General features: G+C 34.9%; 2 long non-coding RNA genes and 2 other non-coding genes across 5 annotated transcripts; 3 read left to right on the forward strand and 1 right to left on the reverse strand.

The window, feature by feature from the left end:
• The first annotated feature begins 13,683 nt into the window (after window positions 1-13,683).
• LOC107896189 (uncharacterized) lies at window positions 13,684-15,752 on the forward strand. 2 transcript variants are annotated; one of them, XR_005903555.1, is made up of 6 exons: window positions 13,684-13,937; window positions 14,462-14,520; window positions 14,962-15,013; window positions 15,149-15,240; window positions 15,385-15,455; window positions 15,641-15,752. It is a non-coding gene; the product is annotated as an uncharacterized lncRNA (long non-coding RNA). The 2 variants fall into 2 exon arrangements; XR_001683639.2 differs by lacking the exon at window positions 13,684-13,937 and having other exon boundaries at window positions 14,333-15,013.
• Window positions 15,753-15,814: 62 nt separating this feature from the next.
• LOC121208489 (uncharacterized) lies at window positions 15,815-17,277 on the forward strand. Its single transcript, XR_005903556.1, has 2 exons — window positions 15,815-16,278; window positions 17,054-17,277. It is a non-coding gene; the product is annotated as an uncharacterized lncRNA (long non-coding RNA).
• A 4,817-nt stretch (window positions 17,278-22,094) lies between these two features.
• Window positions 22,095-22,200, reverse strand: LOC121209251 (small nucleolar RNA R71). Its single transcript, XR_005904368.1, has one exon. It is a non-coding gene; the product is annotated as a small nucleolar RNA R71 (small nucleolar RNA).
• A 46,741-nt stretch (window positions 22,201-68,941) lies between these two features.
• LOC121208674 (small nucleolar RNA R71) lies at window positions 68,942-69,048 on the forward strand. The gene has a single exon (XR_005903805.1). It is a non-coding gene; the product is annotated as a small nucleolar RNA R71 (small nucleolar RNA).
• The last annotated feature ends 3,041 nt before the right edge of the window (window positions 69,049-72,089 follow it).

Here is a 72,089-nt window from a genome sequence, read left to right on the forward strand (position 1 = left end):
AGTAGTAGAGGTATGAATAAAGGTCATAATATTATGATATGAGTGAAAATGTCCTTGTCTTGATTTGGACATCGAATGTTGTTAAATGTTAATGATATATAATTTTTATGAGATAAAGGATTATAATGAAATGAACTTATCTATGTTAAATTGTTGGACTGAATTATATGATTGTAATGACATGGACATGAAGATGCACGAAATGAAAGTTGTGATTGTGATGCAAATATCTATGTTTGTTTCGCCTTATATAATGTCATGAGCATGAATTAATTTAATTAAATGAATGGATAAGTAAAACTGTCTAGAAAACATAGAATGTATGCAGAAGTATATTGTCTAAATAGGACAATAGGAAAATTGGTGTAAGCCAACATGAATGAATGACATGATTTTGATGATGTTACTATGATGATGGAAGTTGTGTCATATGTGTATGTATAAGAAAGTCGAGTCAGAGGTCCTACAACCCTTCCCCCTTACCGAAGTGGTACTTATAATGGAATTTCATGAGATTTGTATTGAATAAGTTTCCGGTTGAGAACCCAAAGAGTTCAGTGATAGAATAATTATAAGTATGATCAGAGATTGAAAATGAGCAGATAAGTAAAGTCAGAGCCAGTAAAGTATCAGATTGACGTAAAGATTATTGGAGTCATGCACTGTCCCAGTTAGAAAAGGAATTCTCTTTGGTAAATCGAATTACTCAGGTGCAAGTTCGAGAAAAGTGTAAATCGAAATTTATTCAGAACTGGCCTTCTTTAGTGAATGGTTTAATATGAAATTTGTGACGGTAGAACTAGTTCGGGAAATGATAATTGAAATGTGAACTATCTGAGTGTGACAGTTATGACTGGACAGATTTAGCAGTCTCTTTTGAGATGTTCTATGTGTTTACCCGCTCTCAGAAATATTTCTATGGCTATTGATCTTCTGAAGAAATTCTTGTTATATGGGAATGTCTTCTAATTCTGGTGTTGGATGAAAGCATTGGTAGTCTAACTGGTTTATAATTTATATTGCTCTATTTTATCGGGTATTCTATTTCATTTCGTCTTATAAGAATTGATGAGAGAATACGTATGATATTATGATTCTGTTTCTTCTACTTGATGCTTCATCTGATATATATGTATGAGAAGATATACTGATCTTGTTATATTTGATTTCAGTAGGATTAAATGATGTTTTCTTCTGGATTTTCTTTCTTTGAAGAATTATCGGGGTATTCCGTATTTTCTCTATGAGTTTGGTTTTCGATTCTCCAGCATAGTATCGTATCTTGGGTTTCTTTATCCTGGATCTCTTTATTCTGGATTTCTTTATTCCGGGTTTCTCTATCTTGGATTTCTTTATTCGGTTTTCTTGTTAGCTTTATTCTATAATTTGTCAATTACGACTCATGTTCGAAGTGGGTTCTTCAGCTCGTGATAATCATGTCAAATATGACTATACTTCTAATTTGATCTTGGTAATGTGGTGATTTTAGTATTGGGATTTTTTCTAATTTCTGTGTAAGGATTTGACATCAGTAAAGGCATAGGTGATAAAAGCGCGAGTTTCAGTCGGTATGGTAAATTATTTATTTGAAAGATTTCATGTGACAATTATGTCAGGATTATTTTTTCCCAAGTCTGATAATAGAATTTCATTTTGTACGGATAAAAGAGTAAATAGTTTGAACGAGAAGTGTATATTTATTAGAAAGAGTTGGATATTAGTTTAAGTCACTATGAATGATAAGGTTTCCATATTGTGAAAGCTGAAAAGTTTATTACATGTTGAAAGAGTTCGGATAGATGAAAATATTGGTAAACGAAGAGTCTGAACTAGACTAGTCTACATTGAGCAAAGACTTCCTGACTTTCAGTAATGTACCGTTGTATGAATTGTGATGTGTTTCAAGACAGTGAGGTAATGTGATAGTTTAGAGCTTTCGATGTTACATAAAATCGGAGTTGTTAAAGGGGTTAAAGCCGAGCATTGGAATCTATCAAAATTATCCTTGTCAGTGTTGATATTGGGATGGAAATGAGAAGGATTATTCTTGAGGCCATATCAGAATTAATTCTATGGCGGAAAGAGGAAAATGTGATGTATCCTATTGTTAAATGTTTGGCGAGATCTATAAATCATATCTGTATTGAATGAATTCCTACTCATCAGATTCATGGAATTTTAGGTCTCTTTGATTGTTGGATTTCTTGGAATTCCGGTCTCCATTAATCAAGTTAAGATCCAAGTTTTATGTCATGATATCATGGGAAACTGTGAAGGGTTGAAAATTTAAGAATAGTTGAGAGTTGAGATTGTAAGCTGTTAGATCATATGAGAAATTGAAGAGATGTATTGGAGGTATAGTCTAAGTGCAAGTTCTTCGACACTGAATATGAGATTAAAAGTGAAGACCACTTTTCTGGTAAGATTTTCGGGGACGAAAATCCCTGAAGGGGGGAGAGTTGTAATATCCTGATTTTGGGCCTAGTCGAAATAGCAGTTTCATGACCACAAAATCCGAGATAGAAATAATTATTTTATGATCATTTTGAGGTCTATGATATGATTGCATGATTGTGTGAAAATTTTGTTAAGAAATTTTATGCATAAAGTGCTTAAATTGAAATTAGGGACTAAATCGAATAATTTGTAAAACTTGCATTCTAGAAGTTTCTAGTATGAAATTGTTTTGAAATATTAATTAGGAGGTCTTAAATAGCAATTTTACCAATTTCTAAGTCTATGGACAAAAATTGGACATGGATTGAATTTTTGTAAAGTTTAGTAGTAAGGGCATTTTGGTTATTTAGGGTTAAAATGAATTAAAATACAAAATTAAAAGCCAATTTTGCTCATCTTCAACCCCATGGCCGAATATAGCGAGGAGAAACCATGGCTAGGGTTTTTCAAGCTTCCGATCTCGATTAGCAAGGAAAACTAAAATTCGGACTAAAATGGGGAAAATACCAAGTTGTGGACGAAATGGTAAAAGTTGCCATTTTCGCATACGAGGTAAGTTCATATGTAAATGTTGGTAACATAGTTATTATTTTAAATGTTTTAATGTTATTTAAATGATATGATAATTATTATGAAATATTATACTTGTGATAATTGTTTGATAATACGTCAAATTATGTGATATACTTGGAAAATGTGAAATACTACCGAGTATCGGTATCGGCATTCCGTAGAAGATGGTTGAGACACATGATTGGGAAAAAGGTCCCGTTGAACCTTAGGAATGGATTAGGATACAAGTGACATGTCACTGGATATTTGGGCATCCGAACTCGTTGAGTTGAGTCCGAGTTCACTTATGGATGCGAATGTCCGAACTCGTTGAGTTGAGTCTGAGTTCGTGAGATGTAACTAGGCATCCGAGCTCGTTGAGTTGAGTCTGAGTTCACTTATGGATGCGAACGCCCGAGCTCGTTGAGTTGAGTCCGAGTTCACTTATGGGCGGGTTTCATGGTAGATTGGCTACATATGTGGCACTTATGTGCAAACTTTCCATGTATCCGAATTATATTGCGATGTGTTCAACGGGTAAAGTTCTACTAAAATGGAGGAATACTCAAGTTGAAAGGGACGTATTGGTAAGTGTTGTGAAATGGGTACTTTGAACAGGTATGTACTTAACCCTCGGGTTGAAAAATCGATATAACAACAATATGGTAAGATGATAAATGAAAATGTGATATGAATGTCTTGGTGATGATTATGCAAATGATGTTTTATGTTTGCTTATATGGTTATGTTACTTGCTATTTGCATGTGAACTTATTAAGCATTTATGCTTACTCCCTCATTTTCATTCCTTGTAGTTTTGACAAGCCAGCTCGAAAATCGGGAACGGTCGGAGGCTCGCTCACACTATCCGTATACCATCTTGGCATAATGGCTTGTATATTTTGAGTATGGCATGTATAGCATTATAATCATTTTGTATATATGGTCTTATGATATGGTTATTGAGTGGTATGGAAATGCTTGGTAATGATTAGCCATTGGAATGGCTAATCATGATCATATTTGGTGTTATGTATGTCAAATTGCTAGCTAATCCATGGAAACCCTGAAATAGGTAAAATTTACCATAAAATAGATTCAGACCGCAGTAGTGATGAGAATTTGAAAAATCACTAAAAATAGTATAAATGGAATTAAATAATGAATAAGTTATGGAATCGAAGCTTGATGAGTCTATTTTCATATGAAAGAAGAGAAACAGGTATATGAGCTATATTTTATGAGATGTTTAAATGTTTGTGAAACATTGCCAGAGCAATTTCTAGATCCCTTGTTCTGATTTTGGAAATTCACCATAAATTTTACAAAGATAATTAGAAGTCATGCTTTATATGTACAGATTCCTTATTGAGTCTAGTTTTATTAGAGACAAAATACATAGTCATTGAAGCTCTTTATAGGAAGATATCTGATTCGTAACACACAAAGGTCAGAGTAGTCGAACCCTGAAATAGGGGAGACTTTAACTAATAAATTGCACTAATTGGCCCGACCAAAAAATTATAGAAAACAATTAGTAAATAGATATATGAGTCTAGTCTAGGAAACATTTACGGAATTTGATTTTGCATTTCAGAACTCGAGATATGAATTTTTAAGCGACTGTGACGCAGACTGCTAGCTTGAGTGGAAATTTTAAAATGAATTGTATGAGCTGTTTAAGTACTGAATTAAGTCCGTTAACACCTCGTGTTCGACTCCGGCAATGGTCTCGGGTACGGGGCATTACATTTAGTGGTAGCAGAGTAGGTTTAGTCGGTTCTCAGACTAACCTAGCATGTGTAAAAGTTTAGCTATACATGCCACTGATCTGTGATAGTGTGATGTCTTCCGACGCGTATAAGTACCGTCTTATTTAGACAGAGTACTCTCCAACCGAGCTGCGCTGACTATGTTCAATGTTATGTGAAGGTATTTGAGTAAAATTATGATTATGATAAGTCTCGGTTCAGAAAAGTATGAATAAAGGTTTATGATACATATGTGATAAATATTCATATTTGCTTAATGCTCATATGATGTAGTGTATGTGACTTACTTGATAAGATGAACGGAATAAATAGAAAGTAGTAGAGGTATGAATAAAGGTCATAATATTATGATACGAGTGAAAATGTCCTTGTCTTGATTTGGACATCGAATGTTGTTAAATGTTAATGATATATAATTTTTATTAGATAAATGATTATAATGAAATGAACTTATCTATGTTAAATTGTTGGACTGAATTATATGATTGTAATGATATGCACATGATGATGCACGAAATGAAAGTTGTGATTGTGATGCAAATATCTATGTTTGTTTGGCCTTATATAATGTCATTAGCATGAATTAATTTAATTAAATGAATGGATAAGTAAAGTTGTCTAGAAAACATAGAATGTATGCATAAGTATATTATCTAAATAGGACAATAGGAAAATTGGTGTAAGCCAACATGAATGAATGACATGATTTTGATGATGTTACTATGATGATGGAAGTTGTGTCATATGTGTATGTATAAGAAAGTCGAGTCAGAGGTCCTACAACCCCTCCCCCTTACCGAAGTGGTACTTATAATGGAATTTCATGAGATTTGTATTGAATAAGTTTCCGGTTGAGAACCCAAAGAGTTCAGTGATAGAATAATTATAAGTATGATCAGAGATTGAAAATGAGCAGATAAGTAAAGTCAGAGCCAGTAAAGTATCGGATTGACGTAAAGATTATTGGAGTCATGCACTGTCCCAGTTAGAAAAGGAATTCTCTTTGGTAAATTGAATTACTCAGGTGCAAGTTCGAGAAAAGTGTAAATCAAAATTTATTTAGAACTGGCCTTCTTTAGTGAGTGGTTTAATATGAAATTTGTGACCGCAGAACAAGTTCGGGAAATGATAATTGAAATGTGAACTATCTGAGTGTGACAGTTATGACTGGACAGATTTAGCAGTCTCTTTTCAAATGTTCTATGTGTTTACCCGCTCTCAGAAATATTTCTATGGCTATTGATCTTCTGAAGAAATTCTTGTTATATGGGAATGTCTTCTAATTCTGGTGTTGGATGAAAGCATTGGTAGTCTGACTGGTTTATAATTTATATTGCTCTATTTTATCGGGTATTCTATTTCATTTCGTCTTATAAGAATTGATGAGAGAATACGTATGATATTATGATTCTGTTTCTTCTACTTGATGCTTCATCTGATATATATGTATGAGAAGATATACTGATCTTGTTATATTTGATTTCAGTAGGATTAAATGATGTTTTCTTCTGGACTTTCTTTCTTTGAAGAATTATCGGGGTATTCTGTATTTTCTCTATGAGTTTGGCTTTCGATTCTCCAGCATAGTATCGTATATTGGGTTTCTTTATCCTGGATCTCTTTATTCTGGATTTCTTTATTTCGGGTTTCTCTATCTTGGATTTCTTTATTCGGTTTTCTTGTTATCTTTATTCTATAATTTGTCATTCGAAGTGGGTTCTTCAGCTCGTGATAATCATGTCAAATATGACTATGCTTCTAATTTGATCTTGGTAATGTGGTGATTTTAGTATTGGGATTTTTTCTAATTTCTGTGTAAGGATTTGACATCAGTAAAGGCATAGGTGATAAAAGTGCGAGTTTCAGTCGGTATGGTAAATTATTTATTTGAAAGATTTCATGTGACAATTATGTCAAGATTATTTTTTCCCAAGTCTGATAATAGAATTTCATTTTGTACGGATAAAAGAGTAAATAGTTTGAACGAGAAGTGTATATTTATTAGAAAGAGTTGGATATTAGTTTAAGTCACTATGAATGATAAGGTTTCCATATTGTGAAAGCTGAAAAGTTTATTACATGTTGACAGAGTTCGAATAGATGAGAATATTGGTAACCGAAGAGTCTGAACTAGACTAGTCTACATTGAGCAAAGACTTCCTGACTTTCAGTAATGTACCGTTGTATGAATTGTGATGTGTTTCAAGACAGTGAGGTAATGTGATAGTTTAGAGCTTTCGATGTTACATAAAATCGGAGTTGTTAAAGGGGTTAAAGCCGAGCATTGGAATCTATCAAAATTATCCTTGTCAGTGTTGATATTGGGATGGAAATGAGAAGGATTATTCTTGAGGCCATATCAGAATTAATTCCATGGCGGAAAGAGGAAAATGTGATGTATCCTATTGTTAAATGTTTGGCGAGATCTATAAATCATATCTGTATTGAATGAATTCCTACTCATCAAATTCATGGAATTTTAGGTCTCTTTGATTGTTGGATTTCTTGGAATTCCGGTCTCCATTAATCAAGTTAAGATCCAAGTTTTATGTCATGATATCATGGGAAACTGTGAAGGGTTGAAAATTTAAGAATAGTTGAGAGTTGAGACTGTAAGCATTTAGATCATATGAGAAATTGAAGAGATGTATTAGAGGTATAGTCTAAGTGCAAGTTCTTCGACACCGAATATGAGATTACAAGTGAAGACCACTTTTCTGGTAAGATTTTCGGGGACGAAAATCCCTGAAGGGGGGGAGAGTTGTAATATCCTGATTTTGGGCCTAGTCGGAATAGCAGTTTCATTACCACAAAATCCGAGATAGAAATAATTATTTTATGATCATTTTGAGGTCTATGATATGATTGCATGATTGTGTGAAAATTTCGTTAAGAAATTTTATGCATAAAGTGCTTAAATTGAAATTAGGGACTAAATCGAATAATTTGTAAAACTTGCATTCTAGAAGTTTCTAGTATGAAATTGTTTTGAAATATTAATTAGGAGGTCTTAAATAGCAATTTTACCAATTTCTAAGTCTATGGACAAAAATTGGACATGGATGGAATTTTTGGAAAGTTTAGTAGTAAGGGCATTTTGGTCATTTAGGGTTAAAATGAATTAAAATACAAAATTAAAAGCCAATTTTGCGCGTCTTCAACCCGATGGCCGAATATAGCAAGAAGAAACCATGGCTAGGGTTTTTCAAGCTTCCGATCTCGATTAGCAAGGAAAACTGAAATTCGAGCTAAAATGGGGAAAATACCAAGTTGTGGACGAAATGGTAAAAGTTGCCATTTTCGCATACGAGGTAAGTTCGTATGTAAATATTGGTAACATAGTTATTATTTTAAATGTTTTAATGTTATTTAAATGATATGATAATTATTATGAAATATTATACTTGTGATAATTGTTTGATAATACGTCAAATTATGTGATATACTTGGAAAATGTGAAATACTACCGAGTATCGGTATCGGCATTCTGTAGAAGATGGTTGAGACACATGATTGGGAAAAAGGTCCGTTGAACCTTAGGAATGGAATAGGATACAAGTGACATGTCACTGGGATATTTGGGCATCCGAACTTGTTGAGTTGAGTCCGAGTTCACTTATGGATGCGAATGTCCGAACTCGTTGAGTTGAGTCCGAGTTCGTGAGATGTAACTAGGCATCCGAGCTCGTTGAGTTGAGTCTAAGTTCACTTATGGATGCGAACGCCCGAGCTCGTTGAGTTGAGTCCGAGTTCACTTATGGGCGGGTTTCATGGTAGATTGGCTACATATGTGGCACTTATGTGCAAACTTTCCATGTATCCGAATTATATTGCGATGTGTTCAACAGGTAAAGTTCTACTAAAATGGAGGAATACTCAAGATGAAAGGGACGTATTGGTAAGTGTTGTGAAATGGGTACTTTGAACAGGTATGTACTTAACCCTCGGGTTGAAAAATCGATATAACAACAATATGGTAAGATGATAAATGAAAATGTGATATGAATGTCTTGGTGATGATTATGCAAATGATGTTTTATGTTTGCTTATATGGTTATGTTACTTGCTATTTGCATGTGAACTTATTAAGCATTTATTCTTACTCCCTCATTTTCATTCCTTGTAGTTTTGACAAGCCAGCTCGGAAATCGGGAACGGTCGGAGGCTCGCTCACGCTATCCGTATACCATCTTGGCATAATGGCTTGTATATTTTGAGTATGGCATGTATAGCACTATAATCATTTTGTATATATGGTCTTATGATATGGTTATTGAGTGGTATGGAAATGCTTGGTAATGATTAGCCATTGGAATGGCTAATCATGATCATATTTGGTGTTATGTATGTCAAATTGCTAGCTAATCCATGGAAACCATGAAATAGGTAAAATTTACCATAAAATAGATTCAGACAGCAGTAGTGACGTGAATTTGAAAAATCACTAAAAATAGTATAAATGGAATTAAATAATGAATAAGTTATGGAATCGAAGCTTGATGAGTATATTTTCATATGAAAGAAGAGAAACAGGTATATGAGCTATATTTAATGAGATGTTTAAATTTTTGTGAAACAGGGCCAGAGCAATTTCTGGATCCCCTATTCTGACTTTGGAAATTCACCATAAATTTTACAAAGATAATTAGAAGTCATGCTTTATATGTAAATATTCCTTATTGAGTCTAGTTTTATTAGAGACAAAAGACATAGTCATTGAAGCTCTTTACAGGAAGATATCTGATTCGTAACACACAGAGGTCAGAGTAGTCGAACCCTGAAATAGGGGAGACTTTAACTAATAAACTGCACTAATTGGCCCAACCAAAAAATTCTAGAAAACAATTAGTAAATAGATATCTGAGTCTAGTTTTAGGAAACATTTACGGAATTTGATTTTGCATTTCAGAACTCGAGATATGAATTTTTAAGTGACTGTGACGCAGACTGCTAGCTTGAGTGGAAATTTTAAAATGAATTGTATGAGCTATTTAAGTAATGAATTAAGTCCGTTAACACCTCGTGTTCGACTCCGGCAATGGTCTCGGGTACGGGGCATTACATCCACTATCCTGCATGGAGGCGAAAATCGCTCGAAGGCGTAGTTTCTCACTCCCACTTAAGGGTGTGACCACAACAGTCATGCAAATGCAATGCGTATCAGAATATATAACATATGGAATAATACAAACACATGTAATGGAAAGAGGATTGAATTTTAAAATTTTTCAAATTTTCGACATTAAGACAAAAGGTAATCAATTATACGGCTTGACTCTCTTATTAGTCCCCAGCGGAGTCGCCAAGCTGTCGAAACCATTTTTAAATAGAGTTTTGGAAAATGGGAATCAACTTTAAGAAAAACGAAAACGGGAGTCGCCACCAATCTTTTTAGGTGTGATTGGATCACCTTATAAAATGTTTTGTTTTAAAACATTAATTTTGGTTTACGAAAGTCGAGAAAACAGATTCGGGAGTCGGTTACGTACAAGAAAGGGTTAGCACCCTCGTAACGCCCAAAAATTGGTACCTAATTGATTATCAAGTGTCTCTAATGTCGGAAATTTGAAAGTTTTAAGATGCAATCCCCTTTAAAATATTTTGACTAAAGTTCACTTGTATCAAATGAATCAAAATATCATATCCAATAAGTTAGGATGCAATATTTTTAAGACATTCGAAACTCAGTTAGCCTTTTTTGAAAATCCCTATCTTGAAACAATAAAATGCCATATCCAGTAAGTTAGGACACAACGCTTTGAAATTCCAAGACAGTTGCTCGTATTTTGAAAACCTTAAAAACTTAGAAGGGTGCTTGAATATTCAAACTCAACGAGAAAAGTCGCAACGCAGTAACTTAGGGCACTACCTTTCTTGAGGCTTCAAAATACCAAGCATTGCCTTTTTATTTTTGAAAACTTTTGAGTAATTTGGTAAAAATGAATTTCTTTATTTAAAACGTTTGCTCATGCAGAAGAATGGCGTTAATATATATCACAAGACAAATATACCAAAGGTAATAAATTACAACATATTACAATTCATAATAATATAGGCAAAAAGAAATAACCTAAAATAATGAAATATACACATTCTAAGATGATTATGCTAAAAGATAAACCTATACAATATTAGTAAATAGAAATACAAAAACAATTCATAATAAGTCAAAGAATATAAAAGTAGAAATGGAAATAAAAATTTATAATAATAAGGAGTGACAAAATAACACCTAAGAAAACAAATATGAATAATTTAAACACCAAATCAATATTTATGAAGAGGAAGAAAAAAAATGATAATATTAAAAATATATATAATAATTAACATATTTAAGTAAGTAAAAAAATGAATTAAAAGAAAAGGATATATAACAATTTAATATATATAGGAAAAAATATATATTTTTTTAAAAAATTATTATTAAAACAATTAGAAATATTGTACATGTTAAATATTTTAGATAAATAATATATAACATTAAGATTTTTAAGAGAATAGAAATATTATAGATGATATTTTAAAAAAGGATTATATGCACAAAAAAATATATAAAATCTTTAAATCCTTTTAATATATGATATAATATACATAGATTATAAGGTATATAAGAAAAATAATGTACTAAATATTGCTATTACACTTAGTTTTAAAAAAAATAATAATTAAAAAATGTACATAATTAATTAATAATAAAATAATGTATATTTTATAATAAAATAGATGTAATATATGGAATAATACATGGTAAAATATAATATGTAATAAAATTTATAAATGTAATATATAATAATATAAATTTTATTGTAGATAAAGTATAACATAAATATGATATGAATAATTTTGTGTACAAAGATATAGTAAAATAAATAATATACATGCATAATAAAAATTTATATAAAAAAAAAAGAATGTGTAATATATATGAAGGAAATATGAACATTATTATATAAATAAAGACAATATTATCTATTAATAATTTTTTTTAAAAAATTTACCATTTACAAATTCAATAAATGATGATACACAAAAATAATATAAGGAAATATATAATGAAATATATAAAATATAATTTATAGATAAAATATACAAATAAATAATATAATGAAATATATATAAATAAATAAAATAACTAATAAAAATAAATGATATAAAAAGTATTTAAAATAAATTTAAAAAATAAAAAATGATTAAAATTTAATTAAATTAAAGAATCTGGGGTTAATTGCAAAATAGAAATATTTGGACTTAATTAAAACACAAGATAAAATAGAAGGACTGATTGGGTAATTAAACCCTAATCCCAAAACGATGTCGTTCTCTGGAACTGATTTTTACAAGGGCACTAGGATTAAATTGAAATGAATATAAAAGATTGGAGCTAAATTAAAATAAAAATAAAATGAAATTAAAAAAATTTGAAAACACGAAAGGGTCAATTGGGAAATTTGCCCATTTTCAAAAAAAAAGCAGATCCCACCCGGGTTTTTGAGTCAACATGTGGATCCTGTGCCTAGAAACGACGTCGTCTAAGGCTTATTGGATTAAGCTAAAACGGCGTCGCTCTATTAAGGCTATATAAGCCAAATTCCAGTTTCAACATCATTTTGAAACACCGTTTAAAAAAAATTAACAAAAATCTTCTGGAAGAGGACTGAGAGTTGGTCATCGGAGCGCCGTTGAGTCTCCATCCATCGATTCCCACGTGCCTACGCCCCACCATACACGGTGGTCGGAGGGTCAAAAACCCTCACCTTTTCAAGCAAAAAATAGGTAATCCTTCCCCTTTTTACTATTTGCAATGTATATTTAAAATATTCACCTTTTGTACTCGATCGACTATTGTACTCTTTTCTGTGTAGGCAAAAATAAACTTTTTTATTGAATTTGTTTCCGTATAAAAAAAAACCCCCTTTTTACATTGTATTTTACATTCATTTATACTGTTTACAAATAAATTAGAAAAAATTAGTCCCCGATTCTGATTGGTTTGATTGCTTGCTTCTTTCCTTTTCTTGCAGGTTAACAGCGCAATCCTCGGCGGTGGGGCATGATCTATGCGCTGATTGCGGTGTGACATGGGGACTGGAACCACGGCGCTGATGGAGGGTAGTTGAAACAACAGAGGTTGAAGAGGCATGACCCTTAGGCTTATTGCGGCGCGAACCCTAGCTAGGGTTTCTCAGCTGCTGAAAGTAGGTTGGGCAAATTGGGCCTTGTACATTTTGGACCTAGGTGTAATGGGTACCGAGTTTTGGGTAGTTTAGCTGGGTTACGGGTTAATGGGTAATTTAGCTGGGTTTTAGGCATTTGGGTTTTGTCAGGCTTTAAAGCCTATTTATTGTAAATAGACTTTTTTAATGGACTTTTATTTATTTTATATTAATTAATTTAATTCTTGCAAGTCCGGGTAAATTTGGGTGATTACAGAGGCGATTTCGTTTTTCTGTTTATTAATCCCCTTCCTCTTTGTTGCTTCCCCTTGGTAAGTATCACCCCACGCAACCTATCCTTTATTTTACTTAATCTCCACTCACTACTATGATTTAGAATTATAGAGGTGATTTCATTTTTCTGTTTATTAATCCTCTTTTTCTCCCTTCTCATTTTATCATTCTTTCAAAATATATTTTAGTCTGACATCATTTCATTATATAAAACCCAAATTGCTAACTTTACATGTCTTCCAGTCGGATAGGAGTCTATGTTTGATACAATATACTCATTTGTCTTTTTAAAATTATTTTTCTCTCATATATTTTTGGAGGGTTGTATATCGTGTGCATGCGTGCGGTGTGTATATATAATATATGCTGGAATACGTACATAAATTTTTAAATATTTTTTGGGTGGTTCAGCTGTTTGAATTTTGAACTTGATGCAACTGTGTTAGGTTCTACATCTGAGAAGAAACTGGATGGCAATCATATAGCCTTCTCAAATATCAGGGCTCAAGCTATAATTGCTAGGTCTTCAAGTTGTAAGACAAGGAAATTTAGCAGTGGACCGGATTTAGTTTCATGAAGGAATGTGATGGGGTTGCTTTTCGGAGTTTCGATCATCTCGTTGAACTCACCAGATGCCGATGGTGCCGGTTTGCCACCCGAAGAAAAGCCGAAACTATGCGATGATGCTTACGAAAAGGAGCTTGAAAATGTATAGTGAGATTACATAGCTCCCTTATCTTTGATTTTTCCTCCATCCATAGGCTGCTAGTGTTAGTTTACTTATTTAACAGCATTTCGTGTATCCTATCATGTTTGGGTTCTTTACCATATCATATCATGTTCAAGTTATTTTATATAAAATTTGAGACATTCATGTATTCGTGTCATGTAATCTGCCAAGTAGGCATTGCATCTGTAAGACATTAGTAATGTACTAATCAAGAAACCTAACCTTGCTAAATATCCAATGAAGTTTACCTTATCTAGGCATTGCAGTTGATGCTTTGAAACTTCTTGTTGGCATGCTTGATCATTTTATACATTAAAGTATAACACTATGTTACCCTAATTTGATGTGAGTTTTGAATACCAGTATGTGTTCAGCATAAATATATACTTAGTATGATTGATTGCTGATGTAACAATGTTTGATTGCCAATCACATGATTTTCACTTTTGTTTTCTCTTCAATAATGATTGATTGCTAATGTAACAATGTTTTTTTTTTACCAGGATGCTGTCTAACAATTGCATAACCGAGCCATGTTTTTAAGATTGATTGCAAATGACTGGTATTGTGAAATAACACTTACATAAGATAAATTAGTAACTCTGGCTTTGGTATACAGGATGAACTGCTTTGGTTGGAATTGTTTGATAATTAATGTTGTGGTATTTTTTTATGAGAGAGTAATTTGGATGTGAATGTAATATTAAATGTAATAACCCTCTGTATTGCATTAACAAAAACCACTGCCTTCATCTAGCAAATGATTTCATTTCAGGGTTATATTGGTGATTTTGGGTTTTATTTATGTTTTATGGCATATTCAAAGTCTGCAGTTAAGTTTACAGTGAGCCAGTTGACTGCATTTCTTTTTTCATGTTTTACAACTTTTTCTGACCAACAATTTATTTGTTACATATATGTTTTATTTTATTTTAATCGTTAGTTGTATGTCACTAATGCTTAATTATTATAATTTTTTACATAAATGTTTTTTTTACTCGAGGCTAAGAAGTTAGCATCACAATATCAAAAGGAAACGGACAAATGCAATTCAGGTATGGAGACTACTGAAGGACTTTTATTTGCTGAATAACTATTAAAGCTATAATAGATATACAAATCAAAACTTATGGATTTTATTCCTCATTGCTGTTTTCTGCTTTCCTTTTGTTGCGTTATGGTCTCAATAGTGTCAAAGACACAGTTGATAAGTTAAGAAGTGATGCCAGGCAAGAGTCTAAGACAAAATTAAATATGGAGGATTTTATGGTTCCTTGTAGAGGTAAATTATCTGTTGCATTTATTATCTATTTTCTTTTTCTTTTTCTCCTTTGCAACTCTTGTCTGTTCTTTACATGTGTCGGTCATTAAAGGGCTTTTGTGATATTTTAAATTTATAGAAATGTTATTTCATTTTATGATCTAGAGAAGAAAAAGAAAGAGAGATCCAAAAATTCATCATCAGTATCAGAAGTTATGAATATAGATGAAGATGCTGTAAGTGCCCCATTTATACATTTTCTTCCATTCTCTTTCTAATATAGGAAATCTTGAAAGACCATTTCTTAGTATTTTCTTTCCAAGGAAATATTACCTTACTTTCTAAAATATTGGCGCACCATTCACTGCACACAACATTTATTGTCAAATAAAAGACTGGGTTTTGTTTGGGATTGTTTTAGGTTGAAAGAAGAACACGGAGTAGGAAGGTATAAAGTGGAATCGGAAGGTGTAGTTATTGAGGAAAGAGCAACTGAAATGGCAAGTGTTTACTCACTCTTGCTTGTAATCCCTTGCTACCAATTGGTTTTTATATAATATATATAGTGTTGTTTTATATATTAGCTGTAAAAATGGATCATAGTGTCACCATCTGTAGTTATCCTTTTAATTTTTGTGGTATACATGTTATTTGAGGTTCTATTAAAGGAATTCGGTTGTGGTATACTTGATTAATTAAAATACAAGAAGATGAAGGCCAGTGGAAACTTAAGCGTCAGAAAACATCCAGCTTTTGATCTTGTAATTTTCATAAATTGAAAATGATACGAAAATTTATATTTCAAAATTAGTTAAGACATGTGAACTTTGGCTTTTTTCAGAATTAAGACATCTGTCTCCAATCTTGAACAATCTTGAACAATGTTGTTTTATTAAATATAATAAAATTTAAAGTGTAGAAAGTAGTATTTGTACTGACTTGGTTTTTTTTGTTCCGAGGATTCAGTACCGCCAGCATTTAGAACTATTGCTTGAAAACATCCCAACAATGTTTCAGAGTAGTACAACTGCTGAGTCATGTTTTGGTGCTGCAATCAAGGTAAGTCATTACAAGGTTATACCTTCATAGTCTGTTTGAGGTGTTGAGTGTATGTAACTTGGTTACTTGAAGAAAACTGAGGTTAAGGTACTGATACATCAATCCTTATCTTAAACAATTTGTATGTAGTTTAGATATGTAGTTTATTTGAGTGTCGGAGTTTTTGGACTGCTTTCTCAAAATTTTTATCGACAAGAAGTTTTCTAGGAAAATTTGACATGGTCCTGAATTCAATTTATAATTTGTTGCTAATATTCTTTTATTTTTAGCTGAATTAACTGACCAAATTCGGTTTGGTTAACAAAAGAGAATTTAAGAAAATTTGATATTTGAATGTTATTTTTGTTATTAGTTAGGATTAGTCCTGTTAAGTTTTTATACCTTCATTTTATTTGTTTTGAAATTTTAGTATGTGTTAATTTAACATCTGATGGTGATTAATATCTTCATTGTATTGTGCTTCTAGATTTTGATTTGTTCTGATATTTTGGTTGGATTTGTAGAATTATCCATTGAAAAAATGTTGAAGGTTAATTTCGTTTCGTTAACGAAAACCAACCAAATTAACCGAAATATTAAGTTGTTCTCTCTTTTCTTGCAATTTTGTAGTTAATAGATTTGGGTTTCACGTTACATTATTTTGTATGTTGTAGGTACATATTATGCACAGCCTTTTCAATAACTTCTGCATTAATAGACTGGAGTAGTGTACAAAAATCCTTTAGACACTTCCAGACCATTCAAATATATAATATTTTTTCCCCTCTGTTTGTAGGTTCATTGGCATCTTGTCCTAATGAGAGTGTAGTTTATGAAGCTTTAAATTTGCATTGTCCTCCAAGGTATTAGAATTCCTAGTTCAAAACTTAGCAATTTGTCTTTTTATAAAAGACCAAATTTCCAATTTTCAATGTTGTTTAGGTTCGCAAACAAGATGATGTATTTGGACTTGCTGTATTTTATTTATATCTTTATATTTAATCTAATTTTTATTATTTATTTTAGTTTTGATTCTATATTTTTATTTTTATTTTAATATTTAAGATAACTTGAGTTCTAACTTTTAGATTCTAATTGTGTTATTAATTTATTATTTTAAATTATAAATTTAAATTCATCAATTTTTATATTTAGTTTTAAAGTTAAAATTTCCATAGAAAATTTAATTTAAACTGTAACTTTTTTTCATTTATACTTAAAAATATATAGTTTGAAGTTCAAATTTCAAAAATAAAACATAATATAATATTTATCATAGAAATAAATGTTTATTTAATTAAAATAATTTTTTAAAGGTCATTTTTTTAGCAGCGTTTTTTGATAAAAGTGCCGCTAAAGGTCATACCTTTAGTGGCATTATCTATAGCTGCGTTTTTTGCGGCGCTTATAAAAACGCCGCAAATTATTTTAGCGGCGCTTATAGGCCTAAAAAAGCGCCGCTAAAAGTTTATTTTGCTGTAGTGCATGCATGCAAGCTCTGGACATAGTTTAATGTATGTTGTGTTCTTAGGTGTTTTTAATTATTAAAAGGTTAAGAATACTGGATCTTCAATCATTTGATACAAGTGAATACTCGACAGAATATTCATAACACTTCGTAGCACTCTAGACATAGATGTTGCAAGTTGTACAGAGAGGACGTTCATTGCAGTTACCAATCCTAGGTTCCGTAGACTTAAATGAACTTAGATTTTTATCTTAAAATCCAGCTATTGAAAGAGGCAGGTCACTATAGCGATTCTCTGGGTAGTAGCTTAGACAATATTTCGCCATGGCATTATCTTGATGTGAACATTTCTCTTAAATAATTCCAGCCCTATTCATTCAACAACAGAAATACTCTTGATATTCTCTATGAATTGCCACATCATTTTACTTTCCGTATCAATTCTTTGTTCATTATCATTTAATCTTAGTGATTCATTACTCTAATTTCTTATTCACTTTGAGATTATTTCCTGATATTTTAGTATAATTAACAGTACTATAATAACATACTCAATTTCTTACCAATTTTTGATCCCTATGGAGACAATACTTACTTATCACTTTTACTTGAATGATGTGTACACTTGCATAATTGCTTTAGTTATTTTACATGTAACAATTTTTTGGCGTCATTTTTGGGGATCGATTGCATTAGTGAAAAGTTTTTCTGTTATTATTCTTGTTATTCTTGTTAGAGCAGTTAATTAGTATTTTATTTGACTTTTCAGGTTTGTATTAGTGAATTAGAAGAAGTATTCAAGAGGATGCAGAACATTGTTTTGATCCTAATATTGAAAGGACATTAAGGCAGAGAAGAAAAGAGTTATGGGAAATGTAGAGGATTAGAAATGAAGAAAATAGTTAAGGGAAATGGAGATAATTAGAAATGATCCAAACATAGAAGATCATGTACTCTAGAATGAAAGGAATGTTGATATTCCTTAAATTATAGTTGACAAAGATAGACCTGTCAGAGAACATGTAGTGCCTATTTTGGATAATCTAAATCAAGGAATTGTTAGGCGCTAAAAATCAAGTGGTTGATCACTTGTAACGACTAAAAGTAGGGAATAATTATGGTGATGGTCAAATGATTAAAGATGAAATCACTAATAAATAGTTATTATTTATGAACATATATGGGGTTAATCATAAAATTTTTACGGCATACCACCCATAAACAAATAGACAAGCTAAAATTTCCAATAGATAAATCAAGGAAATTCTAGACTGGAAAACTTCAAGAGGAGATGGCCATCTTTTGGGAATATGTCCACTAATGTGATGTTATTCGTAAATCCTTGGAAAATAACTTCTTATGCCCAATTCCACCATTTCCTATGTTTCATATGGAACTGTTATTAAATCCTGATGTAGAAGATGAAGAACCTACTACTTCTCTCACGCAAAACCAAGAACTAGAGGGAGATGCAGCCAGGTCAAAATCTGTACACATTGAATATGACAATAAGGGAATGGATACCACTTAGACTATTGCACCTGCATCATAATCCAAGTCCCTTATGACTGCCCAAGAATGTGCAGTTCATTAACTGATTGATGAAATCACAAATTTAAGCACCGAAAATAATGAGGAAGAAGTGCCCATTAACCAGCTTTAGAGAAAAAGATTTAAGAAGGCTGCTGGTAAAATTGTTGAAGCTGATAGTGATGACTAGGACAGACCACAACGTTAAAAGAGAGTTGTAAGGAAATCCACACAATCCAAGTGAAGTAATTTCCTTCCCTTCCAAGCTTTGATTTTTCTATTTTCATGATCATTCATTTTGATTTTTATCTATTTCATGCGTTCATGTAGCTTTTATTCATGTTCAAGCATTGAGGACAATGCATCCCTTAAGTTTGGAGGTGTGTTGTTTATACAGATTGCATTGTTAATTGTTCATTGTTCATGGTTGTTTGAGCTCGTTTAGCATAGGAAAGTTGTTGAAATGAATTTCTAAAACTAGAATAGGTGAAATATAAATGCAATTAGGCTATAGTAGCATTCTTTGAATAAATCTAGTACTTTTTGACTTAATCTCAATATAGTACTAGGGTATAATTTCTGTCATGGTAAAATAATATGAGCACTCAAATGTTTGAACCTGTTGAGTAGGTTAATAATATTTTGTTTGTTACATTATATTGTTGACCAGAAAAATGAGTTATGAGATGAGTGTTTGTTTAAAAAAATGTGTACATATTTTAGGGACACTTCACTGAATCTTGAGGCTAAATTGCTAAGAAGGTAGTTGTTTGCTCTATCCATCTTTTTAGTTAAAAGCTTTTGTTTCATGAGTCATTTATATTCAAATTGTGACATGATATAATACATGGGAGTCTAGTGTATGCTCCATTGAGGTTGTCAAGTATAAAATCATATGATAATATGAATTCACTAGAAAAGTTTTGTGCTAGAAATTGAATAAATGTCTAAAAAATAATAATAAATAAAATAAAATAAAAACATTTACTTTTAGTAACCAATTTCTACACTTCATTTGCTAAACAGGTGTACAAGAATTATAAGTAATTATTCTTTTCTTCAGTAGAAAACTGCTTAAAATAAGGTACACAGTATGCTCATTATGATTTGGTAGTATAATTGGTGACTGATGGTTTTGACAATTCCATGCATTCATGTATATTCATCCATTATTTACTTGAGAACAAGTAATAATTCGGGTTTAGGGGTGTACTAACTCTTGAAAAGAGTTATATTTTAGGCCTCTAGATGGAATTGTTTGTTTGAAATTAAGTAAATACATCTGCATTTCTATGATAATTTTAGAACATTGCATAACAAAGCTTGGATTATGCTACATTGGCCATTATTTATTACTTTTATCACTTGGGAGGGAAAGTGTTGTTCTATGTGAACACAGGTGAAGGTAGAAAAAGAGGACTAAGAGGATGCAAAAAGAAAATAAGTGAAGTGAAACATTGCCAAGGCAAATGGTAAGATTGATTGCCAACAGAATTGCCATAGCAATTCTGGGAAAATGACTCAGCACTTTATCCATGTAAATCACAACCAACTGGATATGTACCAAATAACGAATCTGAAAAGAGGAATGAAAAATGTATGTTGAGGTGGGACGGATCTACCCAATAAAAGAAGGAGGGAGAAGAATAAATAAAGGAGAGTAGAATTAGCTTGAGAAAGGGACTGGTGACAACAATTATCTCTCTATGCAAAGAAGAACTCCATTGGAGAATTCTGGCGAAAGAAGGGTAGTTGCTTAGAAGAGAGCAGAATACAGACATGAGGAAGGGGGAGAGAAATCTATCCTGGATTTACGTTCAATTGGAAGATAAAATAGAAGCCGGAATGTATAATTAACCTCCTACAATTCTTCCTTTACTTTTCTAGATTGAATTTTCTACGATTCAAGATTAATTGAGAAATTTTAATGGATGATTTCTAGTTTGATGTTTACTTTTCCACCCATGAGCTAAATCTTCTCTAGGTTAGATTTGTTTGGGTGAATGTGTTTATCATCTTTAGTGCCTTGGATTTGAGATTGTTTATATCACTAACACATTCGATTCATGCTTATTTTAAATACATGCATGCAAGCTCTAGACATAGTTGAATGTATATGTTATGTTCTTAGGTGTTTTTAATTTTGAAAAGGTTAAGAATACTGTATCTTGAATCATTTGATGTAAGCGAATACTCGACACAATATTCGTAGAACTCTAGACATGGATGTTGCAAGTTGTATAGTGAGAACATTCATTGCAGTTATCAATCCCAAGTTCTGTAGACCTATATGAACTTAGATTTTTAGCTTAAGATCTAACTATCGAAAGAGGCAGGTGACAGTAGCGATTCTTTGGGCAGCAGATTAGACAATATGTTGCCATGGCATTATCTTGATATGAACATTTCTCTTGAATAATTCCAACCCTATTCATTCAACAATAGAAATACTCTGGATATTCACTGTGAATTGCCACATCATTTTACCTGCCATATCAATTCTTTATTCTTTATCATTTAATTTTAGTGATTCATTATTCTAGTTTCTTATTCACTCTGAGATTATTTCCCGATATTTAGGATAATTAACAGTATTATAATAACATACTCAAATTCTTATCACTTTATTACTTGAATGACTTTACACTTGCAAAATTGAATTAGTTATTTTACACGCAATAGTGTTCCTGAAGATGCCCTGAGACTCAAGCTATTTCCTTACTCATTGCGAGATCGTACCAGAGCAGGTTGGAATGCTTTGCCATTAGGAGCGGTGGCATCTTGGAATGAACTTTGTCAAATGTTTTTGTGTGATACAACCCCCCCAAATATGAATGCCAAATTGAGGAACGATATTACATATTTTCGGCATTTGAAGATGAGACATTGTATGATGTTTGGGAATGATTCAGGGAATTTATAAGAAAATGCCCGCTGCATGGTTTCCAACATTGGACACAGATGGAAATGTTTTATAATGGATTGAGTGCACATACATGAATGGTAGTTGATGCATCTTCCAATGGGACTTTGCTAGATAAATCATATAATGAGGCATATGAGATTCTGGAAAGGATAGCTAACAATGATTATCAATATTGGACTACAAGAGTGGGTATTAGCAGAAGAGTTGCTGGAGCTATGGAGCTTGATGCGATCACTTCATTAACTGCTCATGTATCATCTCTAACTAATATGGATAAAACATTAAAGATACCAACTGTAGTGCAAGAAATGAAAGTAGCAGAATTAACATGTCTTCATTGGGGGGAAGATCATGTTTTTGATGAAAGCCCATCGAACCCAGCTTTAGTATGTTACATGGGAAATTTCAATCGAAACAACAGCCCATATTCCTATACATACAATCTAGGATGGAAAAAACATCCAAATTTTAGTTGGAGTAATTAAGGGGTACGAAATTCCAGTAATGTTGTTTGATAGAATGTCACAAGTGCACCATCTGTGTAACAACCTATTTTCATAAAATTAAAATAGTGGTTTCGGGACCACAAATTCGATGTGAGATTATTTATTTCATTATTATTTTAATTTCTTTAGTATGTTAGAAAGGTTGTATAAAAATTACATTAACAAATTTTATCGTTTCCATGTTTAATGTGGTAAAAAAGACTAAATCGTAAAAGATGCAAAATTTGTTTTCTATAAGTTAAAGGTACTAAATGGCTATGAAATTAAATGATTAAGGGAATTAAATGGTAATTAGACCATTTTGATTATGAGTGGACAAATATAGAAATTAAATGTGAAATTCCAAAGGTTATTTACTAAGGCTAAACTAGTAATTTAATAAATAAAAGGAAATTAAAATAAATTAAACATGGTATCATATTCTAACTTGTTTTCTTCCACTGAAATATTGCAGAAAAACACCATTTTTGGTGCTTTAAAGTTTCAGCTAGCTTGGTTCATGCGTGTGTCCCTTTTTTAGGTTAGTTTTTAATGTTTTTTATGTTTTCGGGATCATTATAGCTTAATCTAGTAACCTAAGGGACTAATTTGGAAAACATTTAAAAGGTTAGGGTTTTGCCATGAATCTATTCATGTGGTTTTTTATGTTTGATGGAAGAAAATGAGTCCCTGTTGATAAATAAACAACTTTTGTAAAGTGAATTTTGTTGAAAATGTTAAATAGGGATTTATTTGTAAAATGTGTAAAATATGTGGTGAAATTGTGAAATAATGAATTATATGAATTGCTATGATCCTATGTTTAATTTGGCTAGCTTAGGTTAGGGATGAAATTGCATGAATTTCAATTTACAAGCTTAAGGAATAAATTGTAAAGAAATCAAAACAATAGGGGAAAAGCATAATTTTGCAAAAAATATGAATTTTGGATTGAATTGAATAGAATGAATATTGAATGAATTGAATTTCCTTATCTAGATCAAGTTAAGCCTCATATGGATTTAGATCAAGGGAAAGATAAAGTATCAACTAGTCGGTCCTATTCATCATTTTTGTGATTGAGGGAAGTTCGTAAGTTTAAATAGTGTTTTAATGTATTTTATTTAAATGTTATTATGTTATTTATCATATTATGCTTTGACAAAAAATCCAACAACATTTCGATGACTATCGAGCCCCGTTTTAACCTTAGGCATATATAGGTTACAAATTACATGTCATTAGGGTTACCATGTTTCGGGCGCTGGTCCTGAATGTCCTACCAATGGCTGAGTTTTGGCATTTGTTACGGATACTCATCGGCTTGTGTAAGCGGCATTGGGTAGCTACGTTTACGACCGTCAGCTTGTGTGAGCAGGCTCATTTATGGCTCGTATGAGCGTTTACGTAAAGGAAAAGGAATATGTTAGCACACTAGGTGTGAGCTTCCCGTGTATATGATATTATTCTAAATGGTTCAACGGGCATATAAAACACTAAGTGTGAACTTTCCGTGTATATAATATTATTCAAAATGGTTCAACGGGCATGTAAAAGATGAACCTGTAAGGGTTCTGATTGATTGCACTATGAAACTATGGAAACGTATGAAGTATTGATGATCAAAGTATGTATAGCCATGTTATGAAAAGTATGAATTTATTTTTATTATGATTATGAGATTACCTTACCATGTGATGAATTTCGTTAAGTTATGTGATTAAGCACTAACTTGTGTTATTGAAAATACTTAGGCTTGTGCTAAGCTTGTGTTGGATTGATTCATGTCTATTTTAATGATTATTCATGAATTCAAATGGCTAGCACACGGCCTGGCACACGAGCGTGTGAGGCTATCTAGAGAGTTACACAGCCTCGCACACGGGCGTGTGGCTTGGCTGTGTGATCCAAGTCTGAGAGTTACACGGGCACAGACACGGGCTGGGACATAGCTGTGTGTCCTTACTTTGAATGTCCACACAGCCTGAGACACGGCCGTGCGACCCCTACTGTGTAAAATTTTCTATCTTTTTCCATAAAATTCTAAAAGTTTCCGATTTAGCCTCGAAACATTTCTAAAGTGTTTCTAAGTCCTCGAAGGCTTGAATAAGGGACGATATGCATGTGTATGAATGAATTATCTTGTGATTCATATAATGTTTGGAATCAAATGTTTTAAGTCATGATTTTATGGTAAAGCTTCGTAACCCTATTCCGACAATGGATATAAGTTAGAGGTGTTACAACCTGGATACAGTCAACCTATGCCATGGCAAAATGTTCAACAAAGTTCATCATCATCTTCATCTATGGAAGCTCTATTGAAGTAATACATAGCCAGTAACTATGTAACACCCCAAACCCGGCCCAAATGTTATGGCCAGACCCGACGTGTCACATTGAAGTTTTTAAGAAACCCATGCCTCTTTCAACATCCTTCTTAGTGTTTTTAAAAAGAGTCTTTGCTAAGTTAATAAAGTGAATGGAAGTTGTGCACCAGGTAGGTATCCGAAACAGAGGAGGTGAACCATGAAGGCTGCTTAAGTACCAAGCTCTTGATTGGATCCAATCCTAGACATGCCCACAACCATTGCCACACTTTGGCACGAGGTTAGGTTTTGGAAAAAAAATCGAGTTGGAATTCATTTAAGTAGATATTTTTGGTAAACCGATTAATTGCATCGTTGCGTTATTTTGAAAACAAGTATCATTTTGAAAACGCGCCCTAAGTTTAACCCATTTTGGATTGTTATCAGTAAAATATAGAGTATAAAATAAAATAATCCCAGAAAAATAATTAAAATGGCCTTATTACAACTCAAAACCAAATAATAATAATAATTAAGATAAAACATATAAAAAAACTGGTTACTTATTGCAAAGTTCGAAAGCGATCACCACGGCCACTCTGAATCCCCTCCGGCTCCAAGTCTCCACATCAAGGCTCACTTGCAAGGTTAAGGAAAGGGGTGAGTTTGGAAACTCAGTGTGCAACAAGCCCCTTTCAGAGCCCAAACTAATATCAGCATACTGGGCCTAATCCCTAATTTAGTCTCGACATATACTTGGCCGAAGCCTTTCGTTTAACGATTACAATGCCGAACCCTTTTCATAAATCATATCACTGGGCCGAAGCCTTTACTGTAAACGGTATGGCCCATAGGACCATTTCAATATCACATGAAATACCAATGAATGTATACAAGCCCATTTGGAAAGACTACTCAACCCACCATCTGCTACTCTCCACCCGTACCAACCAAGCTCTCCATATGGGGAATAACTCAACCCACCCAACCAAACTCTCCACTGGAAACATAGTTGTTTTATCATATAACTGGAGGCCTAGCCTCTTTTAATAACTGGGGTAAAGCCCTTTTTGGCAAACTGGGGCAAAGCCCTTTTCGCACTTCCTCCATTTATATAAAACCCAACCCATGCATATAATGAGTATATCATAGCATACCATGTGCATCTCATAAAATACCATGTACATATTATGTCATATCATGTATAACAATATGTCATGCATCATATTCATAATTAAACCTTAAGGGCAAAATGGTCATTTTTACCTAGGGGCAAAATAGTCATTTTTCATATTATAAGGGTAATTTTGTAATTTTACAAAATATCAGGGTTTTCCATGTTCATTAACAATTATCAATATTTCCGAGTGTTTAAACAATGATCTTTGACCCACTTTATCAAATTCGGGCTTTTGGACCCAAAACCCCTAATGGGCCCTACGAATGCCGATTTAGCCCACTAAGCCCACTTAACCCAAATTTTACAATAGTACTTACCGTGTTAACATGCAACTTTTCCAAATTTCATTTTCTATCAATTTTACCCAAATGGACCCGAAAGCCCATTGAGGCCCAACTTACCATCGTGCACAAAATTGCGCTCTTACCTGTTCCATCGATCCAAACACCGATCTTATCGTATTTATCGCATCTATAACCAAACGCAAAATCACAAGTTCCCGAAATGCCAGAATTTTAGCATTTCGGCTTTTCAGCGAATATTAATCTAAGCTACTACGAGGGTTATTACACACCTATTTTGTGACATTTGCTAACAAAGTCTCCCACGACAACCTACAATTAATCACCACCATTCTTAGTTTACAATTCATGCTTATCAAACCCAAAATCCACCTTACCATAGTCGGCCAAAGAACCCCTAATAGCCATAGATCACTTACCTTCAAAGGGTCCGATGATTCGATCCAAGTTTATCCAAATTGATACTCCAAGCTTTGCTGCTCCTCCAAAGTTGTCTATTTCTCTATACAAACCATAAAAGTCGAATGAAAAGGCCTAGTGAGGCCTACACCTCAAATCGATAACCTCCCTAAACTATAGGGGGTTTCGACTTTTCTTAACATTTACACTACTGAATCGATTTGGAAAACGAGTACTTACCACAGTCTTCCCTTCTGCACTGTTTAGACAGCCCTCAACCACCTAGCAGCCTTCAAATCCTAGAGGTCTACAGGTTCGACTATACCCCTAGAACTAAGGTATTTCGGCTTTTAGGACCAAGAAAAAGAAATGGTGTGGTGGCTTTGTATTGGTGTTGCCGTCGGGGACTTTTAGAGTTTAGCGGATGAAGGGTTCGGTCACAACAAATAAAGAGAAAAGAAGGATGCTGGTCTAAATGAAATAGGCACAACCAACTTCAAAAGTTTCGGCTCTTGTGGCTATTCGGCAAGGGTGATGAAACGAAAGGGAGTAGTAGTTTGGTTTTGGCAAAAGAAGAGAAAGAAAAAAATGGATGAAAGGAGTGGTGATTTCGGCTAGAGAAGAAAAGGAAAAAAAATAACCCTATGATGTTTAAACAAAAGAAACGACACAACTCAAGCCCCTAATGCAGAAATACTAACCTAAAACCCCTAAGCTGATTTCTCCTCCCTAAATTCCCACTATTCGGCAAACACTAAGCCTCCATTCAAATCCCCAAAATCTCTCCCCTTATCACTCCTAAATTCATGCATTTGACTGATTCAAACTCTCTCCAACAGAGTTCCACTCGACTTCAAACTCCTGCATGCTCAAGACATAAAAATAATAACACAATTGCCAGCTTAGTGAATCCAACCTTAGCCTTTGCCCAACCACTCGCATGCCATTTTTTTTAGCTCCCTAGTGGCATCACTTAACCACTTTTCCAGGGGCTCTCTTATGTTACATTTTACCCACATATTTTAATAAGGCCACCTATCCAATGCCCCTAACTCCTTAATTCCAAAATTCAAAAATTCTACCGGGTTTTGGCCAACTCATGGGCCTTCCATAGGCCCATTTACACACTCCAATTATGAATTACACAGCCAAATACCAAATTTTAAAAAAAAATTTACCAAAGTCTCTAAAATTACAAAAATCCTAAAAATCAGGGTGTTAAACTCTACCCTCCTTAAAGAAATTTCGGCCTCGAAATTTTACCTGATCCAAACAGTTGAGGGTATTGTTGATGCATCTCCTCCTCTGACTCCCAAGTAGCTTCTTCTTTGCCATGGTTTCTCCAAAGTACCTTCACCAATGGGACTAACTTTTTTCTCAACAGCTTGACGTCACGATCAAGTATCTGCACAGGTTATTCTTTGAAGGTCAAATCCGCCTGCACCTCAATTTTTGCAACTAGCACGATATGAGTAGGGTCAGAACGATATCGCCTTAGCATGGACACATGAAAGACATCGTGAATACGATCCAGCTTTGGAGGTAACTCTAGTTGATAAGCCACCAGCCCTATCCGCTTAAGGATCCGATAAGGCCCAATGAACCGTGGACTCAACTTGCCCTTCTTACCAAACCTTAATATCTTATTCCAAGGTGAAACCTTCAAAAAGACCATGTCCCCTAAGCATACTCAATATCCTTACGCTTCAGATCAGCATAAGACTTTTGTCGATCCGCTGCCTCCTTTAACCGACTCCTAATCACCTTAACTTTGTCTTAAGTAACGCTACTAACTCCGGTCCAAGTACTTGCCTTTCCCCCAACTCTGCCCAACAAGTAGGCGAATGACACCTTCGCCCATACAGTGCCTCGTAAGGAGCCATCTGAATACTTTCTTGGTAACTATTGTTATACGCGAACTCCACCAACGGCAAGTAATCCTCCCAACTGCCCCTAAAGTCGATAACACAACCCCTCAACATATCTTCTAGAATCTGAATGATCCTCTCTGACCGCCCATCGGACTGAGGGTGAAAAGCTGTACTAAAATCCAATCGCGTTCCCAACGCCTCATACAACTTCTGCCAAAATCGAGATGTAAACCTTGGGTCTCGGTCAGAAATTATCAATACTGGCACCCCATGCAACCACACTATCTCTACCACATACAACTTGGCCAACCACTGAAGTGAGTAATTGGTTCCGACAGGTATGAAATGGGCAGATTTCGTCAGCCTATCCACAATCACCCAAACTGAGTCCTTCTTGGAAGGTGTCAATGGCAGACCACTCACAAAATCCATGGTTACCCTTTCCTATTTCCAAAGTGGTATCATCACTGGCTGTAACAATCCTGAAGGTAGTTGATGCTCGACCTTTACTTGTTGGCACGTCAAACATTTTCCCACAAATTCGGTCACTTCTTGCTTAAGCCCAAGCCACCAATATAGCTCTCGCAATTCTCGATACAACTTACTCCCTCCTAGATGCACAGCACAAGGTCCACCACGAGCCTCTCTCAAAATCATCAATCTCAAATCAGAGTCCTTCGGCATACAAATTATTCCTCGAAAACAAAGAACCCCATCACCATTTAATCCAAAGTCTGAATTCTCCCCCTTCTCAGCTTGCTGAAACCGAGAAACCAATGACTCATCCACCAACTACTACTTCTTAATCTGCTCCACCCAAGTCGGTCTCACTTGTAACTTTGCCAATAAGCTTCCATCGTCATACAAGCTTAAACAAGCAAACATTGCCTTCAATTCTGCCACAGTCCTTCGACTCAACGCATCAGCCACGACATTTGCCTTACCTAGATGGTACTCAATCGAATAGTCATAGTCTTTTACCAACTCTATCCACCTTCACTGTCTAAGATTTAACTCCTTTTGAAATAGCAAGTACTTAAGACTCTTATGATCCGTATAGATAATGTATCTCTCCCTATACAAGTAGTGCCTTCATATCTTAAGCGCAAAGATCACCGCTGCCAACTCTAAGCCATGAGTAGGATAGTTTACCTCATGAGGCTTAAGCTGTCGTGAAGCATAAGCGACCACTTTACCCTCTTGCATCAACACACAGCCCAAACCTACATGTGACGCATCACTGAACACGGCGAAATCCTTACCAGACTCTAGCTGAATCAATACTGGTGCCTCAGTCAGAACCTTCATTAACTTCTCAAAAGCCTCTTGTTGCTTATTTTTCCAAACAAACGGTGCTCTCTTCCTTATAAGTTTTGTTAACGGCGCTGCCAACACAGAAAATCCTTCCACCAATCTTCGATAATAACCTGCCAACCCTAGAAAACTTCAGATTTCTATTACTGAACTCGATGGCTTCCATTCTAGAATCGCCTCAATCTTCTGAGGGGCTACTTTGATCCCCTCAGCAGACACAACATGCCCCAAGAAAGTTACTTCACTCAACCAAAAATCGTACTTACTGAACTTTGCATAGAGTTGCTTTTCCCTTAGCACTTGCAGCGCCATACGAAGATGCTCATCATGCTTCTCTTCCATTTCCGAGTACACCAAGATATCATTGATAAAAATGACTACAAATTGATCCAAGTATGGCTGAAATACCCGATTAATCAAATCCATGAATGCTGCCGGTGTATTAGTCAAACCAAAGGGCATAACCAGAAACTCGTAATCACCATATCGAGTTCTGAATGCCGTCTTATGAAGATCCTCTTCTTTTACTATCAACTGATGATATCTTGATCGAAGGTCGATCTTAGAAAATACTGAACCTCCTCTTAGTTGGTCGAACAGATCATCGATTCTTGGCAAAGGATACTTGTTCTTGATCGTCAGTTTGTTCAACTGCCGATAATAAATACAAATCCGCATGGTCTCATCTTTCTTATTTACGAACAACACTGGTGCGCCCCACGGAGAAACACTTGGTCTTATAAACCCTCTATCCAACAGTTCTTGAATCTGAGTTTTCAGCTCCACCAACTCCTTTGGTGCCATCTTGTAAGGTGCAATGGACACTAGAGCTATTCCAGGTAACAAGTCGATTCCGAACTCGAATTCTCTGTTTGGAGGTAGTCCAAGAAGCTCTTCAAGAGAAACATCTTGAAATTTTTTTATGGTCCTGACTGACTCCACAGTCATCCCCTTAGGTTCAGCTTGACTCACAAATGCTAAAAAAGCCTCACAACTTTTCTGAATCAACTTCTTAGCCCTCTAAGCCGAGACAACATTGGACAAATAGTTCCTTTGCTCCCCTATAACCATTATCTCCTTATCCTCGGCAGTTCTTAGCACCATTCACTTAACAGCACAATCCAACGTCGCCCTATGCTTAGTTAGCCAGTCCATTCCCAAAATAAGATCAAATTCCCCAAGTGGCAGCTCCATCAAATCTCCTACAAATATCCTATCTTGTGTCTCTAAAGGCACCTCCCTAAAGAATTTATCTATCTTAACCGAGTGTCCCAAAGGACTTATCACTGATACCCCACTCACAGTCTCCTCAGAAAGCACACCCAACGCCCCAGATACATTACAGGCAACATACGAATGAGTGGAACCAACATCAATCAAAGTAGTGTAAGGCATGCTATGAATGAAGAACGCACCGGTTATAACATCAGGAGCATCACCATCACGACGTCGTGTAACATAAACCAACATTGGCTGTCGAGCTTCAGCATGTCCAATACCCTTGCCAGGTGCCCCACGTCCTCGTCCATTACCATTACCACATCTACCTTACCCACGGCCTTTCTATGGTGGTGGTCCTCCTCACAGCGGTTGGACACCTCTTTGCTCCGAAACTTGATCCTGAGCTACTCTCCGATGACACTCTCTGAACTTATGTTCCTTTGACCCACATCAAAAACATGCTCCAGTTCGTTTCCAGCATTCCCCCATATGCACTCTGCCACATTCCCTGCAAGCCTATGGTCTAAAGGTATTCACCGGAACTACTCGAATCGGTTCCTCCATTCTAGCTCTTTTAATATTTTTATATGCAGCACCTGAGGGTCCAGAATCCCTCCTGAATCTGGGTCGATCCCTCTCACGATTCTACCGTTCAGTTCATTTTACTTCCTCGGCTATCTTAACCTTCTCTACCAATGCAGCGAAATCACTCTCCCTCTGTGGAGCTATCAGCACCCTAAACTCATCGCGGAGGCCATCCTCGAATCGAACACTGTGCTCATATTTGATCACAACTATCCCACTAGCATATCAACTCAGCCTCAAGAATTCCGCCTCATACTCCACAACAGTCTTATTACCCTGATCCAGATTCAAAAATTCATTTCGATGGGCATCCACATAACTAACTACAACATACCTCCCCTGAAAAGCAGTCTTGAACAGTTCCCAGGTTACTCGTTCGATCGGGGTACTCTCCCTTACAGTGATCCACAACTGGTATGCCTCATCTCATAGCAATGACACGGCCCCCTTCAGCTTTTGCTCCACAGAACAATCTAGGTCGTCCATAATCTGCTCTGTTTCCTCTAGACAATATTCAGCCACGTTTGGGGCTACTCTAGATACGCCCCTAAAAACCTCTACTTCGTTAGCCCGGAGTCCCTCAAAGATGGATCCCCTATTCACTGTCCCAGTGCTAGCTCCAGCAACCCTTTCCAAAACCCTTAGCATCGCTTAGGACAAAGCATCATCCCATGCAGCCCAATCATGTGACCCAGTCTCAGTTGCCTATGGCACGGATGCCTCCTTAGCTGGCCTATGCCCTGAGGATGAAGATTCAGCTTGCACCCTTCCGCGACCACGTCCACGGCCTCGTCCACGAGTTCCTCTTGTACTTATATCTAATTATCTGATTACGAATTTAATGGCATTAGTTTAATATTTCAGTTGTTTATTACGAGATGTCTTATGGAAATATAGCAGTTTAGGGACTGTTTTCGCAACGTCGTAACCAAGCTACAATCTCAATCCTACTATTTTACAGCTCTACCCTATCTAAAGTATCATAGTAGGGTCTCAGTTCTATCTATAGCATCATATCAATATCACACGGTGTAAAAGAAAGTACACTTACAGGCTTGGTGCCGAGGATTCAGTGTGCCACTTCTTAAACCATTTAAAACTTAAAAACATGTATTTGGTCACATCAAATAAGTAAAAAAGAAAATGTTTTTTTTAAATATTCTTCAAATTTGATTTAAAATACCTTAGTTTTGAAATTCTTGATTTTAAACTCGTTTAAAACCCACAGCAGAGTTGTTGGAACTGGCTCTGATACCACTAAATGTAACACCCTAAACCTGGCCCAGACGTTATGGCCGAATCTGACGTGTCACATTGAAGTTTTTAAGAAAACCCATGCCTCTTTCAACGTCCTTCTTAGTGTTTTTAAAGATAGTCTTTGCTAAGTTAATAAAGTGAATGGAAGTTGTGCACCAGATAGGTATTTGAGATAAAGGAGATGAACCATGAAGGCTACTTAAGTACCAAGCTCTTGATTGGATCCAATCCTAGACATGCCCACAACCATTGCCACACTTTGGCGCGAGGTTAGGTTTTGGAAAAAAAATCGAGTTGGAATTCATTTAAGTAGATATTTTTGGTAGACTGATTAATTGTATCGTTGCATTGTTTTGAAAACAAGTATCATTTTGAAAATACGCCCTAAGTCTAACCCATTTTGGATTGTTATCAGTAAAATATAGACTACAAAATAAACTAATCCCAGAAAAATAATTAAAATGGCCTTATTACAACCCAAAACCAAATAATAATAATAATAAAGATAAAACTTAGAAAAAAACAGGTTACTTATTGCAAAGTTTGAAAGCGATCACCACGGCCACTCTGAATCCCCTCTGGCTCCAAGTCTCCACATCAAGGCTCACCTGCAAGGTTAAGGAAAGGGGTGAGTTTGGAAACTCAGTGTGCAACAAGCCCCTTTCAGAGCCCAAACTAATATCATTATACTGGGCCTAAGCCCTAATTCAGTCTCGACATATACTGGGCTGAAGCCTTTCGTTTAACGGTTACTGGGCCGAAGCGTTTTCATAAATCATATCACTCGGCCGAAGCCTTTACTGTAAACGGTGTGGCCCATAGGCCCATTTCAATATCACATGAAATACCAATGAATGTATGCAGGCCCATTTGGGGAGACTACTCAACCCACCATCCGCTACTCTCCACCCGTACCAACCAAGCTCTCCATGTGGGGAATAACTCAACCCACCCAACCAGACTATCCAATGGCAGCATAGCTTTTTTATCATATAACTAGTGGCCTAGCCTCTTTTAATAACTGGGGCAAAGCCCTTTTTGCACTTCCTCCATTTATATAAAACCAAAACCATGCATATAATGAGTATATCATAGCATATCATGTGCATCTCATAACATATCATGTGCATATTATGTCATATCATGTATAACAATATCTCATGCATCATATTCATAATTAAACCCTTGGGGCAAAATAGTCATTTTTCATATTATAAGGGTAATTTCATAATTTTCCCAAATATCAGGGTTTTCCATGTTCATTAACAATTATCAATATTTTCGAGTGTTTAAACAATGATCTTTAACCCACTTTATCAAATTCAGGCTTTTGGGCCCAAAGCCCCTAATGGGCCCTACAAATGCCGATTTAGCCCACTAAGCCCACTTAACCCAAATTTTACAACAGTACTAACCGTGTTAACATGCATCTTTTCCAAATTTCATTTTCTATCAATTTTACCCAAATGGGCCCGAAAGCCAATTGAGGCCTAACTTACCATCGTGCACAAAATTGTGCTCTTACCTGTTCCATCGATCCAAACATCGATCTTATCGTATTTATCGCATCTATAACCAAACGCAAAATCACAAGTTCCCGAAATGCCAGAATTTTAGCATTTTGGCTTTTCAGCGAATATTAATCTAAGCTACTACGAGGGTTATTACACCTGTTTTGTGACGTTTGCTAACAACGTCACCCACGATAACCTACAATTAATCACCACCATTCTTAGTTTACAATTCATGCTTATCAAACCCAAAATCCACCTTACCATAGTCGGCCAAAGAACCCTTAATAGCCATGGATCACTTACCTTCATAGGGTCCGATAATTTGATCCAAGTTTATCCAAACCGATACTCCAAGCCTTGCTGCTCCTCCAAAGTTGTCTATTTCTCTATACAAATCATAAATTTCGAATGAAAAGGCCTAGTGAGGCCTACACCTCAAATCGATAACCTCCCTAAACTATAGGGGGTTTCGACTTTTCTTAACATTTATACTACTGAATCGATTTGGAAAACGAGTACTTACCACAGTCTTCCCTTCTACACTGTTTAGACCGAAAGTAGACTTAGCCCTCAACCACCTAGCAGCCTTCGAATCCTAGAGGTCTACAGGTTCGACTATGCCCCTAGAACTAAAGTATTTCGGCTTTTAGGACCAAGAAAAAAGGAATGGTGTGGTGGCTTTGTATTGGTGTTGCCGTCGAGGACTTTTAGAGTTTAGCAGATGAAGGGATCGGTCACAACAAATGAAGAGAAAAGAAGGATGCTGGTCTAAATGAAATCGGCAGAACCAACTTCAAAAGTTTCGGATCTTGTGGCTATTCGGCAAGGGTGATGAAACAAAAGGGAGTAGTAGTTTGGTTTTAGCAAAAGAAGAGAAAGAAAAAAATGGATGAAAGGAGTGGTGATTTCGGATAGAGAAGAAAAGGAAAATAAAATAACCCTATGATGTTTAAACAAAAGAAAACGGCACAACTAAAGCCCCTAATGCCGAAATACTAACCTAAAACCCCTAAGCCGATTTCTCCTCCCTAAATTCCCACTATTCGGCCAACACTAAGCCTCCATTCAAATCCACAAAATTTCTCCGCTTATCACTCCTAAATTCATACATTTGACTGATTCAAACTCTCTCCAATAGAGTTCCATTTGACTTCCATTCGACTTCAAACTCCTGTATGCTCAAGACATAAAAATAACAACACAATTGCTAGCTTAGTGAATTGAACCTTGGCCTTCCCCCAACCACTTACACGCCACTTTTTTTTTAGCTCCTTAGTGGCGTCACTTAAGCACTTTTCCAGGGGCTCTCTTGTGTTACATTTTTCCCCATCTTTTAATAAGGCCACCTATTCAATGCCCCTAACTCCTTAAGTCCAAAATTTAAAAATTCTACCGGGTTTTGGCCAACTCATGGGCCTTCTATAGGCCCATTTACACACTCCAATTATGAATTACACAACCAAATACCAAATTTTAAAAAACATTTACCAAAGTCTCTAAAATTACGAAAATCCCAAAAATCAGAGTGTTACAAACTATGCTGTAATAAAAGTCAAGCTGCATCTTTAAGGGCTTTAGAAATCTGAGCGGGGCAAATTGGCAGTGCCTTAAGCTCAAGACAACAAGAAGCATTTCCAAGTGATATTGAAAATTCAAGATCTCAAGGGAAGGAACATTTCAAAGCCATTACACTCAGAAGTGGGACTCAGCTACCTAGAGTTGTTAATAATGCCGCTGTTGAAGAAACTAGATCAGATTTCACACATAAGGAAAATTTAGAACCAATAGTAGAACAATCTACAAATGAGAAGAGAAAATAAAAAAATGTTGAAGCAGAATTAGCTCATGTTGCCAATAAGTGTAACGTCCTGAAGTTTGGGCCTAGAAGTATTAGGTCTGAAATGTGGGTGCAATTAGGAGACTGCACATATATATTTAGTTGTGCAAGAAAGTGACACAAATGCATGTTTGGCTTAGTGGTTGTGTACGCTAGAAGTGTATGGGAAATCATGGGTTCAAGTCTTGGCTTCCACAAAATTTTACTTTTTAAGGATAAAACCCCTATCTTTGGCCGGTAGGGTTATAAGTTTATTTTGGAAAAAACATGACAGAATGGGTCTGTTGGTCTCATGGATAGTGGCATGTGGAGTGTGATGGTGGTTTGAGGTTCAAATCCTTGATTGTGCAAATTGAGATTATTTTTGCTGGTAGCCTTAGGAGGAAGTTGTGTTTGACCGAAACACCAAGAGTTTGAATAGATTTGAATGGGGTTATTGTTAGCCGAATTTGAAGAGTTGGATGGGAGGAAATTAAGGAGAAAATTAAGAAAGTTCGAATTCGAAGAAGAGTCTTGCCAGGTTTGAACTCTGGCACTTAGTGTTTCAGTTGTGTAGGGATGTTGGGGGGAGGTGTTTAGTGTGTGGAAGGCTGAACGAAATTGGGGAGTTCTTTTGGGGTAAAATTCAGCTATGTATTGGTAATTGGTCATTTCATTTTGGGATTTCGCCAAATTTTGGTTTTGCTCACTCTTTTTTTATGAAGTCGATTTATGCTAGGAAGTCTTTTGGTATCAGTTGTTTCTGGCTAGTGCTTTCAGGTACTTTCATTTTGGGACTATCTCGGTTGTTATTCTTCCCCTTCTACTCTTTGACAATTGTTTTCCCTTGATACCTTTTGTAGCCGAATAACCTCCTTTCTTTTCTCTATCTGACCCTTTCGGTTTTTAGCCTTAATCTTGATTGAATCTCTTATTCTCTCTAACTCAATTGATCAGGTCATTGATCGAATACATTTTTTCTTCCCTCTCTCAAATCTTTCTGTTCTTCTTGCTTTGGCTGAATCTCGTTGATTGACTATTGTCGAAAGTCATTTGAGTTATTGGTGAGGGTAAGTACAATCGCTTCATTATTTCTTTTCTAACCGAATCTCTGTTAGCTGTACTGCCAAGTTTCGGCTTTCCCATTCTTTTTCTCTTTGGGGCCAAATGTAAGCTTTTTGTCTAAACATCTTATGATTTGCCCAATCTTGCTAGGAGTGTGGATTCTATTGTGGAAGTTCAGGCTGATTATTCTTCTCATTACAAGCGGTCTATTCACTTTTGGGGTAAGTGCTTTAAGTGAGATGTGCTTTTATTGGACTTTAAATACTTATGAATTGATGAAATGTTTCTTATGAAGGTCAAAGTTTTGGAATGGCACGTGAGTGTTAAGTCAATAAGGATCTGCGATTGTTGGTTTGGTAAGTGACAGTGGATCGAACAAATCCTTTTTGATATTGTGGTATGGATTAATGATGGTTTTAGGCTAATGAGGGATTATTGTTAATCATAGGTACGTTGATCTCGGAAGCATTTCGGTTGCAACCCCATAACAGGTGTGTGTAACACTACCATTGGATGTGAAACTGCAAAGGCTGAAAAGTCGGAAAGCCGAAAGGCTGAATAGCCAGAAAAGTGGGTTAACGACACCACACAGGCGTGTGGGCGCCCGTGTGGCAAGCTGTGTGGTCAATGAGATGGCCATGAGCGTCTTCATCGGCCAAAATGATACTGGGCCATGTAGGCCCAACAGGCCTGTGGGCCCCACATGGAATTAATCACATAAAAGTGTGGTTACTATTAGGCTAGGGTGTGTAAACCACACGGCTAAAGCCAATTCAGGCTATGTAGGCCATACAAGTGTGAGGGCCCTTATGGGCTGTGGGCCCATTATCATTGATTGACTATTAAGGTTGCACAGGTCGCCCAAGACGACTGTGGACCTACTGTTGGGCCAGTAAGTGTACCTAGACCTTTATTTTTGGTAAGATGATTGTTTTACCCCTATGTGATGTATGACTGTAAGCATGCCATTTTTACTGTATGTACATTTATATCATGTTGCATTTCATGGGGTGGGATATATGATTTTAGAGGAAATGTACTAAAAGGCTATAAGCCTATTACTGGCAGCTCTGCTGCAAATACTGTTTTAGTGCCGTAACCGGTACGACTTGGTGTGTAGGGTTTGGTGGGTCGATTTTATCCGTACATGGTGTGTAGGGCTAGTACAGAGATGGTGTGTAGTGGATGGATTGGGTAGGATTCTGTGTTTCCATGCTGTACTCAAATAGGCTAAGGCCCAAACTGCCACTGATACTAAAATGGGCTTAGGCCCAAACTGTTACTTCTACTGAAAGAGGGGCTAAGGCCCCTAAATGAAACTGAGGGCTTAGGCCCAAATTGTGTGTACTCTGATTGTATGCTTTTGATGGGATTTCACACACTGAGTTTTCATAAACTCACCCATCTACTAACTGTGCAGGAAATCCCCAGGCTTAGGCGGATTGAGGCCACAGAGGACTTAGAGGTGGCCACTCGACGAAGTTTCTTTTAATATTATAATTAAGATTTAATTTTGGGTTTCATTATGTAATAAGGCCTCTGTAATTTTTTATTTTTTGGGTTTATTTCTTTTTGATTTATATCTGCTAGCAGTAAGATGTGGGTTTTCAAAAGATATGCATGATTTACCAAAATACCACAAATACACAAAACTGTTTCAAAAGCTTTCGCGATAAACAAGATTTTTTAATTAATAAGTTTTAAAGTGAATAGTTTTTTATAGTGACACAAATTTTAAAATCATTTTCTAGTTCACACAAGGAGGCTAAATAAACATTGGGCTTATCAAACGATTTTACGCTTTACGAAAACACTTTAATCTGACCTTGCCAGATTTGACCATAATATCTAGGCTAGGTTTGGGGTGTTATATTTAGTGGTATGAGAGCCAGGTTGTAAAACTCGACTGGAAAATTTAACAGAATTGTTTCAAATGGTTTAAAGTGATTGATATTATTTGGAAATATTTTATTGAAGGAGTGGTACACCAAGTCTCTGCGTCGATCCTATAAGTTTCTGACTGTTTATACTAAAATGTTATTACTGAGACTACTCAGGGTAGTAAAAACTATACCGAAACTCCCTAGTTAGAGTGAACTATGAACCGTAGCAAGACTGCGAACTGCGGAAACAAACTTTGAGATAATATTGTTCATAAGAAAGCTTTAATAAATATTGGAACAATAAATTGACTGGCATAAATCTGTTAAAACAGACTAAGCACCTTCGATAATGAGCACTAGAGGTACTTGTGGAAGATGCCGAGGGCAGAAGCCGTGGGAGTGCTCAGGTTGAGTCTTCATCAGTTCGACACCAGCCTAATGAGGAAGCTAGAGAGGCACCAATTTCCCCAATGACTAGGACGGGGTCTCAAAATCGGGTGGCTGGGGAACACGCGCTATCCCAAACGATGTTGAGGATTCTGGAAAGGGTCTCTGGGCTTAGTACTGGCACTGTTGGCCGTGGGTCGATTATGGAACGACTTAGGCCTAATGGGGCTAAGATATTCAGGGTATTGCTGGAGTGGCCCTAGTGTGGCTTAATATTGGATCAAGGCCATAGAGAGGATCATGGATGACCTCGACTGCACCCCTGAACAGAAACTAAAGGGTGCAGTATCACTACTGAGAGACGAGGCCTACCAGTGGTGGCTTACTGTCAAAGAGGGCACTCAAGCAGATCGTTTGACCTGGGAGTTTTTCAAGACTAATTTCCAGGCTAAATATGTGGGTGCCAGCTATGTGGATGCCCGTAGGAAGAAATTTTTGAATTTAACTCAAGGAGATAAGACAGTGGTTGAATACGAAGCTAAATTTTTCTGGCTTAGCCGCTATGCACAAGGGATGGTGGAAACTGAATATGAGTGTTGCATTCGTTTCGAATACGGCCTTAAAGATAGTGTACGGGTTTTAATATCTCCATAGAGGGAGCGAGATTTTGCTGCTTTGGTGGAAAAGGTGAAGATCGCCGAGGATGTGAAGTGCGCTTAGTTCTAGAATCACGAAAAGGAAATGGATAGGTACACGAGGGATTCAGAGCCCTCAAGCCCATTTTTGAGGTCTAAGAAAAAGCCTAGAGTTGATGGGCCAATCAGAGTTGAGACCCCTGTTACTGTTAATCGACTGTAGCCCTATGCTGATTGTGGGAGGCATCATCAAGGTGAGTAATGGTGAAGGATTAGGGCATATTTTAGGCGCAGATCTTTGAAGCACTGTATCAGAGATTGTCCACGAAGGCCCAATCAGATGCAAGCTACTGGTACGGATACTATTCAGCAGTCGTCGAGAGGTCGTGGTCAGGCCAGGGGTGGAAATGGTTTGGGCCGTGGCTGTGGAACTTGGGGTAGAGGTGCTTGTTATACTAAGTCAAGGTAGCCAGCACTGATTTATACTACACATCACCAATTGGACGGAGATGCCCCAAATGTTGATGCGGGTACGTTCTTTATCCATAATGTACCTTACTCTTCACTGATTGATGTTGGGTCTATGCATTCCTATATGACATGTACTGTACTTGAAACCTCGGGTTAAATGTGGTAGTGTTTTGGAATTAGAGTGCACAGTGGGAATGTAGTAGTGTAGTCTATGTTATGCGATTGATCTGATAGTTGGAAATTTTAGAGAAAAAATTTCTTTAAAGAGGGGTGAATTGTAACGCCTCAAAGTTTGGGCCTAGAAGTATTAGGTCTTGAGTGTGGGTGCAATTAGGATACTGCAAATAAATATTTAGTTGTGCAAGAAAGTGACACAAACGCATGTTTGGCTTAGTGGTTGTGTGCGCTGGAAGTGTATAGGAAGTTATAGGTTCAAGTCTTGGCTTCCACAAAATTTTGCTTTTTAAGGATAAAACCCCTATCTTTGGCCTGTAGGGTTATAAGTTTATTTTGGTAAAAACATGACAAAATGGGCCTGCTGGTCTGATGGATAGTGGCATGTGGAGTGTGCTAGTGGTCTGAGGTTCAAATCCTTGCTTGTGCAAATAGAGATTATTTTTGCTGGTGGCCTTGGAAGGAAGTTGTGTTTGACTAAAACACCAAGAGTTTGAACCAATTTGAATGGGGTTGTTGTTAGCCGACTTTGAAGAGTTGGATGGGATGAAATTAAGGATACAATCAAGAAATTTCAAATTTGGAGAAGAGTCTTGCCAAGTTTGAACTCTGGCACTTAGTGTTTCGGTTGTATAGGGATGTTGGGGGAGGTGTTTAGTGTGTGGAAGGCTTAACAAAATTAGGGAGCTCTTTTAGGGTAAAATTCAGCTATGTATTGGTAATTGGTCATTTCATTTTGAGATTTTGCTAAATTTTGGTTTTGCTCACTCTTTTTTTTAAAGCCAAATTGTGTTAGGAAGTCTTTCGGTATCGATTGTTTCTAGCTAGTGCTTTCGGTAACTTTCATTTTGGGAGGTTACTTTCATTTTGGGACTATCTCGGTTGCTATTTTTCTCCTTCTACTCTTTGACAACTATTTTCCCTTGATACCTTTTGTAGCCGAATAACCTCATTTCTTTTCTCTCTCTGACCCTTTTAGTTTTTAGCCTTAGCCGTGATTGAATCTCTCCTTCTTCTCCCTGACTCAATTGATCGCCTCTTTGATTGAATACATTTGTTCTTCCCTCTCTTAAATCTTTCTGTTCTTCTTGCTTTGGCCGAATCTCCTTGATTTGCTATTGCCGAAAGTCATTTGAGTTATTGTTAAGGGTAAGTACAATTGTTTCATTATATCTTTTCTAGCCGAATCTCTGTTAGTTCTACTACCAAATTTTGGCTTTCCCCTTCTTTTTCTCTTTGGGGCTGAATGTATGCTTTTTGTCTAAACATCTTATAAGCTACCTAATCTTGCTAGGAGTGTTATTCTATTGTGGAAGTTCAGGCTGATTATTCTTCTCATTACAAGCCGTCTATTCACTTTTGGGGTAAGTGCTTTAAGTGAGATGTGTTTTTATTAGACTTTAAATACTTATGAATCGATCAAATGTTTCTTATGAAGGTCGAAGTTTTGGAGTGGTACATGGGTGTTAAGTTAGTAAGGATCTTTGATTGTTGGTTTGGTAAGTGACAGTGGATCGAACGAATCCTTTTCGATATTGTGGTATGGATTAATGATGGTTTTAGGCTAATGATGGATTGTTATTAATCATAGGTGTGTTGATCTCAGAAGCGTTTCGGTTACAACCCCATAACAGGTGTGTGTAACACTGCCATTGGATGTGAAACTGTAAAGGCTGAAAAGCCAAAAAGTAGAAAAGACGAAAGGCTGAAAAGCCAGAAAGTGGGTTGATGACACCACACGGGCGCCCACACGCCCGTGTGGCAGGCCGTGTGACAAAACATAGCCGTGTGGTCGACGAAATGGCCATCAGCATCTTCATGGGCCGAAACGATACTAGGCCATTTTGAGCCGAACTAGGCCATGTACAACAAGCCTGTGGGCTCTAGATGGAATCAATCACATAAAAGTGTGGTTACTATTGGGCTAGGCTGTGTAAACCACACGGCTAAGGCCAATTTGGGCTATGTGGGCCATACGAGAATTTTGGCCTACATGGGCCTACAATATGGGTCATAGGCCCATTATTATCGATTGACTGTTAAGGTTGCACGGGTCTCCCAAGACACTGTCGACCTACTGTTAGGTGGGTAAGTGTACCTGGACACTTATTTTTGGTAAGATGATTGTTTTACCCTTATGTGATGTGTGACTGTTTAAGCTTTCGAGTTTTACTGTATGTGCATTTATATCATGTTGCATTGCATGGGGTGGGATATATGATTTTGGAGGAAGTGTACTGAAAGGCTATAAGCCTATTACTAGAAGCTCTGCTACAAATACTATTTTAGTGCCATAACCGGTACGACTTGGTCTGTAGGGTTGGGTGGGTCGATTTTATCCCCACATGGTGTGTAGGGCAAGTATGGAGATGGTGTGTAGCGGATGGATTGGGTAGGATTTCGTGCTTGCATACTTTACTGAAATGGGCTAAGGCCCAGATTGCCATTGATACTTAAATGGGCTCAGGCCCAGACTGTTACTACTACTGAATGAGGGGCTATGGCCCTAGCTGAAACTGAGGGCTTAGGCCCAAATTGTGTTTCTTTGATTGTATGCTTTTGATGGGATTTCACACACCGAGTTTTCGTAAACTCACCCATCTATTAACTGTACAGAAAATCCCCAGGCTTAGACAGATTGAGGCGACGGAGGACTCAGAGGTGGCCACTCGATGAAGTTTCTTTTAATATTATAATTAATATTTAATTTTGGGTTTCATTATGTAATAAGGCGTCTATAATTTTTTATTTTTTTGGGGTTTATTTATTTTTGATTTATATATGCTAGTAGTAGGATGCGGGTTTTCAAAAGATATGCATGATTTAACAAAATACCACGAATACGCAAAATCGTTTCAAAAGCTTCCACAATAAATAAGATTTTTGAATTAATAAGTTTTAAAGTGAATACTTTTTGATAGTGACCCAAATTTTAAAATCATTTTCTAGTTCACACAAGGAGGCTAAATAAACATTGGGCTTGTCAAACGATTTCACGCTTTACGAAAAACACTTCAATGTGACCCCGCCAGATTTGGTGGCCACAATGTCTAGGATGGGTTTGGGTGTTACAATAAGAATACCATGGTAAACAACCTCAACAAGTTGAAGGAAGGCCACCGCAATATTTTCCTCAGTGATTTCAGAAGTCTAACAAGATTTTTAATTCAAAAAAATCTTTGATGTCCTGAAGCAACTTCATATCAACATACCACTGGTGGAAGCATTGGACCAAATGCCCAATTATGTAAAGTTCATGAAGGACATATTGTCAAAAAAGAGCAAAGTAGTAGAATTTGAAACTATTGCTCTTATTGAAGGGTGTATAGCAATGTTGATAAACAAATTGCCATCGAAATTGAACAACCTTGAGAGTTTTACTATTCCTTGCTCAACTAGAAATCATTGTGTAGGCAAGGCATTAGTGATTTAGGTGAGAGCGTAAATTTAATGCCTATGTTTATTTTCAGAAAATTGGGAATTGGGAAAGTGAGACCTACAACTGTCACACTGCAGCTAGTTGATCATTCTTATGCATATCCAGAAGGTAAAATTGAAGATATGTTGGTAAAAGTTGAAAATTTTATTTTGCTGGCATTTATTATTCTAGAATGTGAAGCTGATAAAGAGGTACCAATTATTCTTGGAAGACCTTTTCTAGCACTGGTAAAACAGTAATTGATTTACAGAAAGGTGAATTAACAATGAGAGTTAGTGACCAGCAGATAACCTTTAATGTTTTTGATGCCATGAAGTGTTCAGACACAAATGAAGATTGTCATGCCATTGGTATTATTGACACAATAGTGAAGGAAGAATTGGCAGAATTTTGTTGCAACAATTCTGATAATGAAGTAGTCTCAATTGAGTTGAATGAAAAGGAACTGATTGAAGAAATTAGTGAACTGAAGGAGGCTAAGAAACTTGAAAATGGTGCAAAGAGGAGTTTTGAATCTTTAAATTTATCAGAGCATTGTTTTAAACCTCTTCGACCTTCTGTAGAGGACCCGCCTATTTCCATTACATTTAAAGTACGTCTACTTGAGAGACAACAACAAGTCGCTAGTAGTTATCTCTGCAGAATTAACATCTGACCAAGAGGCTCAATTGTTAGAAGCTTGAAGAAATCTAAGCAGGCGCTGGGGTAGACAGTCGCGGATATCAAGGGAATGAGTTTTTCCATCTACATGCATTGAGGAGAATTCATACCTTAGGTTTGGGGGTAGATATGCTCCTCTCAGAACACATATCTTTTCTCCTCACAGTCCATGTGTCCTTCTTCTATTCTCTCTCCTCCTTTTATAAGGTAGATACATCCCTCTCAGTACACATATTTTGCTCCTCTTTTTCAAGGTGATTTATCTGGTACATTTGGCAATCTCTCCCACCGTTTGCCATGGCAATTTTTCACCTCCTTTATTCACTTTTTCTCTTCCTCTTTTCCTTCTTGCCTCATTCATCCTACTTTCTCATACTACCAAAGACTACCAAACCTATTTCCAGCAATTAAAAGTAACATTAATTTATAGTTAAAACACAATCCAAGCTTTAGTATGTAATGCTTTGGTAATAAGTCTAAAATGCAAACATATTTTCTTAATTACAAGCAAATACTTCAATATAGAGGCTTGAGATATAACTCTATACAATAGTTATCACACCCTCAAACTTGAATTATTGCTTGTCCTCAAGCAAATATGTATTAGTATGCATCCATGCATGCCTGTATGAGTTTGCCAAAACATTACAATTACCTAATATATCATTGAACTATCTGAAAATATATTTTATACCACCATTCTCAGCAATATTGTATTAAGAAAATTGGTTCAAATTTTATAGGCTTGTTTAGCAAGTGAGGTGCAGAAATATTACCAAAAGAAATAGAAAAATCCTAAAAATTTCATGCAATTCTGATTATAGCAAGCATCTCTTCACATACTTAGTATAATTATCCTTTAAAGTCAGTTTCTCTATTTACAACAAATTCTATTATCTGAATATTAACAAAAACTTTCTAAGGAATTCATCTTGTCACATGATTTCTATACTTGACAACATCAATTGATCAAACACTAGATTGCCAAATATTACATCTTGCCATAATTTGAATGGAATTCACTCATGAAGCTAATGCTTTTAACTAAAAGGATGGATGGAGCAAACAATTACCTCCTTAGCTACTTAGCCTAACACTATAATGGAGTGTCTCAATTTTTTTTCATCACTCTTATTTGAAATTGTTTTTCTAATCAATAATGTAATGGAGTAGACAAAACATTACGAACCTACTCAACAAATCCCAAACGTTGGAGTGTTCAATGTATTTTACCATGATAAACATTATTTATTGCTGCCAGCTTACTGAATTTAGGTTCAAGAAATCCTAAGTGTATTAAAAGAAACCTACTATAAACTGCACTTATAAGTAGGACATTCTACTCTTAAGGATAAATCTTCAAACAACTATCCTAAGCTAAACAAACCTAATTACTCGAACAAGTTTTTTAAATTTATCAAAGAGTTATTATCCTCATCGAATATCATAGGCAAAAATATACTTAGCATGCTAAGTCTGGAAATTATTTGAAAATTGTATGTCATGCGAAAATAAATGAAAAAACAATTAAAATACATATCTAATGCAACCTATATCCACAACACACCCCCAAACCTAGGGGATGCATTATTCTCAATGCATAAAAAAATGAAAAATGTTAGAAAACAAAAACAAATATTTACAAATATGGAAATGCAATAATAGACAAAAAAGAATGCATGTGTAACAGCCCTTTTTTCCATGGTGTCAAAAACAGTGGTTTTAGGGCCACTAAATACAACGAGTAAGTTTGTAAATATTATATTTAATATGTATGAGTTAATTGTGACTTCGAAAATGTTTCTGATATAGTGATTTTTGTTTTATAAGCGATTTATTAAGTACTAGTGGTATGACCCTAAGGTCAAGTGGTTTTAGAAAATGAGGTATCGGGACATTGTTTCTATAAACCGAGCCGTAAATATTTTTTATAAATATTTATGGAGTGTCATTAAGGTGGTATTAATGTTTTGTTAAAAAAATTTAACGTTTCGATAGTTAATTAATGAAAAAGGACTTAATTGTAAAGGATGTAAAGTTTGGTTACTATTTGATTTGAGTGATTAAATGGCTTATTGAATAAAGGAAAAGTGACTTAAATGGTCATTAAACCATTTAAGGGTTAGTGGACAAATATGGAAATTTATTTGGTGTTTTAATTAATTATTAACCAAGGGTAAAATGGTAATTTGATAAATTAAATTAAATAAAATAAAAAGAAAAGTTATCATCATCTTTTAATTTTGGTTTTCTTCACCGAATGGCTAAAAGAAAGGAAGCCATTTTTATAACTTTAATTTTCGGCCACTTCACAAGCTAATTGGTATGTGATTTTAGCTCTGTTTTTAATAATTTTTATATTTTTGAGATTGTTGCAACTAGCTCCGGCTAGCCTATACCTTTGATTTTGAAACTGTTAAAGATTTTGAATGTTGCCATGTTAGAAAAAGGGAGCAAATATCAATTGAAAGTTACAGATGCAGACATGTTAGAAGCATCAGTCAAAGTTTGATAATTCAGGTTTCTCGGTTATACGATTACTATGAATTTCTCGATAGACATACTACTAATGATAAAGTGATGATAGGAGAACCTCATAGCTATTTAGAGAAGTTCAAATATAGTATCAAGTTTTTATATGACTTCTGATACGAGTTCTGAATCAAAATGAATTATGATTGACTTATTTATGAATTATCATTAAGAAGATGACAGAATGATTTAATGTTATGGTTTTTATCAGGTGAGAAATTTTGAAGACGAAATTTTCGTAAGGGGAGTACAGCCCGTTTTTCAATGGTGTCAAAAATAGTGGTTTTGAGGCCACTAAATCTGACGAGTAAGTTCTTAAATATTATATTTAATATTTACGAGTTAATTGTGAGTTTGAAAAGGTTTTTGATATAATGATTTTTGTTTTATAAGAGATTTATTATGTTCAAGTGGTATGACCCTAATATCAAGTGGTTTTAGAAAATGAGGTATTGGGACATCGTTTCTATAAACTGAGCCGTAAATATTTCTAAAACAATATCTATGGAGTGTCATTAAGGTGGTATTAAAGTTTTGTTAAAAAAATTTAACATTTCGATAGTTAATTAATTAAAAAGGACTTAATTGTAAATGATGTAAAGTCCGGTCACTATTTGATTTGAGTGATTAAATGGCTTATTGAATAAAGGAAAAGGACTTAAATGGTAACTAAACCATTTAAGGGTTAGTGGACAAATATGGCAATTTATTTGGTGTTTAATTAATTATTAACCAAGGGTAAGCTAACCCGTACCTTCGATTTTGAAACTGTTAAAGATTTTGAATGTTGCCATTGATGAATCTTGTGATTTTTTATGTTAGATGATGAATTTGGAATGTTGATTGATATTTAAAAGTATTTTGTTAAGTGATTTTGATGAATTTTTTGATCAGGCACGAATTTGTTAAATTAATAAAAGTATAAGGATTTAATGTCAAATTGTTGCATAAACGGGATGTTTTGAATACCGTGAACATTCAGCTAGCTTGGGTTTGTATTAAAAATGGCTAATTTGCATGTTTTGGGCTCAAGGACTAAATTGAATAAAAGGTAAAATTTTAGGGGCAATTTTGTAAAATGTCAAAAATGACCAAAATGTATGAAATGAATTGTTTTATTGTCTAAATTAATAAACTCATTGAAATTATTAATTTAGATCAAGATTGGGTGGAAAATTGAAGAAAAATAGAAAATTACCAAAATACCCTTGAATTTTGGTATTTTTGTAATTTAGCCAGGTCAGTTCGAATGGATTGTGTTCTGTATAATTTTGATTAAATAGAATGTTAATATGTGATTATATTATGATTAAATCAATATATATATGTTAGTATGCAATTTATTTTGTTATGAAACGACGAAAATCCAAGGACGTACGACAATTACTGAGTCCCGTTTGAACCTTAGGAATTCGTAGGATATAGATGACATGTCATTAAGGTTACCAATTCTCAGGTCGAGAGAGCTCTTACCGATATTCAACTCGCATGAGCTTCAGCTCATATGAGTTTACCGGTTACAACTCGTAAGAGTATACCGATTCAGAGCTCATATGAGCATACATGTACAGGAATTGATGGATTACAGTTTAGCACATCATGTGTGAGCTACCTGAGTATCCAATGATATTCTAAATGGTTCAAAAGGAAATGTTATGTTACGAGACGATATGAGTTCTATACGAACTAATACAGGTATATACATGAAATACATGGAAATGATGGTACATGTTATATTGATATATTGAAATGGATGATATATGTATATGAAGAAACGGTAAGAGAATGATATGTATCATGACATGTACCTATATGAATATCTTTGATATGTTGACACATGGAAATTATGTAAGTTGAGACAAGTAATAAACTCAAGTGTGACATGTTTGGAAAATAAGGTTATCAATGTTGAATTAATATGAAATATGTTCAAGTATGCAAACATGTGTTGTTGTTTGATGCTTAGGAAAGTGCCAAGCTATTGGTTGAATGGTAATATGTTCACTTATAAGTTACATTGAAATGGTAAGTGCTCAAATGAAAATATGCTTGTGCTCATGAAAGAGTGGTAAGGTTTAAATTATGCAGTTTCTTATGAAATGGCTTATCATGTGATTAATTTGGAAAGGGCTATGTTTAAATGCACTAGCTTGTGGCTATGGTTGTATGATATGCTTATGACTTGTGTTATGTATATAGAATGGGTGTGGAAAGTGAAGAAATGCAAATGAAAATAAAGAACTTTGGAAGAGTTTAAAGTTGTTTAAAATCCTATTATGCTAGCGATAATATGTATAAGTGATGTTGTGGATCTACTCATTTTGTGAGTTACTGAATATGGTTCCATGAACCGTGTGGTATCGGTATAGTTTATTCTTGATATGCATAAATTTCATATTGGAGATGGATTGATATGATTAAAGTTTATACGAGCTTACTAAGCATTCATTGCTTATGTAGTTGTTCATCTTTACTTTTTAGATTATCAGAAGCTCGATCGGGTTGAAAGCTTGTCAGAGCTATATCACACTATCCATTGGTTCTATTGGTGCTTTTGGATGTTGTGATTTTGGTTATAATGGCATGTATAGGTATTCTGGTTAATGTTGACCTATGTGTTTGAATGTTGAAATGGCTATTTGACTTGGTTGAGTTTTGGTATCTTGGTATAATGGAAACGTTTAGCATGTATGTGAGTAGCCTTATTATGGTTAATGTTTGTCTTGTTTGTTTGAATGATAGAAGATGAAATGATAGTTGAATGTGCATATGGTATATGATATGTGGTATATGTGGTGATTTGGTACCTTTTTATGTATAGGTATTTTGGTTAATTGATATTAGTTAAAGAATGACATTTTAGTACCAAATGGCTTGTGTTTCAGCAAGTATGGTATGTATGGATGCAAATCAAATTAGAAGTTGTTATTTTGACCAAATGGAGTACTTGGTTATACAAGTATGTAAATTCTCATTTGAGATGCCTATGGGCATATTGGTTGAGTGTGGTTATACTATATGTATAAAGCTAGATTATGTATGATTTTGGTGCCTTGCTATGGCTAGTATACATGTGCATTTTTGGCTATATGTACATGTCTTGTTGGGTGAGAAAAATGGCTTGTAAAATAGACTATTTTTTTCCATACAGGTAGAGGCACAGGTGTGTGTCTTAGCTGTGTGTGACACATAGCCAGGTGACACAGTTGTGTGTCCCCTGTTGCTTGTAAAGGTTTGTAAGTCAGTATGTTCACACAGTCTAGCACACGGGCGTGTGGCTTGGCCTTGTGACCCAAGTCAGTTTAATCACATGGACATGGATACAGGCTGAGACACTGTTGTGTGTCCCTAATTCAAATGCCCACATGGCCTAAGACACTGGAGTGTCTCTTGGCCGTGTAAGTCACGCAGCCTGGCCACATGGTTGTGTGACCCCTGCAGTTTTAAAAATTTTAGTGTTTGTAGAAAATTCTCTGAGTTTCCGATTTAGTCTCGATTTGTTTCTAATGTGTATTTTAGGCCTTGAGGGCTCGTATAAGGGACAATATGTATGATTTGACTTGGATATAATTTCTTTATTGATGAAATATTTGAAATTTCTGTTTGTTTGATTTGTAAACTCCAGTAATGCTCTATCATGGCCTATTTCGGTGACGGATACGGGTTAAGGGTGTAACAGCATGAATTAGAAATAAAAGCTTGGACAGAATATTTGTTACTCTCAATTTGGTTTGGTTGACTTCTTGGCTGCACATTTGTAATGATCTTACCTCTCTGTTTCACCATTATTAACTTGAACTGCTTTTCAAGCAACTGTCTTGTAATGCTTCCTTTTGAGCTAAATAATAGGCACCTCTTCTTCATCATTAGAATATGATTTTGTGAGTTCATCACTCAGTTGATGAACTACACATTCTTGTGCGATCATATGTGCTTTCGATCTTGGTGTGGTGGAAGTGGTAGGTGGTGTAGAAGTATGTTGTCGTTCATCTTCCTTTTTGTCAGACTCGATATGTACAGATTCAGTTCGCTCTTCTCCTCCTTCTTTTTCTATTGTGGTAGGTTCTTCATCATCATCTTCATCATCTGGTTCCAATAATAGTTCCTTCGAAGAAATAGGGAACGCGAGCATTGGACAGGTAAAGTTCTTTTGAAGGGACTTCTTAATGGCTTTGTCCCTTCTTCTAACATAGCCCTAGAATATTTCTATTTGTTATTAAGCTTTGCTAAGATTAATGGTGTAACATCTCGAAATAGGCCTAAATGGAATAGTGATTGCGAAACCACAAATCTGAGATAGAAAAGTTTCTTTCAATTAATTTTTGTGATTTATCGAGTGATTAGATGCATGTGTTAGAGTATTGATAAAAAATTTTATAGATTGCATGTTTAATTTGCCTATTAGGGCTTATTTGCAGAAGTTGCTGTAACAGCCCGATTTAGGGCCTAAACGGAACGATGGTTTTAGAACCACGAATTCGAAGTCGAAAAATTTATTCCGGTTAAGTTTTAAGGTTTATTTATTGATTAAAATATTGTGTAAAAATATCGTTAAGTAATTTTACTGATAAAGTGCTTAATTGGACTTTTAGGAGTAAATTGCAAAAGTTGCAAAATATGTGTTCTAATCCATAAGTACTTGATTGAAATGGAGGTTTAAAGAGGAGGACCTTAAATAGCAATTAGACCATTATATTTCGTTTGGACAAAAATGGGCATGAATAGGACAAAATTTTAAAGAAAGGCCTTAAGGGCATTTTAGTCATTTAGTAATTAAAATAAATAAAAAGGGAAAATAAAGCCAAAATTGACTCATCTTTTTCATGGAGGCCGAAATTAGCACGGGGGAAGCCATGGCTAGGGTTTTCAAGCTTTCCAAGCTCAATAGTAAGTCTGTTCTAGCCCCATTTTTCAAGTTCTTTACGATTTTGGAATCCCGGTAACTTGATTAAGCTTATTCTAGCAATAATTTAAGCTAGGGTTCATATTTGGAAAAATACCCATAGGTGAAATATGCTTATTTTGATGTTTTATGATAGAATATGAAGGCTGAAATTAAGTTAAACAACATTTGCTAAGCGGTTTTAAGCAAAAATGAGTAAAACGGCTTAATTAGTAAAAGTTGTTATTGTTCATAACTTTGTGTTAGAGTGAGAATTGATGTTGTCATAGAAGGGAAAAATGATCAGCATGTCATAAAACATAAGAATAAGGGATGAATTTTAATTCCCGAGCCTAGGGGCAAAAGAGTAAATATGCAAAAGTTTAGGGGCAAAATTGTAATTTTTCCAAAGTTTAAGTTAAGGACTGTTTTGAATAGTACATTAATTAAATAAATAAAATATGATGTTTTAGATCCCGAAAAATGAGATTTGAATCTAGAATGGGAGAAAAATCGAAAATTGGGAAACTTGGTAAAATGGCCGTTGTATTATCGAGGTAAGTTCATATGTATAATAAGCATTAATTCATGCATGTTTCAATGTAAAATTGATATATTTACTATGATTGCCGAGGTGTTGAAAGTAAGTATAATTATGATTATTTAAATGTTCAATATTAATTCGACATGCAAATGAGAAAGTATGTAAGTTTGTATGTAAATAATATATTATCTTTATTATGTTTTTGTATTTCAGCATAATTTATGTATTGTAGCTGATTTTTGAATCATAATTGACTATTGGAAGTATGGAATCAAGTATTAGAAAGAGAGGGAAATCCTGGTTGAACCTTCGGAAAGATTGGATGATACAAATGGTATGTAGCTAGGTCACATGTATGGTGCTGAGTGCACATCATGTGTACAAGAGAGCTACGAGACATTATGATGTAGCTAGGTCACATGGGTGATACTATGTGTACACCATGTAGACAAGAGAACTACGGGATATATGTAGCTAGGTCGCATGCGTGGTTCCAGGTGAAGGACACCATGTAGACAAGAGAGCTACGAAATAAACTGGCTAGGTCACATGGGTGGTACTAAGTGTTCACCATGTGTACAAGAGAGCCAAAATTATGTGTACAATCGAGCTAGGTCACATGAATGGTGCTAAGTGAAGGCCACTATGTGTACAAGAGAGCTTCAATTTTAAAGGTGGGCTGTGTGCAATACCATCGTATATCTGTTATTATTCCGAAGCGTTCAATTGGGAAATTGATTAAATGAAATTGTGTATGACTTTGTGATGATAAGTGTAAGTATATACATGTGTAACTTATGAGCAATATGCTCGATATGTGATTGGAAATTGGAAAGATTGTTATGGGAAAGTGATGAATACAATTGAAGTGTGAAAGATCAAAATTGACAATAAAACTATTCTGGATAGTTGCAGTGACGTGAATCTAAAAATTTACCAAACATAGTAGGAATTGAATCAGAGACTTAATGAGATATAAAATTAGAGCTTAATGAGTCTATTTTCATATAACAAAAACAGAGCAATCAAAGGAATTCTATATTATGAGATAATTAAGTTTTTGAGAGACCGGTTCAGAATGACTATGTGATCCCCTATTCTGACTTGGAAAAATCATTACAAAATTTTATAAAAATAATTAGGGGATATAATTTATATGCTTGAAATCCTTAATGAGTCTAGTTACAAATGAAATAAACAAGAACATCCTTTGAATTTTGTAAGAGGAGAAAATTGATTCGTAGTGAAGAGTGGTCAGAACAGTTGAGCAGTGAAACAGGGGTAACTTTAATGAATAAAATGTACTAATTGGCTAGACAAATAATTCTGAAAATTTTATGGCAAAAATATATGTGAATCTAGTTTCAAGGAAAATTAATGGTTTGTAATTTGAAGTTCTGTAGCTCCAGAAATAAATAATTTAGTTGCTGGTACTCAGCTAGACAGCTTATTTTGAACCTGTTTATGATTGTAATAGTGAAAGTATGTGTGTTTGTGATGGTAATATTCCAGGAACATATTGTGACTTTGTTTAAAGTATGATATGTATTGTTTATTAATATTTACATACTTACATACTAAGCTATAATGCTTTCTCCCTTCATTTCCTTATATCTATAGTGTAGTAGATGTTAACTCGAGTTGGAGGTCGCCGGAGGTTAAATCACACTATCAAACTATTGATCGATATATAAAGGTTTTAAAGTATTTAAGTCTTTGGCATGTATGAAGACTCATTTAATTGTTATTAAGTTTCTAGGAATTGGCTTAAAATACTGACCTGTGTTATTTGAAGGTGTAATATCCTAATTTTGGGCCTATTCGGAATAGTGGTTTCGTGACCACAAAATTCGAGATAGAAATAATTATTTTATGATTATTTTAAGGTCTATGATATGATTACATGATTGTGTGAAAATTTCGTGAAGAAAGTTTATGCATAAAGTGCTTAAATTGAAATTAGAGACTAAATCAAATAATTTGTAAAACTTTTATTCTAGAAGTTTCTAGTATGAAATTGTTTTGAAATATTAATTAGGAGGTCTTAAATAGAAAGTTTACCAATTTCTAAGTCTATGGACTTAAAAATTGGACATGGATGGAATTTTTGGAAAGTTTAGTACTAAGGGCATTTTGGTCATTTAGGGGTAAAATGAATTAAAATACAAAATTAAAAGCCAATTTTGCTCATCTTCAACCCCATGGATGAATATAGCAAGGAGAAACCATGGATAGGGTTTTTCAAGCTTCCAAGCTCGATTGTAAGTCCGTTCTAGCCTCGTTTTTAATGATTTTTATGTTTTTGGAGTCCCGGTAGCTCGATTAAGCTTATGCTAGCAATAATTCAACCTAGGGTTCATATTTGGAAAAATACCCATAGGGAAAATTTGTGTATTTTGGCGTTTTATGATAGAATATGAGGTTTTAAATTATGTTAGACAACTTGTGCTACTCGATTTTAAGCGAAAACTAGCAAAAGGGCTTAATCGGTAAAAATACCTAATAGTCATAAGTACATGTTAGAGTGAGAATTTGATGTTTCCATAGAAGGGAAAAATGATCAGCATGTCATAAAACATAAGAAAATAGGCTGAAGTTTAATTTACGAGCTTTGGGGCAAAAGTGTAAATATGCAAAAGTTTAGGGGCAAAACTGTAATTTTGCCAAAATATGATTTTGGGTCAATTTGCATAATGTGAGTCCTAATTAGACTATATTTTAAATGATAGAGCAAGGAAAACTAAAATTCGGGCTAAAATGGAAAAATACCAAGTTGTGGATGAAATGGTAAAAGTAGCCATTTTTGCATACGAGGTAAGTTCATGTGTAAATAATGTAGCATAAATGTTATTTTTAAGTTATTGATGTTAATTATATGTTATGCTGATTTTTTCATCGTGAAATATTATGCTTTGTGGTTAATGTTGAGTAATATGCAAATTATGTTTACTACTTGATAAATATGAATTGCTACCGAGTATCGGTTCCGATATTCCATGGAAGACGGCAATGTGAGATCGAGGAAAAAAAGCCCGTTTGAACCTTAGGAATAGATTTTGATACAAGTGACATGTCACTAGGATGGTTGAGCATCCGAACTCGTTGAGTTGAGTCCGAGTTTACTTATGGATGCGAATGTCCGAACTCGTTCAGTTGAGTCCGAGTTCGTTAAATGTAACTAGGCATCCGAACTCCTTGAGTTGAGTCCGAGTTCACTTATGGATGCGAACGCCCGAGCTCGTTGAGTTGAGTCCGAGTTCACTTAGGGGCGGGTTACATGATTTCTTGATTACATATGAGGCACTTATGTGCAAATTATCCGTGTATCCGAGTTGTATTCCGATGTGTTGAACGGGTGAAATTTCTAGTGAAATGAAAGAACACTTAAGATGCAAGCGACATTTTGGTAAGTGTTGTGAAATGGACACTTTGGACAGGTATGTTCTTAACCCTCGGGTTGATAATAGATACAATAACGATAAGGTAGTAAGATGATGAATGATGTTTAGAAATATGATATATGTTTTGGTGATACCATGCTAAAGTTGTTTGGTATATTTGTATTGTTATGTTACTTGTTATTTACATATGAACTTACTAAGTATTTATGCTTACTCCCTCCTCTTTATTTACTGTAGTTTTGAACAAGCCAGCTCGGGAATCAGGACGGGTCGAAGGTTCGATCACACTATCCAAAGGACTTTCATCTGGGTAAATGGCTTGTAAAACTTAAGTATGGCATGTATAGCAATATATTTATTTTGTGTAAATAATTTTATGATATGGCCATGATTGGTTGAGAAAATGTTTGATATTGATAAGTCATGGTGATGGTTAAATTTAGACCATGTTTGATATCATGGAAGTTTAATAGGTTATCTAGTTCATAACAACTCATGAAAAGATGAAATTTGCCTTAAAACAGAATATTGCTGCAGCAATGGCATGAATTTGAAAAATCACTAAAAATAGTATAAATGGAATTAAATGATGAGCAAGTTATGAAATTTAAGCTTAATGAGTCTATTTTCATATGGATAAAAAACAAATGGGCATATAAATTATACTTTATGAGATATTTGAAACCTTGTGAAACAGGGCCAGAGTGATTTCTGGATCCTCTATTCTAACTTTAAAAATTCATAATAAATTTTTAAAAAATAATTAGAAGTAATTCTTTATATTTACAGATTCATTATCGAGTCTAGTTTTAATATAAACAAACCTCGTAGTCATTGAAATTCTGTATAGAGAGATATCTGATTCGTAATACACAGATGTCAGAGCAGTCAAACCCTGAAACAGGGGATACTTTAACTAATAAACTGTACTAATTTGCCCAACCAAAAATTCTATAAAAAAAATTAGTAAATATATATACGAGTCTAGATTTCGGGAAAATTTACGGATCTTGATTTCGAGTTTTTTAACTCAAAATATGATTTTGCTTGTAATTGTGATGCGAGTAACTAGAAAGCTGTGAATGTAGAAACAAAAGATTTAAAGTTCTTAATTTGATAAATTATGTTCCGTAACTCCTCAAGCTCGACTTCGGCGATGGTTTCGGGCGTGGGGACGTTACATTTAGTGGTATCAGAGCAGGTTTAGTCGGTTCTCGGACTAACCTAGCATGTGTAAAAGCTTAGCTATACATGCCACTGGTCTGTGATTGTGTGATGTCTTCCGACGCGTATGAGTACCGTCTTATTTAGACAGGGTACTCTCCAACCGAGCTGCGCTGACCATGTTCAATGTTATGCGAAGGTATTTGAGTAAAGTTATGATTATGATAAGTCCCGGTTTAGAAAAGTATGAATAAAAGTTTATGATACATATGTGATAATATGTGAGATGAAAGTTCATGTTGTGATAAATATCCATATTTGCTTAATGCTCATACGATGTAGTGTATGTGGCTTACTTGATAAGATGAACGAAATAAATAGAAAGTAGTAGAGGTATGAATAAAGGTCATAATATCATGATACAAATGAAAATGTCCTTGTCTTTATTGGACGTTGAATGTTGATGAATGTTAATGATATACAATTTTTTATGAGATAAAGGATTATAATGAAATGAACTTATCTATGTTAAATTGTTGGACTGAATTATATGATTGTAATGATATGTACATGATGATGCACGAAATGAAAGTTGTGATTGTGATTCAAATATCTATGTTTGTTTGGCCTTATATGATGTCATGAGCATGAATTAATTTAATTAAATGAATGGATAAGTAAATCTATCTAGAAAATATAGAATGTATGCGTAAGTATATTGTCTAAATGAGACAACAGAAAAATTGGTGCAAGCCAACATGAATGAATGACATGATTTTGATGATGTTGCTATGATGATGGGAGTTGTGTCATATGTGTATGTATAAGAAAGTCGAGTCAGAGGTCCTACAATCCCTCCCCCTTACCAAAGTGGTACTTATAATGGAATTTCATGAGATTTGTATTGCATAAGTTTTCGGTTGAGAACCCAAAGAGTTCAGTGATAGAATAATTATAAGTATGATCAGAGATTGAAAATGAGCTGATAAGTAAAGTCAGAGCCAGTAAAGTATCGGATTGACGTAAAGATTATTGGAGTTATGCATTGTCCCAGTTAGAAAAGGAATTCTCCTTGGTAAACCAAATTACTCAGGTGCAAGGTAGAGAAAAGTGTAAATCGAAATTTATTCAGAACTGGCCTTCTTTAGTGAATGGTTTAATATGAAATTTGTGACGGCAGAACTAGTTGGGGAAATGATAATTGAAATGTGAACTATCTGAGTGTGACAGTTATGACTGGACAGATTTAGCAGTCTCTTTTGAGATGTTCTATGTGTTTACCCGTTCTCAGAAATATTTCTATGGCTATTGATCTTCTGAAGAAATTCTTGTTATATGGGAATATCTTTTAATCCTGGTGTTGGATGAAAGCATTGGTAGTCTGACTGGTTTATAATTTATATTGCTCTATTTCATTGGGTATTCTATTTCATTTTGTCTGATAAGAATTGATGAGAGAATACATATGATATTATGATTCTGTTTCTTCTACTTGATGCTTCATCTGATATATATGTATGGGAAGATATATTGATCTTGTTATATTTGATTTCAGTGGGATTAAATGATGTTTTCTTCTGGACTTTCTTTCTTTGAAGAATTATCGGGGTATTCTGTATTTTCTCTATGAGTTTGGTTTTCGATTCTCTGGTATAGTATCGTATCTTGGGTTTCTTTATTCTGGATTTCTTTATTCTGGATTTCTCTATCTTGGATTTCTTTATTCGGTTTCCTTGTTATCTTTGTTCCATAATTTGTCAATTATGACTCGTGTTCGAAGTGCGTTCTTCAGCTCGTGATAATCATGTCAAATATGACTATACTTCTAATTTGATCTTGGTAATGTGGTGATTTTAGTATTGGGATTTTTTCTAATTTCTGTGTAAGGATTTGACATCAGTAAAGGCATAGGTGATAAAAGCGCGAGTTTCAGTCGGTATGGTGAATTATTTATTTGAAAGATTTCATGTGACAATTATGTCAGGATTATTTTTCTCAAGTCTGATAATAGAATTTCATTTTGTACAGATAAAAGAGTAAATAGTCTGAACGAGAAGTGTATATTTATTAGAAAGAGTTGGATATTAGTTAAAGTCACTACGAATGATAAGGTTTTCGTCTTGTGAAAGCTGAAAAGTTTATTACATGTTGACAGAGTTCGGATAGATGAGAATATTGGTAACCGAAGCGTCTGAACTAGACTAGTCTACATTGAGTAAAGACTTCCTGACTTTCAGTAATGTACCGTTGTATGAATTGTGATGTGTTTCAAGACAGTGAGGTAATGTGATAGTTTAGAGCATTCGATGTTACATAAAATCTGAGTTGTTAAAGAGGTTAAAGCCGAGCATTGGGATCTATCAAAATTATCCTTGCCAGTGTTGATATTGGGATGGAAATGAGAAGGATTATTCTGGAGGCCATATCAGAATTATTTCCATGGCGGAAAGAGGAAAATGTGATGTATCCTATTGTTAAATGTTTGGCGAGATCTATAAATCATATCGGTATTGAATGAATTCCTACTCATCAGATTCATGAAATTTTAGGTCTTTTTATTGTTGAATTTATTGGAATTCTAGTCTCCATTAACCAAATTGAGATCTGGTTTTATGTCAAGATGACAAGGGAAACGGAGAAGGGTTGAAAATTTAAGAACAATTAAGAGATGAGTTCGTAAACTTTCAGAATATATGAGAAATTAATGAGATATATTGGAGGCACCGCCTGAGTAAAAGTTCTTCAGCACCGAATATGAAATTGAGGAATCTAAGTGAAGACCACATTTCTGGTAAGATTTTTGAGGACGAAAATCCCTAAAGGGGGGAGAGTTGTAATATCTTGATTTTGGGCCTAGTCGGAATAGTGGTTTCGTGACCACAAAATCTGAGATAAAAATAATTATTTTATGATTATTTTGAGGTCTATGATATGATTGCATGATTGTGTGAAAATTTCGTGAAGAAAGTTTATGCATAAAGTGCTTAAATTGAAATTAGGGACTAAATCGAATAATTTGTAAAACTTGCATTCTAGAAGTTTCTAGTATGAAATTGTTTTGAAATATTAATTAGGAGGTCTTAAATAGAAATTTTACCAATTTCTAAGTCTATGGACAAAAATTGGACATGGATGGAATTTTTGGAAAGTTTAGTACTAAGGGAATTTTGGTCATTTAGGGGTAAAATGAATTAAAATACAAAATTAAAAGCCAATTTTGCTCATCTTCAACCCCATGGACGAATATAGCAAGGAGAAACCATGGCTAGGGTTTTTCAAGCTTCCAAGCTCGATTGTAAGTCCGTTCTAGCCTCGTTTTTAATGATTTTTACGTTTTTAGAGTCCCGGTGCTCGATTAAGCTTATGCTAGCAATAATTCAACCTAGGGTTCATATTTGGAAAAATACCCATAGGTGAAATTTATGTATTTTGGTGTTTTATGATAGAATATGAGGTTTTAAATTATGTTAGACAACTTGTGCTACTCGGTTTTAAGCGAAAACTAGCAAAAGGGCTTAATTGGTAAAAATACCTAATAGTCATAAGTACATGTTAGAGTGAGAATTTGATGTTTCCATAGAAGGGAAAAAAGATCAGCATGTCATAAAACATAAGAAAGTAGGCTGAAGTTTAATTTACGAGCTTTGGAGCAAAAGTGTAAATATGCAAAAGTTTAGGGGCAAACCTGTAATTTTGCCAAAATATGATTTTGGGTCAATTTGCATAATGTGAGTCCTAATTAGACTATATTTTAAATGATAGAGCAAGGAAAACTAAAATTCGGGCTAAAATGGAAAAATACCAAGTTGTGGACGAAATGGTAAAAGTAGCCATTTTCGCATACGAGGTAAGTTCATGTGTAAATAATGTAGCATAAATGTTATTTTTAAGTTATTGGTGTTAATTATATGTTATGCTGATTTTTTTATCGTGAAATATTATGCTTTGTGGTTAATGTTGAGTAATATGCAAATTATGTTTACTACTTGATAAATATGAATTGCTACCGAGTATCGGTTCCGTTATTCCATGGAAGACGGCAATGTGAGATCGAGGAAAAAAAGCCCGTTTGAACCTTAGGAATAGATTTGGATACAAGTGACATGTAACTAGGATGGTTGAGCATCCAAACTCGTTGAGTTGAGTCCGAGTTCACTTACGGATGCGAATGTCTGAACTCGTTGAGTTGAGTCTGAGTTCGTGAAATGTAACTAGGCATCCGAACTCGTTGAGTTGAGTCCGAGTTCACTTATGGATGCGAACGCCCAAGCTCGTTGAGTTGAGTCCGAGTTCACTTAGGGGCGGGTTACATGATTTCTTGATTACATATGAGGCACTTATGTGCAAATTATCCGTGTATCCGAGTTGTGTTCCGATGTGTTCAACGGGTGAAATTTCTAGTGAAATAAAAGAACACTTAAGATGCAAGCGACATTTTGGTAAGTGTTGTGAAATGGACACTTTGGACAGGTATGTTCTTAACCCTCGGGTTGATAATAGATACAACAACGATAAGGTAGTAAGATGATGAATGATGTTTAGAAATATGGTATATGTTTTGGTGATACCATGCTAAAGTTGTTTGGTATATTTGTATTGTTATGTTACTTGTTATTTACGTATGAACTTACTAAGTGTTTATGCTTACTCCCTCCTCTCTATTTACTGTAGTTTTGAACAAGCCAGCTCGGGAATCGGGACGGGTCGAAGGTTCGATCACACTATCCAAAGGACTTTCATCTGGGTAAATGGCTTGTAAAACTTAAGTATGGCATGTATAGCAATATATTTATTTTGTGTAAATAATTTTATGATATGGCCATGATTGGTTGAGAAATGTTTGATATTGATAAGTCATGGTGATGGTTAAATTTAGACCATGTTTGATATCATGGAAGTTTAATAGGTTATCTAGTTCATAACAACTCATGAAAAGATGAAATTTGCCTTAAAACAGAATATTGCTGCAGCAATGGCATGAATTTGAAAAATCACTAAAAATAGTATAAATGGAATTAAATGATGAGCAAGTTATAAAATTTAAGCTTAATGAGTCTATTTTCATATGGATAAAAAACAAATGGGCATATAAATTATACTTTATGAGATATTTGAAACCTTATGAAATAGGGTCAGAGTGATTTCTGGATCCTCAGTTCTGACTTTACAAATTCATAATAAATTGTAAAAAAATAATTAGAAGTAATTCTTTATATTTAAAGATTCCTTATCGAGTCTTGTTTTAATATAAACAAACCTCGTAGTCATTGAAATTCTGTATAGAGAGATATCTGATTCGTAATACACAGATGTCAGAGCAGTCAAACCCTGAAATAGGGGAGAATTTAACTAATAAACTGTACTAATTGGAAAAACTAAAAATTCTAGAAAAAATTTAGTAAATAGATATATGAGTCTAGATTTAGGGAAAATTTACGGATATTTATTTCGAGTTTTGTAACTCGAAATATGATTTTTCTTGTAACTGTGACGCTAGTAGCTAGAAAGCTGTGAATGTAGAAACAAAAGATTTAAAGTTCTTAATTTGATAAATTATGTTCGGTAACTCCTCAAGTTCGAATCCGACGACGGTTTCGGGCGTAGGGGCGTTACAGAAGGTCTCTATTTTATAAAGTCATTTAATATAGATAGTCTTGATTATGTTATTAATTAAATGATGCAATTTATGAATGTGCATGCTTGCCATGTGTGTGGTTGAATTAAAGCATGACATGGGCCTTGTAAGCTCTTTTTCAGGGATAGCTTGAATGTGTTTGAAAAGGTTTTAAATTAGAGTGAAATTATGAATCAATTTTTATACGATGATTAGTGATTAAGTCCGGTAATGCCTCGTACCCTGTTCCGGCATCGAACACGGGTAAGGGGTGTTACAAATGGCTATCAGCTTTTGTTGTTTTCCAATATATGAAGTTGTTGATACAAGACCTCTAGAGTATCGACTACCTTCTACTCAAATGCATTATTAGAGGTTGATAGAGCAAAATCATTGGGCCTGGGTGGAGAAGATGTCGGGGAAGGATCTAAATGTCGTGTCAGTTCCTGGCAAGAAACTTTTAGAGCAATGTGCTTAGTTAGAGCACCTTTATTAGGGATTCAGTCTTCATTGGCTTGAAGAGGAACATTAACCTTCTAATAAAGCGCAGTGATAAGCGATGGAAAGTTCAAGGTACCAGCATTTTTCTGAGCACAGTGGTGGACCTCTGGAAAGATAATGTTCCCAACATTTATCTTTCATCCCACCATAATCGAATGGAGTAGCAGCAAATGGTCCTTCGAGATTGTAGAATTGTGGGTGGATGGAATGAGACGATTTTTTAGGAAATGATACCAAACCATGTAGTGGGGCTTTAAAGTTTCCCTGTCAATAGTATAGCAATCATTCCTTGAGACCGACCATCTTATTCCCTTAACACAGACATCAGTAAGCACATGGTTTAATCTTTCTACTGTCATTGTCTGGACAAAATTAGCGTGTTCATTAGGACCATCAGACAACCTGTATTGTGCATTTAGTGAGTCGGCATCAAACAATTCTGAAGCACCCCGTACATATATAAAATCATTTTCAGGGTAAGTAAGGTGAGCGTAGAACTCCTTTACTACTTTAGGGAAAACATCGTCAAGATGGAGACAGAAAATCTAACATCCATGTTGCTCCACGACTGAGGAAATGGCTTTAGTATAGCTTATAAAAGGGTCATCTTGAACAAATTACCGTGGAAAAAATTTGTTCTCATGCCATCATTTCGTCTTTTCTTTGTACAGCTTAGCATTTTCATAGGCTTGAGTTTGAAATTCGTCAATCTCATTCAGCTCCAGTAAGTGATTGTTTCCAGTAAATTTCGAATCCATATGCAGTTTCTTGATTACGCTAAATGGCTTGTGTTCCAATTCAATAGGCAAGTGGCATGGTTTACCATAAACAAGCTGGAAACGTGACATACCCAATGGTGTCTTGAAAGCTATTCGATATGCCTACAAAGTTTCATTCAGTCTTGCTGACCAATCTTTTCAGTTGTATTGACTACCTTCTACAGAATTTGCTTAACATCTCTATTAGAGATTTTTGCTTATCCATTCAACTTGGATGATATGCTGTAGCAATTTTATGTCACACCCCATATCTGTTTAAAGCATTGGCAACTAACTTCCAATCAAAGTTGAACCTTTATCACTGATTAGAGCAGGAGGGGTGCCAAACCATGTAAAAATATTTTTATGAAAAAAGTTTAGTACTGATTTGGCATCATTTGTTGGTTGAGCAGCAGCTTCAACCAACTTTGAGAAATAATCAATGGTGACCATTATATAGATATTGCCCCAAAAGGGTGGAAATGGCCCCATAAAATCAATTTCCCAAAAATCAAATAGTTCCACTTCTATAATACTTTGCAAGGGCATTCCATATCTCCTAGAAAGATTTCCAGTTCTCTGATAGTGATCACAAGCCTTACAGAATTCATGAGCATCCTTAAACATGCTCGGCCAATAAAAACCAGACTGGAGAACTTTGTAGAGTTCACATACCCCTAAAGTGGCCTTCATACGGTGTTGAATGATAGTGGTGTAGAACACTCTGAATTTCATCATCTGAAATACATCTCTGAATGTTTTGGCCTACACACTGCTTGAATAAGAGTGGCTCATCCCAGTAGTATTGCTTAACATTGTGGAGGAATTTCCTTCTTCCTTGACTAGAGAGCTCGGGTGGTAGCAATCCATAGACTAGAAAAATAACAATATTAGCATACTATGGTAATGCCATGGCAACAAACAACTACTCATCAGGGAATTCATCTTTAATCATCTAAATATTGCCTTCTTCATTTCCTATTTCCATGCGTGATAAATGACCAGGCCCTTGATTTTCTGCACCTTTCCTATCTCTAATATTTAGATCAAATTATTGCAGTAGCAATATTCATTGAATTAATCTGGGTTTGGCATCTTTCTTGGTCACCAAGTACTTAATAGCAGAGTGGTCTGTATACACCGTGACTTTAGTGCCCACGAGATAAGCTTTGAATTTGTTGAAGGAAAATACTATAGCTAACAACTCCTTCTCAGTGGTGGTGTAATTTAGCTATAAATCTATAAGCGTACTACGGACATAGTATATAGCATAAATTACTTTAGCTTTTATTTGTCCCAGGACTGCTCCTATGACAAAGTCACTTGCATCACACATCAGTTCGAATGGTAAAGTCCAAACTGGTGCAATGACTATTGGTGTTGTGATCAATCGCTTCTTCAATTCCTAAAATGCTTGCAAGCATAGCCCATCAAAATTAAAAGATCTGTTTTGTTCCAATAATGTGCAAAGAGGTTTGGATATTTTGGAAAAGTCCTTGATAAATCGATGATAGAATCTTACATGACCGAGGAAGCTTCAGATACCTTTTAATGAAGTAAGTGGTGGTAATTTCTTAATAACATAAATTTTTGCTTTGTCAATGACAATTCCTTGGTGGAAAATCTTATGTCCCAGAAGAATGCCCTCACAGACCATGAAGTGGCATTTTTCCAAATTTAGCATAAGATTTGTTTCTTGACATCAACAAAGAACTAACTTCAGATTTTACAAACAGTCTTCAAGTGTATATTCAAACACTGAGAAATCATCCATAAATATTTCTAAGAATTTCTACACCATGTTTGAAAATATTGCCATCATGCAATACAGAAAAGTTGCAGAGGCATTGCATAATCCAAATGGCATTCTTCAAAATGAAAAAGTTCCATATGGAGATGCGAATATGGTCTTTTCTTGATCAGTAGAAGCTATGGCAATATGATTGTACCTTGAGTATCCATCCAGAAAACAGTAAAAGGCTTTCCCTACTAGTCATTCCAACATTTGATCGATAAATGGCAGAGGGAAATGGTCATTCTTTATTGTTTTGTTGAGTTTCTAGTAATCCATAGAAACCGTCCATCCCGTGATAGTACGAGTGGGAATAAGTTTGTTGCTATTGTTTCTTACCACAATGACACTCCCATTTTTAGGTACACACTGAGTAGGTCTCACACAAGAACTATAAAAAATTGGGTATATGATTCCAACATCCAGCCATTTGATAATCTCCTTTTCACAACTTCCTTCATGATGGGATTCAGTCTCCTCTACTGCTCAATAGATTTTCCATGGCAATCCTTCAGTATTATCTTGTGCATGCAAATTTTTGGATTGATCCCTTAGATATTTTCAATTGACCACCCCAAGGATTTTTTATATTTCCTTAAAACTTCCAATAATTGAGCCTCTTGATTTGTTGTTAACTCAGCCGAGATAACTATTGGCAATGTGTTGTTATCTCCTAAATAAGCGTACTTCAAACTTAATGGAAAGGGCTTCAATTCCAGGCTAGAAGGGTCTTTTTACGAATGGCCGAAGAGGTTTAAAAGAACGGTCGGATAGATTTAATGATTTGAAACTTCTCCTTGGTAAATTTCCAATTTGTTGAACTTCCATCAGTTTATTAAGATTTGTAATCATGTCTGCGTCAATTAACTTACATACATCTGCATCATTTTCTAAATTGTTAGAGCAAAAATCTTCAATTTTTTCTTGTACTACTGTATTGATAATCTCAATACCATGGCATTATTCACCATTATCTGCACATCTCATAGCATTAAAGACATTAAAAGTTAATTGTTGATCGTTAACTCTTATAGTTAATTGACCTTTTTTGACATCAATTAATGTTCTACCCATTGCGAAGAAAGGTCTCCCAAGTATGATTGGTACCTTTTTATCAGCCTCACATTCCAAAATAATAAAATTAGCTGGAAAACTAAATTTGTCGACTCTTACTAGCACGTCTTCAATTTTACCTTCTGGATGTGCATAGGATCTATCAGCTAATTGCAGTGTGATAGTTATAGGTCTCACCTTTCTTATTACAAGCTTCTTGAAAACACACATAGGCATTAGATTTATGCTTGCACCCAAATCACATAAATGCTTTGCCTAAATAATTATTGCCAATAGAGCAGGGTATAGTAAAACTCCCTAGATCCTTCAGTTTTGGTGGCAATTTGTTTCTGAACATTACTGTGCACTCTTCAGTGAGAACAATAGTTTCAAATTCTCCTAACCTTCGCTTCTTTGATACAAAAACTTTAATGAACTTGACATAGTTAGGCATTTTCTCCAATACTTCCACCGATGGTATATTAATATGTAATTGTTTCAGGACCTTTAGAAATTTCTTGAATTGAACATCTTGCTTGGATTTTTGGAACCCCCAAGGAAAAGGTGGGGGTGGCCTTCTTTCCATTTATCTAAATTGTTTTGCCATGACATTTTTATCAATAATACAAGTTACATCTGCTTCAACATTTTTTTGGTTGCTCTTTTCCTTTATAGCTTGCCCCCTACTTATTCTCAGTTATTTCATTTGCAAAAGTTGAAATTCCTTCTTTAGTAATGGTGTCATTCACAACTCCTGGTAGTTGAGTACCACTTCAAAGTGTAATGGCTTTGCACTGGTCCTTCTCTGATCGAGAACTCGCAGTGTCACTCGACAATTCTCCTTGCTGTTTGGAATTCAATGTAGTGGCAAATTGCCCTACTTGATTTTCCAAAACTCTTAAAGATGAAGTTTGGCTTTGAATGATAGCATCATTTTTGGCCATATACTTTTTTAATAAAGCTTTCATAGACGAAGAACTTGAAGCTGAATTTTGCTAGGCATTTTGCCGTGGCAAAGATTGATTGTACCCAGCTGGTACACTCATAGCATTCTATCAAATGGCATTACTGGCATTTCCCACCCCTTGATTACACCAACTAAAATTAAGATGTTGTTTCCACCATGGATTGTATGTGTTGGAGTATAGGTTGTTGTTGTTACGATTAAAATACCCCATGTAATAAACTGAGACTAGGTTCGATGGGCATTCATCAAAAACATGATCTTCTCCAAAGTAAACACTTGCTAACTTTGCTACTTTATTTCCTACACTGTAGATGGCCTTTTCAACATTTTAATCATATCTATTAAAGATGATACCTGAGCTGTTAGAGATGTAATTGCATCAAGCTCCATTGCTCATGCAACTCTTCTGCTAGTTCCAACTCTGGTAGTGGGTATTGATAATCGTTATTTGTTATCCTTTCCATAATTTCATAAGCCTCATTGTATGATTTATCGAGTAAAGTCCCATTGGCAAATGCGTCGACAACCATTCTTGTTTGAGCATTCAATCCATTGTAAAACATTTCCATTTGCATCCAATGCAAGAAACCATGCATCGAGCATTTTCTTAATAGCTCCTTGAATTACTCTCATGCCTCATATAATGTTTCATCCTCTAATTGTATAAACAATGTAATGTCATTCCTTAACTTGGCATTCATGTTAGGAGGATTATATCTTAGCAGAAACCTATGACACAATTCATTCCACGATGCCACCATACTAACAACAATGCATTTAACCATGCTTCAGCACAATCTCACAGTGAGTAAGGGAATAACTTCAGATGTAGAGCATCTTTAGGAACAGCTTGCTACCTGAATGAATCATAGACTTCTAGAAAGGGTCGTTAGTGGAGTCGTGGATCTTTTGTAAGCAATCCACTGAACTGCCTTACAATTTGCAGCATTTGAAACATCATTCGCTTTAATTGAAATTGTTGAGCCTAAATGGTTGGCCTAACAATTCCTAGATTCGGATCATCTAAGATTGGCACTACATGTTATCTGATGGGTCTGTTTCTATAATCTCTAATGGTACTAGATCTTCTCTACCTAGATCATTTCTAATTCTTCCATTTCTCACAACTCATTTCTCTTTCTCCTTAAGGTTCTCTCAATCTCTGGATCAAAACAATACTTTGTATTCTCCAAAATATTTTTATGCATACACTAGCATAGACTTGAAAAAGAAAAATCAAAACAACTAATTAAACTAAACTAACAGAAATTAAATTGATAATAACAAACCAATTTTGACTAATGTTGTTGATCCCTAGCAAAGGCGCCAAAAACTTGTTGCGTTTAAAAATGTAATCCAAATGGGCAAGTGTACACATCAATTCAAGTACTATAATGATGACTGAGTTTCATCTCCATAGGGCTTAGAAATTTATTACAATTAGTAAAGTATTACCGTAGATTTAACTAATTAAACTATGTAAAAGAAACAGAGTGTACTAATTAAACTATGCAAAAGAAACAAAGTGTAAATTGATGAAGGGAATTAATGAATGAACTAATAATATCAAGTATAACTAAAAAAATGACAAAGCAATCTAAATGTCGTGGCAATTCAAAAAAGTAAGTAGAGAGTATTTCTGTTGTTGAATGATAAAGGTTGAAATTACTCAAGGAATATTTTCATAACATAATAATGCCTTGGCAAAATTCTTGACTAACTGCTATCAAAAGAATTACTACTGTAGTCTACTTTTTTTGAAAGTTGGACTTTAGCTATTATCTTGAGTCTGTGTATGTCTACAAGACTCGTGAATGATAACCACACTAATGCTCTTCACCTATACAGATTGCAACTTTTATGTCTAGAGTGCTGCAATTATTCTTTCGAATACTTGCCTATATCAATCGATTAATGATCTAATGTATTTAATCCTTTTAGATTCAAATCTATCTAAGAACATAACATACAGTCAATTATCTTTAGAGCTTGTATGCATGCATTCAAAATAAGCATAAATCTAATGAAACAGTAATTTTAATCAAAATCATATCATGGGCATTACAGATAATTCAATAATCAGCCAAATAATTCCAACCCAAAGATAATTTGCTCATGGGTTGGGCAATGAAATCCAAAATTAAATCATTCATCCACATTCTTCAAGTTTTACGAATCAAATAAATTAAACCAAGAAAAATAAAACAAAGATAAAACTGCAAGAAGTTCTCGCTACACTCCATCTTCATCTCAAGCTTTTACGCAAAACCCAAGGAAAATTTCTCTTCTCCTTCTTCGCGTCTGTGATCTCCTCTTTTTAGTTGCTACCCTCTTCTTTAATTCTAAATTTTCCACACACTTTCTCCACAGGATCCTATTGTAGAGAGAAAAACCTCTCTTTCTTTTCTTTTCTCCTCATAATTCGTGTCTCCTTATTCTCTTCTCTCTCATAACTTTATAGTGTAGATATGTCCCTCTCAGCACATATATTTTGCTCCTCCTTTTTAGGATAATTTATCTGGTACATGTATAGTTGGATGAGAGTGATGCGGATTGAGTGTTGCGTCATCTTCCTAGAATTTCCATTACATTTCTATTGGCAATCTATCCTACCATTTGCCATGGAAATCTTTCACTTATTTTATTCTTGTTTCCTCTTCCTCTTTTCCTTCTTCTTGCCTCTTTCATCCTACCTGCACCTACTACCAAAGACTACCAAGCCTTTTTCCAGTAATTAAAAGTAACATAATTTTACAGCTAAAACACAATCCAAGCTTTAATATGTAATACTCTAATAATAAGTCTAAAATGCAAAGAAATTCTCTTAATTATAGGCAAATACTTCAATTTAGAAGCCTGAAATATAACTATTTTCAAGAGTTATCAGTATCTCGTTTTAAAAACTATGGACATTGGATATTTTGCATGAGTGTTGATATGAATTAAATGTTTTAATGGTTTCTTAATAATGTTAATTTCTATAAACTCAATTGACCGAACTTGAATTTTTTATGATCACCATAGTGTTTTACAAATAATAAATAAGACTTCTTTCAAAGTAAGGTTTTAAAACATTGTATTTAAAGGGGAATGTCAAAAACATTGTATTTAAAGGGGAATGTTAACACACATTTTCAAATATTATTTCCATTTATTTCAACTCAAGTCTTCGTCATTTCTATGGCCCATGTAGTCGCTTAGATTGGGCTGTAACGTCTAGGCCTAACTTGAGGAGTTAAATTTAGTGGTATCAAAGCTCGGTTTAAAACTCAGACTATGGGTAAAATATTTTTGAAAAACTTCATATAATACAAAAATGGTATTTTGGAAGAAACATGCCACATGTTAATTTGTTATAAAAGAAACCTGAGACTTTGCTAAGCCGATCTAAGGTAAGTGATCTTTAGATGTAAAACTATAGATTGTAAAAACTATAGTAAACTAAAGAATGAGCAAACTCTAAGCCATGAAAACATTCATAAAACTTATCTCTGTTCAAGTGATAATGATAAAAATTTATCTCTGTTGACAACATTCATAAAACTTAAAATGAGCACCCACGAGTTAGGACTAGAGAAATGAGGGCTTGCTGAGAGTCGAGTCAAGAAACCCAAGTTGACTCATCTGCATCCCAACTGCGAACCCCTGAGCCTGTAGTAGAAAATGTGGAATGTGCAACCATTTTTGAGGAGAGTTAGTAAGAACCTGGGAATGAGGCTATATCGTAGGTGAT

This window comes from Gossypium hirsutum, chromosome A10 (genome assembly GCF_007990345.1).
Source record: "Gossypium hirsutum isolate 1008001.06 chromosome A10, Gossypium_hirsutum_v2.1, whole genome shotgun sequence".
NCBI classification, from domain to species: Eukaryota; Viridiplantae; Streptophyta; class Magnoliopsida; order Malvales; family Malvaceae; genus Gossypium; species Gossypium hirsutum.